We start from the raw sequence: 70,107 nt of genomic DNA on the forward strand, positions 1-70,107 counted from the left end.
TATGTCCTTACCGCTGCATTACGGCCGCCAGATGCATTCTGGTTTCACAAAGACCTTCCACATTCCCGCTCCACTCATGTATCTTAAAAGCCCTCTCAAACGTTTTCTGCGCATTATTCAAATTGTTCATCATCAGCTGACAAATCCCGATTTCAATTATCGCCTCAGCTGTCTTCACAGTTTCTCCAGCTGTAATAGGTACAATAGAAACTAAATTAATAGACCACATTATAAACTTAAATAAACTTTTGTCATTTTCAATAGCAACCTAGAGTAAAAAAGTACTATTCAAAATTCAAATGGATAAAAAACAACATTTACAAACATTTCGTTACGATACACCGATTTTTTGTATTTCATTGTCTCTGCTTACCCTAATGGAAGACAGGCTAATGCTTTGTATGTTTGTACGTAATATACACAGAGAATTACTGATTACCTACCATCTTTAGCCCTCCTTTCAGCCAAGCGAGCCAATCTCTCAGCTTTAGCCGTGTCTGTCTTGCGTACTGCTCTTGCTTTGTCGAGTAAGACTCTATGTAATTGTAATGCAGTCGCCCCGAACACGGTTTCAGTAGGTAGAACTACTCCAGGTTCCTTAGCATCGCTTAATGGCCAGGTCTGTTGAGAAAAAGTTCTAAGTAGTTTTGCTACATTTATGGCTGATACGGAGAAGTTAAAATCTTAAGTCAGTAATGGGTATTATGGTATCTATTTAATGCAAGGTAATAAAAGATGATGATACGCACTTAAAATGGTAAACAACCACGTAATGTAGCATTTACCACATAATCTAGAAACAAATTGACTTCCGCAGTGGGCAATATTAGCTCGTACTCAACACTTACCACTATCATGCATAGTTACATTTAAGTTAACGGAGCAAAAATGACGGAAAAACGGCAAATCATATTTACCAAAGGCTTACCAAAATAAATAAAAAAATTTAAATAGCAATGTAGTCAGTACGGTTCTTCTGGGTCCGCTCCAGGAACTAAATTTAATAGAAAAACCCATTTGAATATCAAGTGATTTAATATTAACAAGAGCGATATTAAATTTTGATAGAAATAAAATGGGTTGAATACATGACGTATTGCTGAAATTGGTCAGTTATCTCTGTTTTAGAAGCTTACCAAAATAAATAAAAATTGTAATTATACTATACCTTTCCAATAGCAGAATCTCGTACTTCTGTCAGTAAAGAAAACGGTTCTTCTGGGTCCGCTCCTGGAACTAAATTTAATAGAAAAACCTCATTTGAATATCAAATGACCACTAGATCACAGCACATAATTTCAAATAAAAAAGTATTTTAGGAGTTTTTGCGAGGTTGGGACACAGACATAAATATTAGATTTAATTTGCAATTTATACACATAATTTGCATTGATACATTACTTAGTTTTCAACTAACAAAAACTTTAATAAATCTAATGAAAAGAATTGCATTAACTAACATTTATCCAGTAGAAACTTCCCATAATGGTATTTACAAATAGCCTTCAACCGTCCACCGTCTAGCAGATGTTTGCTGGACACGGCAATCGCTACTTGATAGAATTTTTCCGCCAACCACAGGATGCCCTTTTCTCTTTCCGCATAGTGCATCGCCAACTTGAGCAAGTGGGTGCATTCCTTCATTGTATTATCTTAATAAAAATAAAAATTAGATTGGAAATATGTATTTGCAAAACTACAGAAATATAACTTATTGCCTCTGTAATCATACTGTGGTAGGTATTTATAGTCCCTGACTTGTAGTAAAATTAGGCTAAGAAACGAATTCATTATAATACACCCTACGGCTTTTTTAAATTTAATTCAATCCTATGGTACGGGCAACCGACAGGAATGACATATGGCAATTCATGGCGAAGAAAGCATTTATAAAACCAAAACCACTCTAAAAATCCGGGTAAGAAAAAATACTAAAACTATAGAATTTTTCTACCAACTTCGTTCCCGGTACTTTTCAACTTTTTGTAGTACACCACTGATATGTTCCAAGTAATCCTCTCTCTTTCTGAGGTCCACTACGATGCCAATATCGTCTTGGTTCACAAGTTGTACATTATCGTAAATGAGATCTTGTAGATACGCTGATGAATCACAGTACCCAGCCTCTTTAAGCTCCAGAATAATACATTCATATAAAGGAAATTTACGTCTGCAAAAATCACGAAGATCAATGTTTTCATTGGTTCATGTTGAGTTGTACCTACTGGTTGTCAGCCATTGCAGGCATCTTGTGAAGAACTTTAGTATACTACAATGTCTTATCGTCCTCGATTTGGGTATAACTTTAACAAGCTACTAAAAGGGATAAAGTATGAAAAAGTTTAATAAAAATATTTCAACTCCAGTTCCATTTATTTAAAAAAAAAATGTTGCCCCACTTAAGAATTTTCTCCTGTGTCGTGGGTGCGTTTACAAACGTAAAAGTTCACATATACATGACACTCAGACCCGAAACAACAATTTGTGGATCATACAAAGAGTTGCTCCGTGCGGGAATCGAACCCGCTACACGTTTCGCGGCAGTCAGTTTATTCATAATAATAAAGTTCGTATATAAAGTAAAAAAGGAGAATTATCATCATTTCTACCTTCGTATGCCATTGGAGTCCAGCATGGCTAGAGAGAAGATAGCTTTGCTACGGAAAGTGTCCAAGCTGTGTTTGGTCATGCATGCCATCAATTTCGAAGGCGGACGTTTCTTCGGCAATCTATCACTGCTGACTTTGTTGTCCTTGTTATCCTTTGTAAGATCATCATCATCATCAGGACTATTTGATCCCATAATTACCCGTTACGAGTATTTCAAATGATTAGTAAAATAATCAAATTAAAATTGTACAAAAATAATTATTGTTTACAAATCTAACAGTGTAGCGAATCGAATAGGGAAAATATATTGTCAAAATTAACATGTCATTATTTTATTTTATTACTTTTAATTTTCTTTGCCGTTGGGCATTTAAATTACGGAAGAGGTTTTAACATTTTTTATGTGACAGTCAAAAACATTGTTTACAAAAAAGTATTAAGCGATAAAACTAGAAAATAGGTAAAACCAAGATTTTAATGGCTGATTTGTATGATAGTGGTAAAACCGGCCCTAACCCAATATCACTCACGACTCACGGCTGACAATATCGGCTAACGGCTTATATTAAATCATTTATGTTCGTAAACACTGTTTGTGTAATTGTCAATACCTCCAGCAACAAGTTTCGACCCCTGCAAATAGTGCAATATCAAATACGTATATTACCTTATCTTGAACTACAAGATAATACAAATAATACGTAACTAGCAAAAACCACCCTGTCACATCTTTCAGGAAAATAGTACGAATATAACAAAGCTTCACGCATAATTTAGTGCATGTGGGACAATAGTGTGCCTCTCAAATGACGTGTGATAATTCACCACAGAATTGGGCCTCTTAGAAATACCCCCTAAAATAAACATGATACAAGAAAAAAGCCTTGTTAGTTTTTATGATATCTCTTGTTAAATTTTATGATAAATTCTGTAGTTTCCGTCTTCGCATCGTATATAAGGTCCAAGTTTATCGTGGACCCTTCGAAGGGTGAATATTTTTATAGTAGCAATGAATTGTTTGGCCATGACACGAAAGAAATTCACTCAACCCTAACTTTGTTTTGGCACCGCAAATATTAATATAGGTAGCAAAAAAGATATTGAATAATTTATAGCAGAATCAGTTTTAGATTGGGTTATTTCGCATTGCGTGCTCTTACGCCTATTACTCACAATAAGCTTAGGCTGTAATTTCTTAAAGTCAATCTGTGATATCGGCTAATTTATATTGCTAAATACTTACGTAATTTCCATATAAATTTCCGTAGTACCGAACATTTTCATTTCGAACCAAACAACCATGCTTTCTTCGGTTACAATGAGTCACATTTGGATTCACTCGACACAAAGCAATCATAATTTCATCAAGTTTTGTTTCTTCTTATACTTTATTTCCATTTATAGAAACTTGCCATATACGTAGTAAATGATAAAATGCATCACGTACGATGCAGAAATGTGTCGCAACATTATTACATTCAACAAGATTGTATCTATCATCGCTTTAAGGTAATATTGCAGTCATTCACAGCATGTTCTTATTAAATTGCTCTGTGCTAACCCGAATTGGAAAATGGTATTACAATTGTACGGTGTGGTTGCGACGTAGATCACACGACGCAGATCTAAATACTATAAATAAATGATGTAGGAAGGACCCTTAGAAATTATTAAATCTGATTGATGTGCAAACGCACATCGGTTAGATTTGTTCCGTCCGCTTTTCCGACATCAATCCCTTATTAAGATTTATTTTATTTGTCCGACTGTCAGTGCACTTTTCTTACCACCTTACTCATAGTAATTTAATGGTTACTTAACCCAGCTATTGTTTTGAAAACAAAATCTTTACTAAATAATAGTTCAAGTGATTATTAAATGTCTCTGGGTATATGTATGGGCATACGTAACATCTCTCTCTAACTGCCACACTTCGTTGATATGTGTTAAAAAGCTATTATAATAGTATCTTCCGTTCTCTGTACTCTTTAGTAGTTCTTTCCCCACCACGACGAGAGATTATACGAAGTGATAAATCTTTATCGAATTAATTAAACATAAAACTATTTGTTGTTTGTTTTGTTCGAATTGATAGAATGTACATTAGAAGGACCTTGAAATGAGGTAACATTATCAAGGACTGCGACACGACCCTCGACCCAAATGAAACAAATTACAGATGTTAGGGTGCCGACACACAACCTCAGCGAAAGTAACATGATAACTTGTCCTATATTTCCTACAAACTATCTAAGAAAAGGAAACTATGATCATTGGTTGACGGCAGATCTCGTTTCGAATGGCTGGTCCATATTGGATCCTAGATCTTTTGTAGGAGTTTTATTTGATTTGATCACAGTAGGCTACAGTGTTTCGTGTGGGTAATGACTTGCAAGAAATCAAATATTTGTGTGATGCTTTTCTAAACCTGCTGAAAATGTAACTACTGCAATGCAGGGTTATGCTTTTTACGCAGTATCTGCCTATTAGTAAAAAGGTTTTCTAAATCTGAACATTGTACGGGTGATAGCTGAATTTAGAATTCCCTTTATACTCCACATTCTTAGTTTTTTGATAAGCCGTAGGTAATAAAATCTAAACCACACGAAATAGGCAGTATGTTTTCAACTTAACCTTTAGGGGACATTCGAGGTTGGCGCCGATACGTCGGCCGGCGTGCGACGCGCCCGCCAAACCGAGACGACGAACTAACGCGATCAATTCCACCCTTGTCTCTCTAATCACTACCATTACGATTTACAATGACTGTTCCACGAGATATCGGAATTCGAATCCAATGTCGTGCCAAGTCGAATTAGGTTTTTATCGAAGTACTCGGCAGGCCTAGATTTATGGTAGGATGTATTGAAAAGCCATAAATACACGAGTGACCTCTAATTTTGGGCCCACAGCTAATTTTCAACGAAAATTTGTTGCTGCTAAGAATGTACGTCTTGCAGTCGACACTTAAGTATAAAATGTATTAACATCTGGTAAGCAGACATGTAGGTACTTATTAGACACATCAAATCAATAATATGGACTTCGCACTACTCGAAACTCGAAACCTCAAAAAGTACTCGACCGTTGTACTTGCGAATACTCGACCAACCAAACAATATGCAAATCCATATACATATTACAAAAGAAAGTCGTATTAGTCAAGCACGGCTAAATCGATTTAGCTAAAATTGAAGGGGAGATAACTTAGAACCAGGAGACGGATAGAGGACATTTTTTATTCCAGGATTTTCCGAAAATCCTATGGGAACGAGACAAAACGGAATTACGCGTACGAAATCGCAGACAGAAAGTAGTTGCAAAAAAAAACATACCTAGTACTTTTTGGAACTGACTACTTTACATTGAATTAACAAAAATTACAATAAAGGTCAGGATAGCATACCTAATAATAGAAAATCAGTATTATCATATTATTTTGGTAACACAATGATATTTTGAAATGGGTATCATTAGAAAGATACGTTTAAAGTTCAACTTAGTTTACCGTTGAGCACTTAACAGCCCTATTAACATAGCCACAGGATTTAAAATTGTCCAACAACCAATATGGTAATAAAAAGTTAAGTCGCATTTTGTTATTCTTAAAATATTTTGATAATATTAATAATTAAACTATCACAAGTCATTCACTTTGATCACCTGTTTTATCTAAGATAGGTTAATGCGCAATACATTCTAATATAATCAACATTTCATATCTATGACGGAAAACATAAACAAGCTTCAAGTACTTAGTCTCCCCGACCCGGAGCTGCGGATTACCTAACGTGTTACTGGGGCTCGAAAAGCAGGATTACTCCCGATATTACTATCGGGGTAGTTTTTAGTCAGCATAAGTCTGATACTCCCTCTCGGCCCACCCTAAGCGGAAGAAGTCATTTTTTTTGTTTTTTACGTTTCTTACGTTGCCCCACATTAGGATTTTCTCCTGTGTCGTGGGTGCGTTTACAAACATACAAGTTCACATGCACATGACACCCAAACCCGAAACAACAATTTGTGGATCACACAAAGAGTTGCTCCGTGCGGGAATCGAACCCGCTACCCGTTGCGCGGCAGCCAGTTGCCCAGCCACGGCACCAACCGTGCAGTCATTGGATGATATTTCAACAAAAAAGTACATACTTTCATAATTATATTTATGTCTACTGACTATGCGGTCCCTCATTTGATCCCTAGTTGGGCAAGCTACTAGCCTACCACATTTTTAAATTTTTCAATTGTCTGCGTATTACACATAGCATAAGTATCGAAAATCTACCACACAACGAATAAAAAATGATAATTTGTATTCAATTTTATTCTAATATTCAATTTTCTAACTAAAGTTTGATAACATTCCTTTATTTATTCAGAGTTATAATAGCAGCCCTTTTCGATTAATTAATTACATTAATATCATTTATTTTTATAATAACTATCGTGAGACATACTAAAAACAGCGGAGCCACCAGAAAAGCTCTACCAGTTTCTCATCAATCGAGCGCACGCTGTTCATGAGTCCCTCTGTGACTCGAAACTAGAAGAGCTTCTCTCAATATATTTACCTGGATAAACTATTATTTTTAGTTAATTTAATTTGTATTATTTATCGTTATCTTTATTCTCGTTTGGTCGTGCTTCTATTTTGTCAGTAGATGTATGAATGACTTTCGTTATGGCTGGTGTGGTTTCTTCTCTTGCGTTGCCACTGGGGGCAGCATCCTCGTCATCTCCCGGGCTTTCATCGTGTCGCTTCTTCTTTGCATCCTTTAATGCCATAAGCATTTCTGAAATAAGTAAATACGCCCAAGCATAATGTTACGATTTCAAAAGGAGAACACCATTTATTATGTTTTGCCAATGTAACTATGCAGTAAACAGTCTTACATTACAATTTTGGGCGGTTTATAACCTAAACACGATTATTCGCTATACCTTACTTAAACTAGGTAAACGAGGCTATCTTTAAAAATGTCTATTTTATTATTATCGAAGTTTTATATAGGTATTATAACGTCCAATAAAAATATTGGCAGCTAAAATCGCTCTTTACAAATACTTTCGACATTTGAACCAGTAAACCCCGAATTAATCAAAGTAATCTAAGCCAATTCTGGACAGATTTATTCACAAAACTTTAGTCTTTAAATAAAGGCAATTTATCCTGTCTCACTGACAGCTTACAAAAGAGATATTAGCTCATACATAATATCCCATTTTCAGACTTTTTCAAATGAAGGATTTGTCCCTTCCTTAATAAATCCATTCTCGGTAGCTGTAAGTATAAATTGCTTGGGTGACCCAAAATACTTCAAACAGACGACTGTCAGCCAAACCTAAGCTGCCTATAAGTTTTGGATTTACGCAAAACCTTCTCAAGAGCTTACAATACTCATTGTTATTCAGAATACCGTACTAAATGTGAACTACGTATAAACTGATTCTGTTAACTTTTAATGTTTTTTTTTTTTTTATACGTACACGCCGCCGTTATACGAGCAGACGTTGATACGTTTGACACCTGATGGTAAGCAATCACCGCCGCTCATGGACACTTGAAACACCAGAGGCGTTACAAGTGCGTTGCCGGCATTTTGGGGGTTAGGAATTGTTGGGGAATCGGGGATTGGGAAGAGGGAAATCGGGTCTCCGGTAACCTCACTCACACAACGAAACACAACGCAAGCGTTGTTTCACGTCGGTTTTCGGTGAGGCCGTGGTGTCACTCCGGTCGAGCCAGCCCATTCGTGCCGAATCATGGCTCTCCCACGCGAGTGAATATATCTTTATGCAAACAGAAATCGTCCCTACACAGACAACACAAGTCTTATTACCTACCTTACATACTAGTATACCTTAGTACTTAGTATAATACATAGTACCTTACAAACATATTAGTGTTAATGTTCTAAATTAATGTGCACGAACCTCGCTCCCGAATACCTTCATTAAGCCGACTTAAGCAGCAATGCAATAAGATGCTTTTTATTTATTTCCTTGAAGACAAGGGAAAATGATTATGGGGGTAAAAGTACACGTAACAAGGGCTCACCTCGTCTAAAATTCGCTGAAACAGGCATGTCTTTTGCGCCAATTACTAATTTGCTAAGCCATATTGAATGTTAAAATGAAAATTTTTGTCTTTTACATTATGTAATTATTTTTCAGTTCTTATCGGGATGCCACGTGTGTTTGACATCTTTGACAAAGTTTTATGTAACAGTGGGTATCATAGATTATATCACATATAATATATACTTATTCACAATACCGTAGAGTACATATCACTTAAATACATGATTAAAGAGGTTTGTATTCAAAATATGAATGCCTAACTTACAAATTAAATATTGAAATGTAACGAAATAAAAGTATACTTCTGCTTTACCGAAAAAATAAGAATATTTACGTAATCAGCTGTCACTCAAACCTAAGTGGAAACTGGAAAACTGAGCCAGGCATCCATCTACATAATTTGATCATGAAATACTAAAGAATAATAAACATTGACAAATTGTAAAGAATCAACTATTTTATTGTCAACTTAACAGCTACCTACCTAAATAATTTTAGGAGAATTTCATACTTAGATACTAGTCACCACCTATCTATCAAGCTTTCTACTAATAAAAGACGGTAATGTAAATATAACTTTTTTTGAGGGGTAAAATCATCCAATGACTTCTCAGCCTTGGGTGAGGCGGGAGGGAGTGTCAGACTCTTACTAACTAAAAACCAGCCCATTCCTTCTCCTGTTTTGAATCGGAGCCCCGGGAACCTGTTACGTTTTCCACAGATGTAAATATAACTTTAATAATCTTAATAGTACCTAAACAGTAAATAATAAAGATACAGTAAAGTAACTAGTACTTACAATGTTCGCAATCCTGTTATACAGATGTTCATATACATAAGTACACAGTCAACATAAAATCATTGTCCCACATCTCGTACCCTTTCATTTTCGGTGGAACGTCTCTTCATAATTTGTCACCTTCAGTTTTCCACCAGTCCTTACACGTTGCAATTTGTCTTCATTATCGTTTTGTGAATCACCCAGAACATCAATCTTCTTGGATACCGTTCCCGTGAACGCGAAGTATTAACAAGTGTTTGATGTTCAACATTTTACATGACCGTATTTTAAATTGCTAACGATATAGGTACAGCTACGAAATCTTCAGGATTTGAGTAATGATGCGTTACAGCAATTCATTAATCATTAGTTTATGATATGTTACTAGACATGCCCAAAATATGACGTCATAATTTATGTCTTAGATAGTTGACTGGTGCCTTAAATATTCTGCATTTATATTTAATTTTCTGCAATTATTTATTATTATTTAAATCACTGTACTTTTATGTTAAACCCATCGATATCATACCTAAGACGTCGATGGTTATAACCACAAAAATCAGACTTATTGGATCTATAGTCCCACTATAGTAAAGCTAGATAACTATTTCGAGCTAGAGGCTTTCTTTAGCAGTGTACCTAGATAGGTCTCGGCGGATTGTCATGCCTTTATTTATTTAATCAAAAGATAAAGAGTTTGTGTCTTCTAAGATCAAAAAGAGGATCTCAGACAACACAAAAGGCATTTAAGGATCTAAAGCAAAAGATCCTTACTATGTTATCCTGAACAAGATCTCTCAATCAACCCAATCAAGTGAAAACTTTTTGAACTTCACGTCTGATCTCTTTGCTGTCCTCTTGTCCTTAATATTATCCCTTCAGCCTTCAGTTACTAGATCACATGGATGACAGGCAAAGAGAACACGCTTCTTCGTGTATTACGGGTAATTCTATCAATAAGACTCAAAGGAAGTTAACGGATATTTTTGTTAGATTTTCTTTGATCTGAACAAATAGACGCAATTGTTTTGGAATTGTTATTGGATCTTGGTAATAGGTAAGAATATAATGTTTAAGAATTATGTTAGTTTAAAGCGGTTACTGCGTGTGACTACCATTTTATTAAGTACAAGATTAAACTACACGGTTGGTGGTGACTGGGCAACTGACTGCCGCGCAACGTGTAGTGGGTTCGATTCCCGCTTGGAGTCCACAAATTGTTATTTCGTGTCTGGGTGTCATGTGCATGTGACGTATGTTTGTAAACGAATCTACTGTGTCATACACATGTCATATGTACTCCTCGAACGTATGGGAAATAGTTTCTTTAAAATTTGAACTACATAAATAAAACAAATGTGTGTACCATAATTAACATCCGAATAATAAAGTTTTCAGTAGAGTGGTGACATAGTAGCCCGATGCCCGACACACTGGCGCGCGGCGTGTTGGCCAGCCATTCAGAAAATTGCTGCATTGCGAAATACAACATTTATTTAAACACTATAAAACTGTCAAAGCTTTTACAACTATTTTACAAAATTCATTCGGAAAATAAAATGTTCGCGATCATAATCTGTGACTAACATTCATTAGTGATGATCACATTCATAACAATAGAATTAAATGAATTAAATAATAATTTCAAATAAAAACGCCGTATAATACAGTGACCAAGTAGAGTACCACATACACTTAATATACGAACCGCATATTACATTACGTACGAGGACTGCTCATCATCTTTTCTCTAACATTAGTGGTCCCTTACGGTCCACTTTACGTGTCCAATGTCCCCCATTAAAGGTGTAATTATTGTGTATATGGCCAGCGTTAATGCAGTACATTAAAACTAAAGTAGCTACTGTAAACCCAGCAAGCTTTCTATAAACTCTAAAATTAGGACTGCAGACTTTGGTAAATTGCTCCCCAAATAGTATTTAAGCCTGAGTTACCTAGTGTTTGTTGAATGTTCTAAAATGAACTTAAATGGTACGTACTCATTACTCAACTGATGTTCATTTGCAACATATAAGTTTGGGAGAGCCATGCTTCGGCACGAATGGGCCGGCTCGACCGGAGTGATACCATGGCCTCAATGAAAACCGACGTGAAACAACGCTTGCGTTGTGTGAGTGAGGTTACCGGAGGTCTAATTACCACCCCTTAACAAACTTCCCAATCCCCGATTCCCTAACAATCCTTAATTTTCTACAACCCAAAAGGACGGTAACCCACTTGTAACGCCTCTGGTGTTTCAAGTATCCGTGGGTGGCGGCGATTGCTTACCATCAGGTGATGCGCCTGCTCGTTTACAGGCTTATTCAATAAAAATAACTTTACTGCAGGTAACTAACTTATTTAAGTTATGAAATTTTATTCACATTTATAGCATACTTATACACAATAATATGATTTCGTAATCGAAATCATAACATAAACATCAAGACTTATTTCGGTAGTTTCATAAATTCGCAACAAAACACTGTTATGAATACTGTAGCGAGCAAACTCTCAGACCTTTATACGGATTAACATAAGTTCCAAATTTCATTGGGGATTACGTTTCATGTAGTTTATGTAAACAACGTGGGCATACTGCTAAAATACGTGCTGACTCATTATCAAGTAAGTAATCGATGTATAGGAACACCTACTAAATATTAAAGTGTTAATCTTAAAATATTATATCTTAATTCTATAGCATCATCCTTTTCTTTTTACCTGAAAGCGCCAGAAAGAAGGGTTATATTTTTCGCGAGTATGTATAATTGTTTGGCACGCTCTGCAGCCTGAACGACTCGATGGATTACAGCTTGATAGGGGTCGTTTGATTCGTATTTAATGTGAGAGTGACACTAGATAATATATCAAAATATAAAAATAATAAAACTAAAAGAAGATAAAATAAAAAGCAATAAAAATCTTTTTTATTACATTAAGAATGCATAATTATATGAGATTGAGAATTTGCATAATGCACATATTAGATAACACCAATTTTCGTCAATAGATAATGTTACACGATCAAAACCATTACTGTGTTTATTTCGGTTTTCCAAAAATTTCTCAGTAGCAGCAAGGAGTCTGGAAGTGTAGGTATCCGGTATATGACAATAGGCTCACCCCTATTACATGGGACTATTATAACACAAATGGTGAAAAATTAGTTTACGTTGAATTACGCGCCATAATGTGCAGAATGCACCTCTGCCTACCCCTTCGGGATTAAAGGCGTGACGTTGTTGTTCTATGTAGTAGTACTTATCTTATGATGAGACTATTGCCATCTGATGGTCGCAATACTAGTCTCCGTGCTTAGAAAATCTAAAATTCCAAAAGATAATGTTTTACTAAGCGTCCAAACGAGATAGACAGGTTATAGTCGTATGATGATTTTATGCAAATAAGGGCATTACAGCAATAATAAAACTAACATACCTACTAGGATCTATATCAAAGACAAAGTAGTAGCTGTGTATTTCAATTTAATTAGATATTTTACAGGGACTATTAAAAGTCACCTTGCAAATATATTAGTTTATCATTATTAATAAAGTATTCCGATGGTAAATAACCAGTCATCTATCCAATAATCTTACAAATGTTCTGAGAATACCAAATAAAAAGGATATAAAAAGATACCTAATTACTCTGCTTGTGGTATAACATTTATTCGATTGAACGTGTTCTTACATTTGCCCAGTAACCGCCCTTATTTTATCTTTTTATCCTCTTATTTATAGGTTCTTGACGTCATAGGTACGACTGGTTTCGACTATTGACGTCATTGGGACATTCCGTAAATAAGTACTAAACTTACGCTTTTTAACATAAAATAATAAAAACAACTTAAACTGGTTCGACTGGAATCAATAAACTTGATAAAAAATATTTATGCCTAAGAAAACAAATACAAAACGACATCATTTTAAAATGTCTCTAGTCCATTTTAATTATTTAACCGGATTTTAATGCTGTTATTTTCCGTAACTAAATACCTATATTATATCATAACAGACTTAGTAAGTGAAGTATAGGGTTACCGGGGCTCGGGCACGAAAAGCAGGAGTAGGAACGGGCTGGTTTTTAGTCAGTAAGAGTCGGCCACTCCCTCTCCCCTCGCTCAAGGCGAGAAAAGTCAATTAATGATTTTCCTCTCTCAAAAAAAAGTTGAAGTATACTGAAAACAATAACTTTGACACCCATTGTTGTCTGAGTAATTTGCATATTTCGCAAATACCTACCTATTATATTTTTTGTAATATTATGATAACGATAAAAGTTATTTAGAATCGTATCCAATAACATTATAATTTCCAATGAATTTCTCGTTCTCTCATGAATACAGAAATACTCTTCGTTTCTTTTTATAAAGTCAATCTTCCTGAATGGAGTCGTGAAAAGGGTAGACTGGTAGAAAGGCACTTTCGAATGCCCTGTTTTTTCTACTACTTCAATTTGACAAGCAAAAATATTGTCATTTCCATACATATAACTAAATTATCATTTATATGAATTCGTATCGAAAGGTTTTTTCGCGAAATTGGGCATTGGCACACGATACAAGTCGTTAAATACGAGTCGTGAGAAATGAGGACAGGAGAATGAAGCCAGTATTCAGTATTGTGTTTAGTAGGAAGACAGACATAAATTTTATATGTTGGAACCTCTGTGAGAATTATATACCGAACATGCAGCAGACGTCCTTCGAGTTATGTAAGAATTGGACACGATACTTTTGTCCTTTATTTCTTACAGAAGGTTAAACTGAGAAATATCTTTGTAATTCTAGACTATGAACCAAAGTAGAGATATTATTCCAATATTGTACGTCAGATAGAGAATTATTTTCAACAGTGTGGCAAGTAATATTTACTTGCCTACGTAGTTAATCCGTCTTCGAGTAAAGGATAATATTGGTATAACAAAATTGAGTCTATTTGCAATTTCATAGCATCAATATCAATACACGACAAAAATAATACTACGAAGAAGTGACGCTTCCTTCCCGACCCGATAAAGTTATTCGCGTAGAAACCTAATTTAGACAATATTCTGAAGCAAACACGAAAACCCTTTTCAGTCTAATATAAAGGTCTATCAACACGTAGCACATTTTGTAAATATAAGCCTATTTATTCAGTTCAAGGTTTCGATTTCTTAAAACAAACCTAAAGACAATAGGTACTACATCTTTCGAAGAATCCCCAGTGACTCTTTATAAGGGATTCCTTTTTGTTGAAATCGTCAAACCGAATTCGGGTTCGCCTATAAATCTCGTGAGAACACAAAACTTGATTCAAAAGTTAATAAGTAATATGTAGTAAACAAAGAATGTATTTCGTTTGGTATATTTTCCGACTAGCAATGCCTACAATTTTACTGTGAACTCTGTGAATTTCTAACAATATACAACAATTATGAAAAATTAAAAAACTAAATGTAAAGTCCATCTAACTGTTTTAATCTCACTTCATATTTGATGGGGTTCTCCCAAGACGCTGGCCATACAATACCCAAACTTGTTCAGACACATAAGCATCGTTGTTAATTATTATTTCATCCCATTATTTCAGCCTCAACATAGCTTTTGTTAAGACAGAATCGAATTTAGCTCAACCTTGAAACAGTCTTTTTCAACGTGTACCCAGATCAGTTTTTTCTTTATACGATCGCGTGATATTGTTTAACTCTGTCTTTTACTGTTTTAAATATAACTGCGGAAATTAACCCCGACGAAGGCAGAACAATTAAAGTACTACTTATTTAAAAACATAATTTATACGCCATATGTACTGGTACTAAACAAAGCAATACGGTAGAACCATGTAACAACAAAGCGTCTCACGTTTTCGCAATATGGCGGCTTTCAAACTGTAATAACATGTCATTCGAGTAAATACTCGTAAACCAAACGATGTTCCGGAAATATTTCCATCTGAGAGACTACAGAACAAGCTAAGCTACTGGTATTCGCGTTATGGACCCAAAATTCATTGAGGAACGTAGGCAGAAAGAATTGAATTAAGTAGTAGACGAATGAGGAACATTTTTGTAATGTTGACAAACTACTGTATTCCGGGTGTGAGTAAATTAGGCAATTATAGTAAGGGGTAACGTGAATGAAACCTTTGTTCTGTCGACAAAATAGACATTCTAATCTGGTGGCACGGTAGTATCCCGGTCAAGTCGAGTCGTCGAAAGCGGCACGGCCGTACCATCCGTTTCTTGAAGCTATTCAGGCCAATTTTGACCGCCTATAACTTCGTTGTAGATAAAACAAGAAGTCTGAATATTCAGTTACCAAGCAGGCATTGTACAAACATGGTATTATTATTTATAAATTTTCTTGAAGTCACACTACTATAATATGTAACACTACTAGAGCCAAATTCATCCTAATACAGACATATTTTATACAATAAGATACAATAGAGAGAAACAAAAATATTCTCGAATGATCCATTTGCAATTTAGACTCGATAACTACAGATAAACGGTTCATTGTCTTATCCTATGTACAGCACCCTGTATAATGCAAATTAGTTCAGACTGTAATCTAACTTGTGAAAACGTGTTTAGTTTATCAATAGTCTCTTCCTCAAGGACCTTATTCTCTGCTGTATATTGGTATGGAGAATAGGAAAGTTAACTTCCATAATTGGCTTTTAGCATATGTATAGCTAGCCGTCGAGTTGCTTGGCAAGCGTGTAGATAATGGCGAATTCTCTCATAAGAGGGAAGCCCTTGTTCAGCGGTTGATGTTTCCTTGTTGATGGTGGTCGCTGGATGGCTCTTGATTAGAGAGAAATCGATTGACTTTGAAATGCAATTGCAGTTAAGATTAAAAACACATTAACGTAAAACAATAATCGCTATATTAACAATTTCTTTCCGTGTGAAATTATAGAAAAAATAATGCCATTATTTTGACTGCACGGTTGGTGCGGTGACTGGCTGCCGCGCAATGTGTAGCGGGTTCGATTCTCGCACGGCCAACTATTTTTGTGGTCCACAAATTGTTGTTTCGGGTCTGGGTGTCATGTGCATGTGAAGTTGTATGTTTGTAAACGTACCCACGACACAGGAGAAAATCGTATTGTGGGGCAACGTTTAAAAAATATATATAATAAATTTATAGCAATTTTTACGGAATGTTCTGAATCTGTAAACATTTCTTACTAACTAACATTTATGTAGTTTCCTAAGTTCTAACCAGACCAGCCACAGACGGCCTAACCAATAGGCTGCACATGATGAAGAGTCCCTCTGTGACTTAAAACTAGTAGAGCTTTTCTCCATTAATTTACGTGAGTAAACCGGGATTTTTAGTTAATTTCCTAAGTTTATTGAACAGTAAATTATTTCATATTTACTAAAAAAGGATTTATAAGTTATTCATTGATCGCTTGAAGCCATCGTAGCTTGTCTAAATCTGCTTGTAACTAAGGGCTAAAGGTCTCCAAGCAGACGTGCCATTACAAAGGGCGTTATAACTCACTTCAACTTGCTAATCTGATCTTATGAACGAACATAGAGTAATCTGCCATTATTCATAGTTCCTTGTTCAAGCTTTGTCCATTGATTTAGTAAAGTAAAATTTGTAAGTATCCATACACAGTATTTATAATTAAGATAAAGCAATTGATTTTAAGTAAAGAAAGATGTATTCATAAAAATTACAGATTTTCATTTCATACAGATTGTGCATTTTTTAAGGAATTTGTCCTACTCTATAATTTTCTCCTGTAAGGTGAGCGTGTTTACAAACATACCGTACGATTTCACATACACATGACACCTAGAACCGAAACAATTTTTTAATCACACAAAGGTTTGCTCCATGCGGGAATCGAACTCGCCACACGCGGCATTCGGTTGGCTAGTCACCGCGACAAGCGTAAAGTCAAAGGCCATGATTCGGTCTCGGATTACATTTACGAAAGGATTCGGTTTAACCCCGAATAGCGTGCTGTTTCGAATTCCTAACTTCAAGTTATTGGATCAAAGTTTCACTGGCGCGGCGTCAAGTTAACACATAAATGTTTACCCAAAGAACTAATGGCAATAAAACTAGAAACAAAGACACAACTCTAGAATTTATATAGAAAGTTATAAGCCTTCGTAACGTATGTTGTTACCAACTAGCCGTTCTATAAAACAAACGTTTATACTTATAGCTCTTAATTCTTACCTATAGCTTACGGGAAATAAATAAAAGTTTTATACATGACATCTCTTATTATATATATTTAATTTATATATATTTAATAAGAGATGTCATTTTATAAGATTTCTATTTGTTTATGATATAAAAAAACGAAAATCCCCAGTTCAATTCTTCAGTCAAATTTCAGTAGTAGTAATAATAACAATACCGAATGTCGATTAAATAACAGTAGCAGATACCTTACTGAACTTACCCCCTGATAAGTCTATCAATGTTCCCAATTTTAGTATTCAAGCGAGTCAGCTAGTCTGAGAGAAATTAATCACTCTTTAAGTGAGTATAAAGTTGAGTAATAATTTTCTAGAGAACCTTACGTAAGTATTTTCTACTAGTTTCATTCGCCTTCCCCCGTAAAAACGAACTCAAATAAAACTTGAAAATTTTAGAAGTGGTTCCTCACATTTTTTTTATTACCACATAACTTCACCTAACTTATTTATTTTTAAATAACTATCTTAGTTACTAATGGCAGAGGGGTTTCTACAAAACTTTTATAATTCAAAGTCATGGAAATGAAATCCAAAAAAAAATTGTTCTCGTTACGTCATCATGAGAAAATAAATAGACCATTTATCTTCTCTTCTTAATTTTCATGAAATATTTACTTTGTAGGAGATCAAAACCAAATGAGTTGACCTAGAAGGAGTATTTGTTTAAGACATCAAAATATTCATATAATTCTAATAACTATGTACATACATTATAAATTATTTGTTTCGTTTAAACTGAAGTCGCTGCTTACTAACGTAATTATTTGACGAGGAACTCGACTAGTTTCAAGCCATGCTAGAGACTCATATTTATAATCAACATTCCGCGACACACAAACAACGCGGCGACTGTCGCGCTGCTACTTGGCTTTAAACTCTCAAATATATGTAGACCATAATATTCCATGCTTAGAAACAGTTCATTACAATACATTCGTGAACCACGCTTAGTGTTATCAACAATGCTTATATTACTTGCCCAATTCGTAGATAACTTGTATTAAATAGAGTGAATAGAAAGATTAAGTTCATACAATATACCACTATATGTGGGCTGGACTGTTACATGGTACAAAAGACGAATGTCCGTACAATCCGATATTGTACTAGACTAGGGAATGAAGATTTATTGCCCCATGTCACGATAAATGGCCATTTTAATTGTATCCAGTGATTTAAAGCTACCACTGTTTGTACTGTGCACTTTGATAAATTGAATAACGTTTACATTCGTGTTTACTTATTTTATTTATCTCCCGTAGCTTGATGAATGTAACCTTCTTTTTTGGGGGAAAAATCTATTATCGAATGGCTTCTCCCGTCTTGCGCGAGGTGCTAGACGGAGTATCAGATACTAAAATCTGAAAAATGCCAGATATGCATAATAGTGCAATTCTATTTCACTAACTAACACATTTATACACGCATATAATTCAGTTCTTCGTGTCAGAGATACTAGATATACTTTATTGTCATTCAAATACCAAAGCATTTTGATTCTGAACTGTAATTTCTAAATGGTAACGTGTAAAATCGCTTAGCAACAATATAATACTGCATAATGGCGTGTATAACAATAATTAAAGGAGCCGGGCTTTCATAACACTATTTCATAAACATCCGGGACAACAAAAAGCTTTGAACTCGAAGCTAGAACAACGCCGCAGACTAAATTACTATTCTTAGCTAAATTATTACCATAATATTCTGCAAAATATTAAATGAAGACTAAAACAGTATCCGATGTCTTTCAATAAGAATTAGATTTCAGCAATGATCGTCCCACTGCAGGGAAAGGCCTCTCTACCCTCCTTCTACACCTCTCTACTTAAAGCTTTTTGTGGTCTTTCAATAAACACGTTATTAATAATATGTTTTAACTAAAAGTACAAATAAATTTATAGCGAACCATACCACATTGGATTAAGCAGCACGAACACATACCTCTTTTATTATCGTTATAAAATTAAACTGTATTTTAACGTAACGTTTAACCGCAAGTTGATTAATGGATCAACTATGCGGATATTATAAGTGATTTCATGAACAGGCAAAATGGGAAGTATTCATAAATCACGCCTTGCACAATAGCGGCAAGTAGGTACTACATGGTGAGGTCAGTGACCTAGATACTAACCGCAATGTCTAGCTACAACTATCGACTTCATGAAAATCGGAAACATGACGTGGCGATATCCTGGCCAGATGGATATCTTGGCTTCCATATATCACCAGTCACGATGAAATTGAATTCTTGTAAGATATTGGAAACGTGTCACGGATATAAAATCTAAGATTGATACGATCGGAAACAAAAGGCAACGGATATTTCTTTAGCAAACATATTATAAATCTTATGCCTCTATCTGTGTGAAACCTTCTCTTAACTGACTACAAGCAGTGTCACTTGAACCAAGATATGAAAATTCATTTCATACGATACGACTGCAAAAGCCGGCCAAAGCTCAACATTGCAGCAACATTGTAGCTCAGATGCATGCAGATCCATGATTAAAAGGCGTACGGTCCTTTGACATTCAAAGGACACTTATAGTTCTTCTCCCATTGTCTGTTTTTGACGTGAAATTAAATTTAAATATACGGTTTCATACTTTATGTAAACAAGAACGCTCGGCTCTGAGAGGTCGCCAGAGGAAATGAATATTTCCCTTTATAAACAAAGCGGAGAGAATTATTTGAAGCTGTTTTGTCTTCAGCATGCAAATGTAACGGGTATCGTTGTTATTCAATTACTGAAACGGTTTGCGTTTAGAAAAATATGAAATTGAGACTTGAAATTTTTGTTTCTTCAAAGATAAGATGTCTTTGACTGATAATAGAAAACTGTTGAAGGCAAATCCTCCGCTAACGTCGTTCACCGGTGACCACCACGGCGTTCAATGTGTTAAATATATAAGTATTTGAACCATAAACATGTCTGTAAGTTGCATTGTGAACAAGAAGATAAGTATCATCCAATAGTAATGCCAGCTATATGTATATTACTAACAAAAATGAATATAAATTTAAAAAATGTAAAAAACGTATTTACCCACAAAAATATGCAAGTTCAACCGAGTCATGAGCACGTATCCAATTTACAAGATTTAGCGCCTGGCTAAATTATAACGCAATGTGTTCTGGCATACTTTGCTAACATATTAAAATAAGTGGCAGCTAGTAGGAAAATGGAACCACGTAAACATGAACAATATTTTAAGTTATGATAACGGAATGCTTGCGTGAGATTCTTAAACTTATTAACATGAAATCAAGTAGCTTTTAAGTTAAAAGGTTTACATATTTCGACGGCCCCTACGTAAACTATCGAAACTACAAAACCTCTACTTTACAGGAGAGCGATTCTAAGTTTCGATTTAGATTTTTGTTAAACATGGTATATTCAATATTACCAGTATATCTAAGGAAAATTTATGTTTTATACTATCTACTGTAGTTTTTCATAATTATCATACTTTTTCTAATAAACACTCGATGCTTTTCTTGGCCTTTACTTTTTTATCGAATGTAGTTTCGATAGTGTTCTATGACAAAAAATTTTAATCTACTATCGAATGTGCCCGTTTCGATACTTTTCCACGACAAGTATCTCTAGTAAACTATTATGTGGTACTTTCAATTGTTACATTGCTCAAGTCAAGGTAACATAAGACTAGTTTCGATATGAGATACCTTCCAACTATTTATTTATCAAAATTTTTTCTGGGGAATTATCAAATGAAGAATCATAATCAAGCAATTTGTATTAAAAAATAAAGAACTTAAAAACGTAGTAATTGCAGCACTAAAGGAATCTACTTCTCTTCACTCCCACCTCCTGGGGCCTAACGGGATGGCACACACCGCGGTAGAGAAAACAAACCTGTTTGCTTCTCTAGAATCTTCACGTCTTGATACATAGATGCGAGACGAATATGTCAAAAATTCGCATTAGAAGGAGGTATATAAGATTGCGTAAACGTGAACAAGGCCAGTGGACCCGACGGAATCTCATAAAAACCTGTGCGCCTGAGACTGGTCAAGTGCCGGTTGCATGGAAGCAGGCCAACGTGCAGCCTGTGCCCAAAAAAGGTAGTCGTACCCTAACTACCGACCAATTCAGTTCGGAACGTGTACTTAACAACAGGCTCCTGGCATACCTTGAATAACGACCTTCAGCGATCAGCAGTATGGGTTTCGCCGCAACCGACAGAAGGTCCCCTTCCTTCATTTGGAGTGAGGCCATCGAGAAGCACGGGGTCTCACTCGATATATAGACCTTTGAACACGACAGCCTTATCGGCAAGCTTCCTGCATATGGACTTCTGATCTGTCAGATGGATTGCTGACTTCCTTAGGGGTCGGTCAATCCGAGTAAATGGCTGCTCGTCGACCAATTTAGCATCAACGGAGTTCAGGGGACAGTACTTTCAGCAACGCTCTTTTTGCTGCATATCAACGACGAATTTGGGTATGCAGATGACAGCACAGTTGTTGAAAGGTATGTGTCCGATGCGCGGACTAGCGGAACACAGATCCAGTCTCTAAGAGAATCCATGGTCGAATGGTTGAACTCCTCCTTGAAGGCGGTCTCCGCTTGGGGTGACGCCAACTTGGTCAAGTTCAATGCTACCAAAACCCAGGCGTGTCTATTCTCTGCCAAACGGAGCCAATTTCCGCTGACTCCTACTTTCCGAGATGTATCCGTTCCAATATCGGATCATCTTGAGCTTCTGGGCGTAACTCTATCGCTTACCCTAAACTTCGGCTCGTATACAAGGTGTAACAAAATACCCATATACATCAAGAAGCCCTGATGAATACAGGTTGAATAGAATCTCTAGACAAAGTTTCAGCCAAAAATATGTTTAAAAAAAATTGTACCAAATACTTGGTATCGCATAGTTCTTGATTTCAAATCATACAAACGTGTCACAACCCTGCAGGGATCACTCGCTAATATTACGAAACATTTTTTCTGTCAATCTGATCACCTAGTACCTGTCTACCTAATTTTGATTCGCGCGTCGGCGCGATTCGAAAAATTCATAACCATGGTACCATGAAAACATGAGTTTAAAAAACCCTTCCCGTATCGTTTATTATGTTATCTAGAAACCGTGCAATTGATATGTATACCCCCTTTTTGTTACACGTTGTATAAAGTCGAAGGCGCATCTGGCTGGTAGGAAGTTGGGCATCCTCTGGAGGGTGAGACGGTATTTCACATCGGAACAGCTACTGAGCCTGTACCAAGCGCAGGTTCGGTCTTGTATGGAGTACTGTTCTCACCTTTGGGACGGCTCGGCTAAATACCAGCACGATGCGCCAGAACAAATCGAAAGGCGTGCCAAGAAGCTCATCAACGATGATGCGCTTGTGGAGGCCCGGCTTCAAAGCCTCGAACACAGGCGTAAGGTTGCAAGCCTTTCCGTTTATTACCGGATACATTTCGGAGAGTGCGCGGGGGGATTGCACAACTTGATTCCCCCTATTCCTTTCCATCATCGAACCACAAAACAAGCGGCGAAGCGTTACCGCTTCATGGTAGATATCCCACCCACTCGCACGAAGCGCTTCGCTTCAAGCTTCCTTGTGCGAACCGCTAGGGAGTGGAACTCCTTGCCGGAGTCTGTGTTTCCTGATGGGTATAACCTGGGTGTCTTCAAGGCCCGAGTGAATAGGTTGCTTATGGGCAGACGTGCTCCACCGTAGGCCGCATCATCACTTACCATCAGGTGAGATAGCGGCCAAACGTCTACCCATCAAATGTAAAAAAAGGTTTGGTTTGTTGGACAATAAAAATCTTGGACAGATTTAGGAGATTGAACGATTTCAGAATCGTTATACAGAAAATCCCCGTCAACCGCATCAGTTTCTTTGTAAATATCATTTAAATATTTCCACTCTTCGTCGGTGAATTGACATCGCACAGGAGATGCTGAAAATCCAAGACAAACATATTATATCTATCGAAATTGTAGGACAATCTATTACTTTGCCGTAGTAAAGTATCGAAAGTGGTACATTCGATGTGTTCATAGCAGAGAAAAGTATCGAATGTGTCACTTTCGATAAATTGCTCAGTACAAATACCAAGGAATACTATCGAATGTGGTAGATTCGACAGTACAAATTTGCTCTTTGTACTAGAACAGTATCGAATCTACCGCTTTCGATAGTATAATATGTTTACCATGTGTATACCTCTCCTATTCATTTTGAATTAAAAGTAAAAAAAAACACTAACGTAATCCTAACCTCAAAATACACATGCGTCCTCACTCACATTTCGGGGAACACTGACGAAACAGGCAGTTTCGTGTCTCGCTCGCGCAGCGCTGACCGCGTATATCATCGAAAACGGCAGGTTCGATGTTTTAATGTGTTCATTTTATGCAGTTACGATTCTGTTCGATTGAAAAATAGTTGTAGGTATACAATTGGAACATAATTTATATATATAATAATAGATCTTTATCTCCACATACTATTAGTGCAATAAAATGAAAATGGCTTTTTTGTAGTTTCGATAGTTTACGTAGGGGCCGTCGATTTAATAATAAAAACTCACGGCTTTGACCTAATGAGTGTAGGCTGAAATCACAAGGTTTATGGGGTCTTATTTTAAAAAAACCTTTATTTTAGATTTTTACGAACGAACGATATTCTGGATTTAGTTTTTATTCGTATTACAGTTTATACCTCTTTTAATTTTAATTAAGATTAAGAACACGAAGGCATTTTATAAAATTTATCGAATCATACTTAATTATTATTAGAAAAAACAGAAAAGTAACTATTCTTCACTCCCTTATGGCCAGGAAACAAGTTTCTTTAGACATTACAATGGAAAGATTGTATAGATTAACAACATAAACTTTGGCTTTTGTGTCCCTTTTGTGTTGTTATACTACATTATTAAGGTAAGTAGATACTACGTTAAAGAAAGGGAGACAATGTTTCCTTCGTTTGGCGAAGAATATCGTATATAACAGCGACCTCATTTAGTTCTGTCTGAAAATGATAAATGGTGGTCGTACCAGCAGAAACTGTTAATGTATTTTCGTTTAATGGTAGCTAAAAGCAACGGTATATTACTTAAAATAAGAGATAATATTTTAGATAATAGTTTTATTCAAATACCTTTTTTTGCACTGAGGTGAGATATTTGTAGCTTACTGGCAGTAGCGGACCCCGCGAACTTGTTTCGCTTTGGAAATTTATCTGCGCATCATCTGTTTACCTAATTGACATACCGATTACTGACTAAAAATGTACCAATAACAATCCGACTGCTATACTTTTTTTTTAAATGACTTTCAATATAGGTAATTTATTTAAAATGGCAAAGCCAAGGTCAACCAAACTCTATGCGAACAACCTTTTTCGGCATAAAACATAAGGTACCTGTCACTGGCTGGACTCGCAAAAAGAACCTGTTGGATGCCATAAAATTTGTTTTTTATTTTATTTTTTTTCCCATAAAAGGCTTCATATCAAATGTTGACCTAAAACTGCCAGCATTTAATTTCAATTTAAATAAAACCTTTTTATTTGTTTTATTATTTTTTATAGTGAATTACATTTCGATCGTATTTAACAGCACTACCTGACCCAAGCAAATCGTGAGAGACATATAAGAACTAGTTTAGTGTGTGCCTAATTACCTAATTCCCGGCTGTGTTAACATTGATAATGAATTTCCCAACTTTACGTAGTTTGCCTTAAAAGTTTGAGTTGAACCCATGATTAAATGAATAAATATGTAAAATATACATAAATATGTACATCGCCTGTCAACACAAACAACAAATCTGTCTTTTTTTATTTATTACAAATCTGATGCACAAGGCATTTTATGACCATACAATCTTTAGAAGGCAGGAAACTCGCATGTTTATGAAATAATCCATTAAACGAGCTAATCAATTTACACACTAAATAAGTCTTGTTTGTTTCTTAGATCATTCCGTGAGATTAAGGTTATAACGTAAGGAGGCTAAATGGCGACCTTCACTCAGTAGTAGGGAATGACTTGGCAACCAACTAATGCCTACTTCTATAAAACGTAGACGAGACGGAATGGGGCAGACAGCCTCCGCAGTCTCTTCATCCTTATGTTTATTGATTTCGGTATGTTTATTAGTTACCCAGAGACGTTTATTATTTGCTTAAAAGATTAAAAATATGAAAAACTGGCAAAATATCAAAGTCGGTATTATTTCTATATTTTTACTTACCCCTACAATACTTACGTATTACGTGTATGTATCTTTATATTACGGCGCTGAAAGAGCCATCAGACCATCACAGATGTTAATCCCTGATCCAGAGCTTCGGACTACCTAGCGAGTCTACCGTGAATCCGGCTCGAAAAGCAGGAGTAGGAACGGAGTGGTTTTAGTAAGTAAGAAGTCATTGGAAGAGTCCCCCATCCACTCAAAAAGTAGGTTCCTTTATGCTGTAATATTTACTAATTGTGATAATTGTTAGTTAACCAGAAAAGTACTTCGTCTTCTACTACGTCTACTCATCATCACCACACCCAATCTTAGTTAAACACACATTTTATTAGTATTTTCACAATCTTAAGTACACTGATATCTGTGGAATCGAATAAGGGATTATCCTCAATTCGGATCAATTACGATTAGGGGATTATACTAGCACTAGCCGCCAGACAAACGAGGACATAAAGTGCGAACAAATCTTTATCTAGATCCATAACATTTTGAAATAGATCCAATGAAATTTGTTCACAGAAAGCCATTTTATATCTCTACGATAAAGATTTTTTTAGTTCATACAGCTTATTTTTAAATGGATGGTCCATCGGCTCGGCTTGCACTGTTTGCACTCAATTTTATTGTTTCCATAACTATTATCGTAAAATAGAAAAAATATAGTTTGCTCCTCTCAACTTGCTCCACATCCGACGAAGGACAAACGAATAGTTTACGGCAATAAATATTCAACATTCTAGTTAACCGGTTTTTTATTTAATGGAAATGAAGTAAAAGCTTGGCGCCGGTAACATAAACATAATATATTGGCGAAGCACTACCCTCGTTGTAAATAAAACGAAGCTAGTTCTTGTATTCTACCAATATTATAAATTCGCATGTTTGCGAGGATCACGCTAAAACTAGCGAATTTTGTACGGACACAGATATAGTTTGGAATGACACATAAGTACTTTAAGATAGTCCTGGTAACGCTTTAAAACCACAAACAGAAGCTCAAAGTAAAGAAGTTAAACCTGTCTCAGAACGGCAACTGACTACAAACGATTAACATTAGGTATACCGTAGCATATCTGTTAATTAAAATTAAAGACCAACAAAGTTTGCTGATCACGTACTTATTAAACTACGGAGAAAACGTATCTTTTCCACCATGCACGATATTAAGGCAAAACTTGTGGCTCGCCACCCCCTGTGGCCACATAATAGTGAAACTTTAACCGTGGCGAGAACAAAGTTCTACAATCTTGGTGTAATAGTTGTCAGCGTTTACAACTTCATAATTAAATTAAAAGTTTTGGTTTCTTACCCGCTGTTTCTGTAACACCTACAACACTAACTGGAACCTATATCCATTTTTTTTTGAGGAGGGAAAATCATCCAATGACTTCTCTAGCCTTGGGTGAGGTGAGAGGGAGTGTCAGACTCTTACTGACTAAAAATCCTTCTGCTCTGAGCCGGATCCCGGGTAACAACAACAATTAGTACACTAATTTTAACCAAATTCCATTCAACCTATTACTTATTTTTCTCATGAAACAAAAATACATGTATAACGTAAGTGTAAGATTTCTAAGAAAATTATATTCCAAGACCAAGATGAGAAGACGAATGAAAGGCTAAATGAAGTCTGCTAAGTCACTTCGGCGCTCAGTCTGGAATTAAAAAGTAATTTTCATTCCGTCGGTGGCTCAACGCAATTTAGGTTAAGTATTGCAATGGGGCCTATTCATTTCATTTATAAATTAAATTTTTGCTCCTACATACCAAGTTATTTTATGAATATCTGAGACGGGTAACTGAATCTCATGCATATAGGGAAAATCTCGGTTCCTAACCAAATAAATACTTTGCCAAAACATTCCCACTGAGATACTTTGTGCAAACGCTTACATAATAATCTAGTGGTCATAACAATCCCCCAGTTCAAGCAAGTCCACTGGGGTATTGACAACAGGTCGAGAGGTCATGGGGTCGAATCGGTCTGCCCCATTTAATCATGAAGCTTATAGCACCAGCATTATACTTTATTGACTGAACCGGAAAGACCGAAACATGTACAGGAAAAATATTGGCAGTACGTGGTCCAATTACATATTCAATTCACCAAATGCATTTTCATAGTAGAAACTGGTACCTATATTTTATGCAGAGTAATGGGAACATAATTTAGTTTAAACACTGAAAAATCACATACACAGTAAAATATATTTTTTAGTACCACGGAATGAACCGACGGACGTTGCAATCGATAGCCTGATGATATAGCAGCCATTATTTGTTTAAGCAAATGTTTACAAGAGCATCTCAAAGCCGAGCTCCAGCCGAGTTTACGCAACCAGATGATACTGAGCAGGGATTCGTTGGGATTCAGAGCTGAGAATTCGATGCGTGACGTCAGTTTATTTTATTTCCTATTCGATATCTCAGCTTTGTTTATGACGTCACTCATCTGGACGATATTTGTCTTATTGGCAATCGTAAACGATGCAGATTATTATAGAACGTTTCAGTTGGCTGTTATATTGTCATAAACGCAAATTGAAAGCTTGTTTAGACGGTACAAGATCCAAGATCCGTATCACTAAGTCATCTTTGATGAGTTGTATTTTGTTCTGAGAGAAAACATTTTTATAATATTTATCGTGTTAACACCCAGACACACATTGCAGATTATCTTTTAATATTGTTGGTATTCTTTATAAAGGAAAATTTTCTAACGATACTGTACAATGTAATCAAGGTCGTGTAGGGTTACAAGAACAACAGAGAGGTTTAATTATTTTTTGAGGATTATCTAAGGTCACATTTGGTTAAGCGTTTACCCGAAGGGACATTCACGTCTGTTTCAGCGCTGTATTAAATCGTTTTTTTTTATAAGCCACAACACACATGTTGTTCCCAGTTACGACAACAAACACGGGTCGGCAATAAATTTTTAATTAACTTCGCCGACGTTATTTCATCATTTTACGACAAGTTCGCGAACGTGATGTTTACGCGAATATTTATTTATATTAAATGCTATGTTTTTATCAATGTGGAATGTGTCTCAATAAAAGTAGCCGCTAATGTTTCTTCCGGTATAAACAGTGAAGATATTATCCGCTAAATACTGCAGTCGGTTGATGCTGTAATCTTTTAACCATTTGTTTATGTTTTACCAACTTTTTGGCAGTTATAATCTAGCAGTCTCAAGACAAACCAATGGATTGAGGTTACAAATCTAATCTCCAGACAATAGAAGCATGATATTATTGAGTATTTCTATGACATGGCAGTAAGTAACATAAAACTAGCAATCAAAATGAATTAGAAGTTATTATACAATAAAAAAAATCTACTACATAACTTTTACAAAACACCACCAACATCATCAACACATGTGAATAGGAAACTAAAAACAACATTCCTTTGTATAAAAGTATCCGGACATGTGTGGTTTAATTACAAATCCCGCGTCGTGTGTACACTGCGACAATTACGGCAATTTAGTCGCGCCCTTGTTAATTACACGGACGCACCTATCTATCACCGCACGAGCTAATCGACGGACATCACAGACCGTTGGATACAGACCGAAATTGAGATTTAACGCGACTTTAGATTATCTTTACGGAGTGTGCTTTTTATCCAAAAAATACTAATAACGCCAAGTATAACCTGGGTGTCTTCAAAGCCCGAGTGAATAGGTTGCTTATGGGCAGACGTGCTTCATCGTAGGCCGCATCATCACTTACCATCAGGTGAGAGAGCATCGACCTATTAAATGTAAAAAAAATTGGGAAGTAATAAACCATAACATATACATACATTAGGCACGTTTCTGATCTTTTTCTTACTAGGAACTTTCTTTATACAGGAAAATTACATGTTCCAAGAAACTCTACGTATGACTCCGATCTTCAATTTGTAGGTATGTCTCATCATTCCGAGACAATGCCAAATCCATCTTACGTCGTTTGAATATTCAAGGTATTACTGACAACATTGACTTCTGAGCCTACTAGAACACGGATTATGTGTGAAGTAAATATAAACACTAGTTTCAATTAATATTTACGACTCGTTCTAACAGGCGGGTGATGAGCACGTGGTTCTATAATCATAAACTAGTAATAACTCGGTCTGGTTACGTTGTGCTAGACTCTCCAAGAGACTATTAACAAAACATCTGAGCCAATTACTTAGACGTGTTATGAAATGACGAACGTAAATTACTTATGAGCTACACTTTAAAAAAGAAACATAAAGCAGTAGTAGCTGAATGTAATATACATTCAGTTACTAGAATTTTCTTTTTTAAAACACATTCAGTTTCCTGTCAATCATTCTTATGAATTCGTTCTAGTCTTTCACGCCTTAGTCCAATGTAGCGGCAAATTACGTTTACGGCTGCCAAGCCACTGAAAACACGCTACATCGCACTTCAAGAAATTATTCATGGACCCATAAAATATTGTCAAAAAGGTAATTTCATTAATAGACGAATGTTTCTCTGATGATTTCTACAAAGAATCGAATAAACGACACTTTCATTAGGCTAAAAGTATTTTTTAAACTGTTTACGATGTCTCGGACATCTGTTGATGGCGTTCGATAAATCACAAGTTTTACTGCGATTCACAGTGGTCGTTTGGCTTGTTTTATTTCATTATTATTTTGTCTGTCCGAAGAGAGTGAGCCACTACAGGATTCTTCGCTATTTTGCGCAACGGCATCAACTACCGCATTCATGACCTACATAAGCATTAAGAATACCTTGTTCCGCAATTCCCAGAATATATTTCGAAAGGTATAAAGTGTACGATGTGAATTATATTAAAAAAGAAATAGGAGTGAAGTATGGCTCCCCTGTGGTTTGGAACATAGGAATGAAGTATAAGGAAAAGACAACATTTGTAATGTACCGTGTAAGCTAGCAAAGGTCGTTGTATAGATCATTTATTAAATACCTTCCACTACTGTAGAGTCTATATGTTTTTCTATGCACACATACATGTACCATACAGTCACTATATTTCGTCAGTCAATGTATTAATTATGAAATAGGAAAAAGTTGAAATGTGAGCATTTCGGAAGGTACTTTGCTCATTCCGAGATATGTACGAGCAAGTACGCGAAACAATCGCACTGGTTCAAGAACTCTGTAGAAGTAAATTATTATCAAATCCTTAATCACTCTCAGCGATTACATAACGTCATTCCTTGAACTTTACTCTGAAATGTTTACTTTGGCCTTTTCAGGCTTTAACTGGCATGAAACTGTACTGAAAACATCAGACTTTGGAACATTAGGACTTTAGGAGTTTATCAAGAATTATGTCGTTCGCAGTTCCTTTAAATCAGTTTTCGGAAACTTGTTTTAAGTTGGAAATAAATTACAATACATTATAATCTACAACGTTTATTTATTGAACAATAAATGCATATAAAGCGTGCTTTATTTTGGCTAAAATCTAACAGAAATCTATAGAGTAGATAGTGTTCATTATCAAAGAAATAGCTACTTCCACGCGGCTTCACTCTCAGCTCGGCTCCTATTGATTGTAGCGTGATGTTTTAAAACCTGTAGCCTTGCTTGATAAATGGACTATCTAACTCAAAAAAGGATTCAATTCGAATCAGTAATTCCGGATATTAGAGCATTCAAGCAAACAAAAACCTCTTTAGCTTTATATATTAAGTAAGTATTAGTATTAATTTCATTCCGGATGATACATTGTCTTCAAAAGAGCGAAGTACGACCAGGATGAGCTTAGAATCTGAAAAACAAAAACTGTTAACAACTTAATTGAACGTAACAACAATTAATACAAACTTTCTATAACTCACGTACACTCGTAAATGCGTACAAATTGATTTTGGAAAATCCATAAGCCGACAATTCGCAAGGCTTTTGTGATCTGAAAAGGAAATTCAAGTTATTAATTTATATTTAATAACAGTTTTTTTTATAAACCGTTGATCACACTTTTTTTAAGGCCGAAAATCATCTAATGGCTTCTCTCGACCCACACTAAAATTTTCTCTAGTGTCGTGGGTGCGTTTACAAACATACAAGTTCACATACACATCACGCAGCGGTAACATTTGTTTATAAATCCATTTAAATATTAGTATAATACCTTGTAAGGACAATGAGAAATAATTTTCTGTCTGCCGCTCCCGTCATGTACCAGGAACTATTGTAAATGGCGTCACCTACTTTCATGCTCTGAGAATGTAAGAAAATTAAAAAGGAATGTATTTCTACTTAATGAAGCTCTCGAGTTCTCTAATTTCCACCAGCAGAAAAACAACTGCTCATTAGGTTAAACTAAATTGTTCATTTTGCCTCGAGGAAAAAACTGAGAGAAAGAAAATAATAGGAGCATTGTTTTGTTTTTTTTTTACTTTTTACGTCGGTTTTTTAAATACCAGCTTTTGCTCGCCTCAATAGAGATCACCATTTATACGCGTTTTGTGTCGCGTAATCAAGATTTATTCTGATAAAAATCCTCCCTAAACGCCAGCCTATCCTTGATCAAAAATTATTATGCATTACGCCCAAAATTGTGAATAAAACTTACCGATCTCATAATAATGTCGCCGTAATAACAATAGAAGAAGATTTCCATCAAGCCAAACATAAGGAAAGCCATGAACGAACCCATCATTAGTACATTGTCAACCTCCTGAAATTTTAGTTTGCATTGTAGAGACTATTTCAAAATTAAACTTAATTTTCTTTCATAGGCACACCTCCTTAAGATACGCTCTTTCTAAAGCCATTTAACAAAAAATGATCTATCAAAAGCATGTTTGTTTAGAATATGTTTATCCCAATACTAATGGATTTTTAAGAAAACTTCAAATACGATTTGCAAGCGCATAAGTTAACAAAACAAGTGCTCACCGAAACATTAAAGCCAGTGACGCATATTATGACCGAACTTGTCAGTGCATTACATAAGATTGACTTTGAATATATTTTTTCTATCAATCCTACGCACCTGAAAATATTACACAAAACAGTTAAGTGCAACTGCAGCTCCAATATATCAGAAGACAAGCCTATATCTTGCAATATTAAACAAATCATGATATAATTAATTATGTACTGACACATCACGCATCACACATCAACAGCCTATAAGTGGCCACTGTTGACCAAAGGCCTCTTCTCGCACGGAAAAGGTTTGAACATTAATCACCACGCTTGCTCAATAGAAATTATAAGCTCAAGTTGTATTTTCGTTCACCGTTTGTCAGTGATGTTTAAATAATCTTAGAAAGTACATGTAACTCGGAATGAGTCACATACTTCAACGGCAAATATGTATCTAACCGGCATCCTCATGCATGAGGAGCATAGACCATGAATATATTTACCCATCTTATAAAATGTTCACTTACCTCATCAATTCAATATGGCGCGCAACTAATTGTTTAAGTCTACCTCTGTCACATGAACGGGAGCCATCGTTAACCAATCTTTCCATGTCATAGCTCAGTATTGTGAACTGAATATGTATGAATGTACAACAAGTGAAGAAGAAGTAGTCGGGCCCGTACACCATTATTACGGCGAATGTAGCTGGTAATAAATAAAAGCCAATTTAATTTATTATTTGTATAACAACTATCGTGAGACATACTAAACAGTTTACTCAGTAGGCTGCGCGACGTCGCCGCGTCTGCGCACGCTACTCATGATAAAGAGTCCCTCTGTGACTCAAAACTAGTAGAGCTTTTCTCCATTAATTTACGTGAGTAAACCGTGACTTTTAGTTAATTTGTTACTTTTCGGCTCTCCTCTAGAAACTCTTTTGCGAGGTTATTGAGACTACTACGTTTTTAAGTTTCGTATTTATTATACATATATATTAATAGTAGAATTACTAATAATGCCTTGCTCAGAGCATTGAATGTGAGACTTTTACGGCAAAGGCAATATCCTGAAATACTTAAAAGTTTTAAAATATGAATAATTAAAAGGTTACATACCTGTCCACAACTGATGAATATACATGAAGGGATAAATCCGTGCGTCAAACTCGTTGAACGGGTAATATGCGATGAAGGGCATTTCAAGTTTGACCTCATTCGTTTTGAAATAATGTGGCAGAATAACAAACACCGGTCCCAAAGCAAACATTAGGAGACCCACCGAAACAACAGTAACTATCCTCTTGGATATATTCTTCAACATTAAAACATGTTTGTCAATAAGAGTCTTCATAAAAATATTATCCTCCTCGTTGCTTGGTGTTAGACCCGATAGCAAATCTTTCATAGTTACAATGAATTCATAATTATATTTTGCATAATAAAGTATTGAGACTGATTTGAAGACACTCAAAAAGCAAAGAATGAGGCACGGGATCAAATAGGTTATTTCTAGGAAAGTTTTTCCTGTGATAACGGCTTCGAAAACCCATAGTATTTGGGCTACATTTTCGCAGTTCAATGAAAAAAATTGCGCGGTATAAAGCTTGTGACTACGGATAAATCCTATTACAGTTTTGCTGTCGCCACGATAATCTATGCTCATGCCAATCAACTTCCAAAAAAAGTTTACTCTGTTTAAACATTGTTCAAACTGTTCAATCATTGTCGTAATTAGACTTTTGCTGTCTGCAAGTTTTGAAGAGAACTAGTAGTCAACAACAACGACTCAATTTCTCTGAAGAAATGTTTTCATATTTGTTCTTTGAAATCTCAAATTACACTTAATACTACAGTGTTTGATGAACAATAATTTACTACAACGTGCACTACTACAAGGTGTTTCAAATAAGATTTTTTTTTTGCCTTTTGTTGCTAAATGATATTATTATTTACGCATTTTGGTACCTACATTCATCAACCTGTCCCATTCCGGGGCAAAGATCTCTTCTCACAAGGAGAAGAAAGATTTTCATTACATTCTATATGTAGATACTAAATCCTTACCGAAGGTTGTGACAACAGATTTAAACTAGATAAAATAAATCCAAAATTATCGAAAGTACTCTGAGCACATCAAAACTGAAACTACCTGTACACATCGATAATGAAAAACCTTCGAACGCGTAGCTTAATGTGTAATTAATGGCTGATAATTATACCCAAACCACTAGAGAAAATATGGAACTTGGTGCAATACATCATTTGAAACTGACACTAATTACTAGGCTTAGGAAAACTCAACCATATGTTTGAAGGGTTGATTTTATACTTTTCTTTGCCGTAGTGTGAATTAAAACGTAGATGCATAATTATATTTGTTTTCTTAGTTTCTATGTGCCATTTTGTAAAATGTCTAATACACACAAGCAAGTGTTAATTATTATAATATCCTATTTCGACCGCTTGAGTTTAATGGTATAGCTAAGACTACGATTTATGAATGATAGCTTTAACATTCTTTTCATGAATATGATATTTTTTATTGCTGCTACAATTCAACTATACATTTGTTGCAGAAGAGCGAAATACGACCACGATGTACTCAGAATCTGAAATTGAAATGAAAGTAATTATTAAAAAAAGAATAATTTAAATGAAATTATAGTTCAAAGTTAAATGTATCTTACTCGAGTATATGCCCTTAAATTAATATCAGTAAAACCATAGGCTGTTAATCTGCACGGCTTTTGGGATCTGAAAGCAAATCACCAATTGTACAAAAATAAAGAAATTTGATTTAGCCACACACAAATCTATAGTCATAAATCCTGGAAAATACCTAGTCTTTGATTATGCAAGCATCGATGAAACTTACAGCTTTTTAGCTAGTCCTAAGATAAAATGAAATAAGATAGCATTATTTTAAACAGCAATAAATTCAATTAAGTAGATAACCTTTCTGAAACGCCTGCAGAATAGAGGTAAGTAATAAGTATTCTGGAATTTCATTCAGGACATTTCTAGAAGGTCACCGAAAATGTCCCAATAAAATCCTAATAATACCAATCCCAACTGAGGGTGAACGATGACACCCACGCTTCGCAAGGTTTAATTTGAATGACAAATCCGTAGGAAAGCGATTAGCTACGTCGGATAACGTCAATTCTAGTTCTCAACCTGCTAATCACTATTCACAGTGATATCTCATAAAACCTCATTTATTGTAAAATTACTATTACAGTCGAATTTCACCATTGAACTTTGTGATATATTACAATTTCATTAGTAATAAGCACACTGTTACATTTTCGTGTCATTAGGTATATCTACAAAGCATTTATTTTGACTGCACGGTTGGTGCGGTGGCTGGGCAACTGGCTGCCGCGCAACGGGTAGCGGGTTCGATTCCCGCACGGAGCAACTCTTTGTGTGATCCACAAATTGTTGTTTCGGGTCTGGGTGTCATGTGTATATGAACTTGTATGTTTGTAAACGCACCCACGACACAGGAGAAAATCCTAATGTGGGGCAAAGTTTTATTAAAAAAAAAAAAAAAAAAAATAATTTTGTAGAACGGAAACATTTCCACATGAGTTTTAAATAACTATTGTAAGTATATCAATTACCCTAAGAACGTGTTTGCCATCGATGCTCACGTAATAAAAATTTATATTTCACCTTTAATCACGTAACTCTAAAACCTCTTATAATGTTATACAAACCGAAGTAAAACAATCAAGAGATATTTTCTCTCGGCCGCTCCTGTTTCATACCAACGACTGTTGTAAACAGCATCGCCTACACCCATACTCTGGAAGAATAACAATACATTACCACAGAAACTAGAACAAACGATATGAGTTAAGCATACTTTTTAAGTGTGGGAGAGCCATGCTTCGGCACGAATGGGCCTGCTCGACCGGAGTAATACCACGGCCTCACCGAAAACCGACGTGAAACAACGCTTGCGTTGTGTGAGTGAGGTTACTGGAGGCCCGATTTCACCCTTCCTAATCTTCCCAATCCCCGATTCCCCAATAACCCTTAAATTCCTAACCCCCAAAATGCCGTCAACGCATTTGTAACGCAACGAATTTCTGGTGTTTCAAGTGTCCATGGGCGGCGGCGATTGCTTACCATCAGGTGATACATCTGCTCGTTTACGCCGGTAAAAGATTGACGAAACGTGTTCCATAAAAAAACTTACAGATCTCATTATATTATCCCCATAGTAGCAGTGGCAAAATGTTTGGCTGAAACCAAATGTGAGAAATGCGGCGAATGGAGCCACTAGAATGAGGGTTTTGATAACCTGGAACAAAATGGTTGACATTAAAGTGTCTATAAAACTGAAATTACTAACGAATATTAGAAATTTTACCATCAAATTGAAACCCGCAGCACAAATGATTAAAGAGCTGGTCATAACGTTGATAAGAGAGCATTTAGAGAAAATCGTCTCTAATAAATCCACGCAACTGTAATAAAAATTGTACATGTTTTACAACCTACTGCTATAACAAAAACAACAGTAGAAGATGTGTTTGTTGCTCACGAAAACTACTAAACGTAATTTGATAACATTTTAGCGCATATACAGGGTCATTTGTTATTAGAACACAATTTTAAATTTATTTTCCATATTTTAAATTTAAACATTTTAAGGGAATGATAACCATTCGGGTAGAAAGTGTAACATTTAATTAAAAATAAACTTGCAACTTCAGTATTTCACTATCTTTTTCATTGTTTGATTCTAATGTCTTACCTATGTTGTAATAAGCACACTAAACCTTATAATATGAAAGCTAAGAAAATGTAGGTGTTTTTGTAAAAAGTATATACCATGTCCATGACCTATATTAGCAATTGTGACACTATTTTTTATGCCAGTGCGGGCAAAGTCGGAGGTACAAAGTTAGTAGTAAACGATAATAAATTAGGTCAATGAATATTGCAGTCTGTGCTATAAAATCCAAAGCAAAAACAAAGAAGAAGAGAGTTAAAAAACTTTTGGACAAAATAAATAAATTAACAAAAGTGGCGACGAACTTCTGATCCGTTTTGGCAACGTTCCATAGTGTCTCGAAAATAAGTCTTTATTTTATGTGCAAACTGTAAATATCTGTATTTTTTAATTTTTGGGACTTTGCAATATAGAACGTTGATACTAAATTCCCATAGCAATAGATAGTACATTCGAATGGCATTGTAAATTATTTCTTTTTTCAAAACTTATCTACCAAAGAAAAAGGAATTTTAGTGACATAATCTTAGAGTACATTTTCAAAATGACAAGACACATACCGCATAACCTCCCTGTGTTTATTGACAATCTCTATCAGATCTGCTTTAAATGTATTCCTTGTCCCGTCTTCCCGATCCCTGGTAACATCTTTAACTAGCCTTGCCATGTCACGTTGCAGTTTCAGAAATTGAATTTGTATGAAAGTACAGCATGTAAAGAAGAAACAGTCGGAGCCGTAGACAGAGAATGCTGCCACCCACGCTATAAAAAAATATTAGCTCTATATTCATTATTTATGTACTGCTGGACTATGAGCCTTCTCCACTTAGAAAAGTTTACCATCTTATAAGATAAGATAATAGTTGTGTGTGTTTGTGAGATATTTAAATATCTCATTAATTCTGTCAACCTAATCACCAACCTACCATCAATAGTATGAATATGATTCCACAGCACAAAGGTTTAAAAAAATGAAATGCTCAATCAACGCATTCACACACTAAAAATGAGTACAGATAAATAAAATGGTTGCCAATTTTTGTTTATCAATAACTTGCCTTCATCTTTACTTTTTATTCCAGAATGAGAGCGCAATCATTTGCAAGATTCAAAGAATAAAGTTCTTACATATAAGTAGGTTATTAATAACATGTTATATGTTAACAATTTTCCTCGCTCGTAGATCATTTCAACACTTTCATGTGCAACGGGTGCCAATAACAAAGCTGTAGGATTTATATGAGGTCGCGGTTTCGCTATAAATCCACCATTATGGCACCTCATATAAACCACTGATCATACGATCGAAATGCAATCATCGCGAGAGAAGTGTAAATATTATTCTAAATGGAATTTCCAAGTTCGTGCATTATTCTACGAAATTACAATGTTTGCGTTCGATTTATCTCGTTCATACATATCTTAATGTTTATTTCAAATCGGATCGGATATTAAATTGGCAGGCTATACCGTTTATTTTAACTAAACTTAATTTTTCTGATGTATAGACATGTAACTTTTCTAAGTGAATATAAAATTTTGCTATTATTACACAAAGGCAGAAATAAACTACTATTTCTGTCTATAAAAAAACAAAGACAGAAATAATAGCTTATTTCTGTATAGGAGCTCAAATTATTTATAGCTTACAAATAATGTTCAAAATCCATTTAGGATTATTAAATTGCCAAAAATACATATACTATTTCATGTAAGTATAATCGTAAATAATATGTATAATAGTTTTCCAAACTCACCTGCCCATAGTTGATAAAAGTATGCAAAAGGCCAAATTCTTACATCATACGGATCAAAAGGGTACCATACTATGAAAGGTAAAACGAGTTTAAATTCACCAGTGGAGTAATAATGTGAACCACTGATCACAAATGGCGACACGGCAAATTCTGCTGCACCTGAGATAAATAGCACCAGAGTTAAATTTGACGTTGTGATCAAAAACAGCAGCCATTTTTTCGCTTCATCTTTCATTTCTTCGTCGCTCTCCTTAATAGAACCATGTAAACGTCTTAAGGTCTTGACCAAATCACTAACATGATGCATCTGACGAAGTATAAAGTAAACTTTGAAGTTTCCAAGATAACATAGTGAAAGACAGGGTATTATGTAAGTAATTTCCCACAATGTAACTCCATACATCAAACCTCGAATCACCCACGTCACTTCACCCATAACTAAAATGTTGAATGACAAAAAGTTGATGAAACACATCCAATGTTTCCGTAATCTTTGTACCATCGGTGTATTATTATCATCGTAGTCTATACTCAAACCGATTAATTTCCAAAATTTGTTTATTCTTTTAAAATAGCCTTCGAACTCCAACATATTTAACACCTATTAATAACTGTCCACTGGTTTAGATTTATATATGCAATTTGGTATTTCTCAGCAATAGCTCGCTATAGTCTAGAACACGACAATCTGATTGGAAATATACAAAACTTTGTCTTTTTATAATTACCCCAAACAAATTAAAATACGTACCTAATCATGTTACAATCAACTGACAAATAGATGGTGTTTAAAACATGTTAAAACAACTGTTTTGATCATATGCCAAGGAAAAAAACCTATGATAATTTACGTAAATTGGATGGATTATTATAAATTCGCGAATAATAAATGGAGAGAAAAGACCTAAATAGGAGTAGGAATTACCCACCAATTCACCTTGACCCTCTCTATTTTAGATGTATCCGTCAAAATGACATGTCATGTATTAGGAAAGATGGGACCACAGCTGTTACTCTTCAAAGATGATAAACAACGTATGACAGAGAAATACGACCGAATTTCAGAGTATCGATATCTCTAACATATTTTACTATGTGACAAATTACTTTGGTATCTTATACTTGACCGTAGCAAATTTCATGAAGATTTTTCAATTCATATTTAATCAACATTTGGACGCTAAAGTAAACTTTTTAATAATTATTTTATTATTCTCCTGAGACCTCCTTGTATTAATAGTATAAAAAACAGTATAAACTGGCTGTTAAATATACGGAAAGATCATACAAAGCGAGATCATGATATATGGTATACAAAAATTCTAAGCATTTCTCAAAAATTTTTCAGGGAACCTAACATTTGAACTATGGTCAAAACACAAGAAAAACTTAAAAGACAAAACACTTGAAAAATGTCGAGATCATGTTTATTTTTAAAAGGCAAATTCCACGAATTTAAAACACGTCAAAAATTCCTTGTAATTTGACGCCGAGATATTTTTAAATCACATCCACCTGTATACAAGCGGGTGCTAATAAACAATTTAAAGACAAATGGCTTCATTATATTTTATGCGTAAGTTCATAATTACAGACCCATTAATGTAATGATGGGTTAAGCGATTGTTTAAGGCAATAAAAAGTTTAACTACCGTACTTATTATTCGTGTATAAACTGGCATACTATGGATTTGTGTTTAAAACAATTAGGATCACCAGAAAATTAGGCATTTACATTCTTATGTTCATTAACTTTAAGATTATTATTAATTAAAACAAAACAATATACATAGATAGTTGGCTTGATACGATTGAGTCTATTTTTCCAGGTTAATGGCAAATAACATCTATAGCTATAATAGCCAAGCGGCCTATTTCAACATTTTTGAAATTCTTTCCGTTTTACGACTCATCCTACGAAGACCTTCTGGTCGTTAATCACATTGCTATTGTTATATCAATGGCGTTGATTGCTTGTTTTGAGTCCAAACACTTTGATGTTACACCTGCGACGTTGAACATTTTAACTGTAAACACGAACCATCGCTCACTTAACATAGATGTCGGCAGTATATCACTAATGTCACAGAGTAACATAAATCGACACATTTGCAGAATGGGGTCATAAACCAACCAAATCACAAGGGTGCGGCGGTGAACCATAACATCAAATTTGAATGCGAGCATTGTGGTTTTGACAAATTGTGTCATACAGTCACACCCCTCCTCTGAACTGAAGTCCACAGAATGTGGAAATGGTCACGTTCCATTTGTCAAAATTATTGTCACGAGATAACGAGATACATGTTCAAGGATATAACTTGGTAAAATTGTAAATTATTATGTAATCCTTTCAGTTTTAGTTCTCGCTACTATTAATAATTATTAATGCTTTGTATACGACACCAAAAAATTCTCCACAGTAACATTACCGATACGTTGTATCACAATGCTGGTCATTAAACCTTTGAAATTATATTCGTGTATAAATAAAAACACTATGAATAGAAGGAAATCATTTATCATAGTCAAACTTGTCAAAGTTTCCTTTAGACGATTCGTCCATTGTCGTGAGGCGGTGACTTCGCGCGAGCCAAAACTACATCGATACTTTAATTTTATTTTCAAGCTAAAATTATTCTATTTCTTACAAGTCTAAAGTTCAAATTCTATTGTTGTGAGCTAGTAAATTATTTACATACCAAACGCTCTATGTAACACGACACTCGACGCTTCGTCAATTTTTGGCTGGCGAATCGGTCTTGAATTTCTACAAAAACTGTCATGTCCGATGTCAAAAACAAAGTAGACATCAATATTAATTTAGTTCCAAAGGAAACTGACTCATTTGCTTTTGAAATTTTCTTCTTTAAACAACAATTAACATTTCAAATTTGTACGAACAAAATCAAACGATATTTCGGGTTTTTACAAAGTCTACAATTATGTGTAAGACATCAAAGTCTAGATCGATTTGCAATAAATTATTTAAAATATATATGACGAAGGAGAAATCTACGTGGTGTTTTGAAAAAGTGTGACGTCATCATTGCTGACGTCACAGTTGTTGTTCTCACGATGGTCACCCATTTTGGGACTTAGAAAAACTTCACGAGCACTGTATACTTAGTTTATTCAACTCCCAGAGAGGTCCGTACTGTACGGCGATCGGAGTGCAACTGCCTCGATTGCCTACAGTGCGGGCGTATTTATAGGACTCGGCGCACGAGCACGTGCTTACAAGTTTTAGGTTAAGTATTGAAATTACAATGATAACGTTAATTTTACATCGTATTAAACTTAAAATAATCAACTGATGATTAATAAACTGATTTTCAGGACAATCAAGTGAATTAACCAAACTTATTCTACTTTCTCTGATTAGTTGATGTGGTTGCGCCGACACGTGCCATCACTGACAGGCGGTGCGCGCTCTGCACCAGCCTCGTTGATTTTTTTGTTGATTCTCGTAGGTTCTCGGTGATTCTCGTAGGTTCTCGGTAATTCTTGTAGGTTCTCGGTGATTCTCGTAGGTTCTCGGTGATTCTCGTTGGTTTTGTTATGTTGTGATGTGATTACCTGTATAATAAAATTATTCTGAGAAGGATTTTATTCCTTAAAATATCTTAGTCTGGAGTTCTCGTCTGACAACATGTAAAACAAAGAAGACTGCCCATGACACATAATTGCCAATATCTTAAGTCAATAAAAATAATCCTCTGGTTTTGTTTTGTCTACCGATAATAATTAGGTCGCTATCGTGAATAATGCAGCCGCTGAAAGTGAACTATTTTTGTTTTGATTGTTTTATATCGGGATATACATAGATACCTTCATATATATTACACTTACGGTTGATAGTTAAGATCATACTTTAGTTTCAAGTAAAGATTTGTGTGAAATGGTGTGACAAACTCAAATTGCTTCGGCAAACCTTTTGAGACAAAAAAAGACATGGCTATTTTTCGAAATAATTGAATTCTATATAAAACTCAACATTGTTTTTTAACTTACCTTTAAAACACACGCTAAATCATACTTAAATCTTGCGATAAATTATAAGTAATACGTGTTGCCTCATAAAAGCATTGGTTTAAATAAATTCAAATAGCCTCATAAAAAGGTTGCCGGTACCTAAACAATAGGGTTATATCTAATAAATAAAACTAGCTACATCGTTATACGTTTTACTTTATGAACTGGTGCTGCAAAAAACATAATAAACATTATGAATTATAATGCCGATAAAACACAAGTGTTCTTTAGTATCTCAATGCTAAGAGCTCTATAAAGAACGCGATTATTAACAAGTTGCTTTGATTTCGAACAGTATAATAATAGCGAGCTATCGACGCAACTCGATAAAGAGTAAAGAAATGTTTCAAACATAAATTAGAGTGTAACACAAACAGATGGATATATTTCATCTAACTATGATTACATGATGATGCTTCACTAGACTAATGGTTTTAAATTCACGTTCAATTTCTGAAATAACGAAAATAATTTCCACTCTCTGCCCCGTAACGTCATTACATTTTTATTTTTCTTTTTTTGCAAAAAACGTTGCCCCACATTAGGATTTTCTCCTGTGTCGCTGGGTGCGTTTACAAACATACAAGTTAACATGCACATGACACCCAGACCCGAAACAACAATTTGTGGATCACACAAAGAGTTGCTCCGTGCGGAAATCGAACCCGTTACCCGTTGGAAAGGTCTCGGGCTCCATCAGGTTTATAGCAAAGAAAATTCAGGAAATATTCAAGAGAAAAGCGGTAGCGAAACGGAGTTCGCCGGGTTTGCTAGTGGTTTATAAATTCAAGCTCAATTTATGAAATAACGAAAATAATTTCCACTCTCTGCCCCGTAACGTCATTACACTGCACTTCACATCACATCAACAGTCTATACTTACATGTACACTGCTCACTGCTCAGCAACAGCCACTTCTCACAAGGAGACGGTTTGAGCATTAATTAATTACCACGTTTGCTCAAGACAGGTTGGCAATTTAAAACTTATAATAAAATTAGAAAGTAGAAGTTCTAGTTTCCTCACTATGTTTTCTTTTACCGAATATCACTGGTCATTGATGTCTTATTAATCCTTGAAAGTACATTATAACTCGAAAATATTTACATTGCTAGGTACCTACTTGCTAGGTTTCGAACTCACTTCAGTGAGCGGAAAATACAATCTTAATTACCACATAACCCGAAACTCGAAGTTGAATCAGCTAGTTATTTTTCATTAAGGTTCGAGTAGTCCAAGGCTTAAGAAACCAACAAATAGGTATTACAATTAAGTAACAAAAAGTCTTTAGACATTCAGTAACTTAATACAAAATGGTTCAACACCAGAAAGAATAAAAATAGTTCTGAATCGTCGAATAGTTTCAATACATGTGGTTCGCATTAGACTTTATTAATGACTTGTAACTAATGCTTTCGTATAATAAGATTTATTGTTCGGATGTCCGAGAAGTGGGCGATACGAAAACGAACGATCGACTTCAATGGAATACCATTTAATCGTTCCTTTATTGATTCTTCTCGGTCTTGTAAGTGAAAATAATCCATTACTAATACCAGTTCATGAGAAAAACGGTACATTAAGACATGAAGATTTAAAAAGTGGTGCTTCCTACTTGACTCCTGTTCTCCAGAACACAATATTACCGGCACGTAGCACGAAGAGTTTCATGATTTCTACATGGAGAATGTTTGAATTCTTCAACGTTGTTCACTTCACTGAATTGGAGCAAGGCAAGTAAATAGTGTCCTCAAGTGACAGTACCTAAGTAAACAAGCCATGTTCGCCCGAGGCAAGGCCACAAAATATGTATCATTTTCCATGAATAACCATACCTGATAAAATTATTATAGATGCTTCTCTTTGTCCCTGAAGCTCCAGTTCAAACCAAGCGAACATAAGCTACCAGTCTAATAGCAACTAGGTTCTTATAACAATTATTTCATCCGTCAACAGATGGCCTGAATGAAACATCCAGCCATCGAGCCAAACAGACATAAGCCAGTTGTTTCGACCGCAGTAGAATAGCTAAATAAGCTAGTTAGCTAATAGTAGGACAGTAAATAAAACACAATGAAACACGCAAATAAATTAATAAACAATTTATTTACTTAATTTCAGCTTCAGTTCATCATATAGTTTTGTATTAAAGTAAGAAATTGCATTAAAAAATTGACGTTGCTTTGTCATTAAATACAGACAAGTTTAGGCAGGCATAAACTTGAAATTACAACATCTGCCAAACTGCTTACACTATTACAGGATGTGATATAAGATAGAGCTACATTAATGTTGCCATGTGTCAAATTTTAAACAATTAATGTCTTTTCAAATGATTGGATTATTTGATTTAGAAAAGCGGCCTTCTGTTCATAACACACACGTATATTCAATATTCATATAATCATTCCATTTATCCAATGAGCAAAGAGCACATTTAATACCGGCTTCTAGCGTTTTGCTTGGCATGAACTAGCATCATTAAGATAATGAAAACTCAGTTAATGCCATCACCGCAAATGAAACAACTGTATTCAACAAACCACCGTGAGACATGCTAAATTATTTAAAAATACCGGTTTACTCATGTAACATATAAAAAAGACTTTTAGTTTCAGGTCACAGCGGGACTCTTCTTCATGAGCCGCGTCCGAGCACGCTGCTAAGAAGTAAATCGGTATTTTTAATTAATGTATTCAACAAATGTATTCGTGATGAAATACTTATACTAGTGCTCTCTTAGTCTGCATTTGAAAGGGCATTTATATACCTAATACAATTTCATAAAGATATTAAAAATTCTAATTGTTAAATACTTATTAAATAAATACTTAAATCTAATTTCACATAGGTAGGTGCCTGTTATGAGAGATAAACGCAATATTAGTATAATGAAATAATACTAATGAATATTTAGGTCCTTTTCAATTTGGTTTCGAGACACACGACATATTGCATGATAGTTTCAGACTGTGCTTAGTTAACTAATTTTACTATTAAATCTAATAGATTGCCTAAATTTAATAATGTAAGTAATAATGGTACTCACCTAAATACGTGACGTTTTCGTTCCTATCACTATTACCTACTCCTTGTATACTTGGTCTGATACAAACTTTAACTCCTACCCTGTAGAGTTACCTCACGGCCTTCCCCTTAGCTTTATGTATTCTCATATTTTGCAGACATTTTCCAAAAGATTTTCCACTTCCCTTATTAATTGGATAAACGAATGTGAAATCCAAACTAATTATATGTGACTTTTTCTAAATATTTATCCTTTTTTTCTCACAACATAAATAACAATAAACTAAATATTCTAAATTAAAAATATTGCACGTATTTAAAAATAAATATACCTAAAATTAATTATCCTTCAAAATAAATAACTATAACAAACGCTCATGTAAAACTAAATTAATAACTATTTAAAAATATAACTAAGTATATGATAGTCTGTGTACAATGAATCGCCACTTGAGAAGCTTGTATTCATATATTTACAATAGCATATAATTTCAACGAAATCCGGCGACTAATCGCTGCTTTAGATAGTTTTTTGCAGCTAGAATTCGTGAAACCACGCTATTATCCAAAATTAGTCAATTCATGTTAACTAGTACATCTCCAAGTGACCAATCTTCTGGTTAGTCTATAAATTACAATTCAGATACTTCATAATTCTATGAAAATCTTAACTTTACACGAAACTATATCGTCGTTTAGTTTTCGAGTAACATTTGTTTATACAAGCTTTATTGTCCGTAGGTGTAATGTATCACGTTAACGATCGGTACACTTCCGACACGACACACGACAGTGCAACGAGACGCGCCATTTATTTCTGCGACACATTCAAAGACGTGAATACATTGTAAAATGTTTTAGATAATGATACAAACCACTCGCTCAACCATTACTGAGAGTAGCCTATAAAATAAATAAATTCATCACACTTGTCTAGACAATAAAGCATCCAGTCATAACAAAAAACGTCAAAATTCCGATGATTATAAACACTTCTTTTTGTGATGTTGGCACGCAAACAAATCCACATGCTTAAGAGTTTTCTCATTATAGCTGCCCTAACAATAATCATAACAAGGCGGTATTTCAGCGATTTTGTATTAGGTGCTTTAATTCGACCAACAAGGGTAACTAACCTTGAACTTTGACGCGTAATGTCTAAATATCACGCGGAACGAGAGCGGCCGTGATCAAGGCTCGTATTATAAATGGAAATTATGGCGTCAGCAGTGGCAATAATAAAAGCATTACAGTAGTAATGTGTCGGCAATTGAGCTTGTGTCATTGATGTCTATATTGATTTTTACTTTCTAATTTCCATTTAGTCTAAACTGACGATTCGTAGATAACAATTTGAACTATAGGAGGTTTCTGAGTAGGGATGGGGGCTGTGATGTCTCTGATGACAGCGTCCACTGCGGCCTCCCACTCCAGTCTTCTTTTGTCAGAGAGAGCACTCCCACCATTGCTGCTTAGCCGTGGCATAGTCACCTATAACAAAGTTATTAAATTCAGACTAATCACAGCATCAAATACACTATTTAAGCTAGTATAATAATGTTTTTAGAAGCAGCAGAGCTAAAATAAAAGTTCACAATTTGACTTGGCAACTCTTCCGTACAAAAAATTCAAAGAGCAAGCTTAATTGGCACTAAAAGAAAATAACTTGACGGCGGGCCTTCATTTGTTACCGTATACAAATGATTTTCTGTTTTTAGTTCTTTCGTGGCATATCAAGAGAGGCAAAGTGAACTGGGTGAGAACTTTAAATTGTTTTTTTTAATTAACGGACGGACGTAACACTCTTTATATCAATGTTTCTTACAATGTTTCTAAAAACTGTACAACCAGTAACCTTCTATAATTTGAATATCTTAATTTACATAAACCTATTTCACCATAGTTAGGTATGAACAAGAATAATGCAAGTAAAATACCTATCTAAACATTTAATTCGCATATTGGTGCATCACAAGCAATTTTATGACTACAATACTATTCGTGTACCGCAAAGATTTATGTGTCTACAATGTAAGTAACCGCATCTGTAGCATGAAAGCTTTATGTATTTTATTAGCCGCATTTAACCAACGAGGAACTTGCGAATACAATTTTACAACTACTTTGCTATAATATAGGTACAGTACAGTACTACGTAAAACCTTCTATGTGCAAACTAAAGGAGTTTCTGCTCTAGAAATAAATATACTTAAAGAGTTTTCTGAACAAACATCAATGTAATTTATTCTATCAAGTGGAACTACGTGTGAAAGAGAAACCCGTAACAAGTTGGAAAACAAAATCAGTCAACAACGACGAAACGTCAGATCTTTGGAATGAAGGTCGCAACTCGCAACGCTGACGCACTTTTATAATAGTTCCAAGTTTTATGGCCACTAGATCGGAAACTATAAAAACACGATAAGACATTCATCTTGTGGATTGTAAAATTCGATACTGAATTTTATACCACACCAGTATAGACAGCATACATTTTATTTACAAATTCATATTATTTTGAAAACCCAGAACCAAGAACCAAGCATAGGTATTTTAAGAACATCTATTACTTATTTTATCAAAAAAATATTGTAGTTTTTAGGTTGAATTGAAAACGCCTGATTAAATTCCTCGACACAAGTAATGTACCTATACCTTTTCCCGCAATGTAAAAGCATTAGAAAATAAGGCAAGCATTACTGCACGAGACGTGAATTTTATAGGGCACTAAAGCTAAAAGGGTGTATCTTGCGACATTGAAGCGGCCTCGATGTGGTATTAGGCAAGCTATACAAAACATTACTAGCGATGCTTCGATTGATTCGCTTATACAAACAGCACTGGTATATAATAAACATCAGCTTCAAAATACCTAAAAAAATAAAATTATTTTAAGATTATGATCCTGGCGTATGACATTATGTAAATTGTGCCTTGCTTTGTGTTCCGTATAATGACGTGGTGGTAAACGGCGAAAATTTTGTAAGCTGCAAAATAAAGAGTTTAATGTAAAATTTTAATGTGAGTGATCCCAAAAGCCAGAAACATAATTACTTTGTTTGAGATCTGGCAAAATACCTTGGGAGGTGAGGTCCGAGGTTTTACCATAGTATCGGGACCGGTATAGCTTTTCTGTAAAATATTATACCTACTTAGTGAACCAAAATATCCTCTATACATATTTACTTCAGTGTTAACAAGAGCTTGTACATTATACAATCTAACCATCCTTCGGTTTACGTTACTAACAGACATCACTACAATATATAGTGTATAGACATGAACCAAGAACAACACATACATATTTAAAACATAAATATAACAAAAAATATATCCACAATCGACAAATACGGAAAAACCAAAGGATGGATCCGACCTAAATAAATATGACACACAATCAGTGAATCACAAGCTTTTGAAAACTTATACATTACCTGGTTTGCAAAACATCTTTAGAATTGAATCATTGAAAATTCTTAAAATATATTCTTAAACTGACATATTTATTATATTAAATATCTTCGCTACGACTGCTTTAATGTTTACACATCACACGTGCGAGTACTTTCTGGCTTCTTTAAACAAGGCATCAATCACGGCGTCGCGCAAGTAGTGCGGAATGTTTATGCTATCGACGAACATCTGTCAACACAAACCTCTGATCTCCCGGTACGGATTCGATGGTTGAATGCATTTTAATGCAATCCTGTACACCAGCATTCAAATAACTTAGGATACGGTGACCCCATTCGCGTCAAAGTGAACATAAATAGCTACTTACCACTGTAAGTACTTTGCGAAGATCGCTGTGCAGTGCAGAGACATCCACCCCTCGGCCGGCGTCACCCAGCCTTCGTAGCGTGTCTGCCAACGGGCCGGAAAGCGCCCGAAGTTGCTGCCAAGATCTGGCATACTGCCGCCGCACCAGCTCGATAATCGTTGAAGTCAGTGCCAAACCGATTAAAATGTAAACCGTACATATCAACATGTACTTTGGCCTTTCTGGGAAAAACAGAAGAGGATTTAAAAAATCTCCAAATCTATTACTCGACGTTTATCTTAATAATAATCTCATAAGTTAACTTACTAGGGACGATATCACCAAATCCAATGGTGGTCATAGTGATGAAGCAAAAATAAAATCCATCGTAGAAAGTCCAGTCATCTTCCCACATTTTAAATAGGCCTGCACCCGCCGATAAATACAGGAATAAAAAGCCAACAGCTCCCAGGGCATATAATGATCTTTGCCCAGCAGGATTGGCTTCAGAAACTCGACTACAACACTCTGAAATTAACAAACGATTAGTAAAATTGCTCAAATGGGAATATCCAAAAAAATTCAATGTCTATATACTTACTGGGCATCGCAGGCAGTTGCTTAGCTATTATTGAAACAAGTGTAGCAAATACACGACCCAAGTCCGCAATAACAGTCAATGTCAGGGGTATTCCAATAAGTGCATAGGCGATACAAAACAATCTCCCCCAAAAGGTCTCTGGAACTATGTTACCATATCCTAAAAAAATAATACTTGTTGAAAACTGTACTTATACGTATTATTAATATAATTTTATAAATGTAATTCCTAAAGCTTATACGGTTCGAAAACAAAAATAATTAGAGATAAATAAATCCTGATTCAATGCCAAAAATATTATGCTTACATCTTCGTACACACCTATAGTGGTGAGCACAGTCGAAGAAAAGAACACAGCTTGCAGTATACTCCATTTTTCTTCAACCGGAGGAAAATTGTTCTCAACTTCCAGTGCCAATCCACTCGAGGATGCTTCTTCCAGCACCTTATAAAATAATAAATAATACATAATTATATATTAAGCGACTTACTTACTTATTAAGCGTCTAAATAGCAGTACTATTTATTATATGAATATTTGGGAACAATATTTTTTGCTGATTTGCTTGGGATAAACAAAAATAAACTATATTTTTTGGAAATTTAAGTTTATTTTTGCTTACAAAATAAATATTCGACGGTTGAAAGGCTATATGAGTTATATATCCTTCGATGGAGAGAAAAAAAACGCTGAATCCGAATATGTATGTAACTCAATCTCGCAAACAAATGTCGCTTTGATCAATTAGCCTTTCAACCGTTTAATTTTATTTTTATTCTTTTTATTTATTTATTTATTTCAGGCTTCATAGGCCCATATAAAATAATATAAACTAATACATTGAAATTATTTTATTCCTTTAATCCTTTACTTACCCTCTCATATACAGCTAAATGTTCGCTGAGCAATTTGTCATTGCCATCAATATCAGTGCCATTATTGCTGCGTTCAGACACGAAACGTATTAAGTTCCATCTCTCTGTAAGCAGTCGCTCTCTGTGAAACTCTTGCTTGGCCATTTCAGCTGGATACTCCAGAGCTCGAAATACCTGATTAAAAATAGAACTCATTAATAATACGCCGATTTTAAAGATATATTTGTTTAAGGAAATATATTTTTTTGTATCTAAATCTGGTCCAGTAATATGGGAGTGAAATATCAATAAACCAACCTTTAATTATTTAGAATACATAAAAACTTTCACCTTCTGTATTAAGACATAAAAATACTTTAGTATTCTTAGATTCTTATTGTTTCTTTAATTTAATTCTAAAAGTCTATAAATTCATCCTGATAAAGGCAATTTGGAGAACTAGCAAGCATTTTTTTTGGTAAATCTCCAAAATTACTGGTATCTCCAGGTTTTTTAATTATGGGCTTATAAAGTGGTTCTATTTTCTGATGAAGGAGTGCACGCCACTTAATGTCAGCAAACCAAGCGTTGGATTTTATTTCATAAACCTTCGACGGGTGTGGACACAGACGTGCAGTGGGCTCAACTTGTAAGAGCTGTCTCACTAAACATTTACACTCATTAGACATAGTCGGTGGTGTTTTAAATTTGCCTTCAACAATCTTTTCATACATTGTAATAGGATTTGCGCTACAAAAGGGCGGGTAGCCGGTACACATTTCATAAATAAGCACTCCAAGTGCCCACCAGTCCACGGGAAATGAGTACCCTTTAGATAATATCATTTCTGGTGCCAAATATTCAGGAGTCCCACAAATCGTCCACGTTCTAGTTTTAATTATTTTAGAAAAACCAAAATCTGTTAACTTGATATATCCATTCCCACTAATTACAATATTCTCAGGTTTAACATTCCTGTGTATCACATTGCAAATGTGAAGATATTCCAACGCTAAAACCAATTGAGCTGCATAAAATTTCATCAAATCTTCTGATACACATCCAACCCTCTTTAATATACTATAAATTTCTCCACCTGGTTGATAAGGTAACAAAAAGTAAATATACACATTATCTTTAAAGCTATAATGCATACTCATTAGAAATGGAAATCTTATGCTCTGTAAGATATTTTTTTCCATATACAATTGTTTTATGCAATTTTTCTGGACTATCAATCTTTTATCAATCGCTTTTAGCGCATAGTATTGAAAATTGTTGGTATCACGAACTAAATACATTACTGAGAATGATCCTTCACCAATAGTTTTTACAATATCGAAATCTATTATTGACTTCCTACAAAACGTGCGAATATGAAGCTTCTTTTCAAATTCAAGTTTTAATACATCCAAAATTTTTGAATGGCACGCTTGCTGTTCTTGGTCGTAGTCTTCTTCAAATATTGCCGTTCGCGATGTTTTATCACCTTTCATTATAGATTTTGGTTTTGACCTTGCTACAATAAGAATTAACAAGATTACCATACATCTATCATAAATAATATGTCAATAATGATTTACTATTAAAGAATTCTCGCCATAGACATGGAATATATGTGTTTCTCCTACTTGCTTGAAAACATCATTTTGATTTTTGTGTATAGACTTTAAACATGTGATATCGATTTGTATAAAAGACAGTATTTTTAGTCGTTGGTCTAGTGATTTTTACCACCATTTTTAATTTTCGCCACCCGTATCCATGGTTCCCTGCGACTCTGACTATGTCGTCGATACACCTAGTTGGAAATCTGCCCACGCTAGGTACAGTAACTTCGAATGCTGCCCATCCAAGTTGGATTTTTCGGGTGACCTCTTAGAACTTACCAAGCTGGATAAACTGCCCTAGGCAAAGGGCCATCCTTAAGTATGAATTCGGATATCATTCCCAATAATAGCCGATACAGGTGCAACTTGGACATTTGACGTGATTTTCGTCTTGTCGGTGCTAATTTTAAGACCCACCAGTTGGGAAATGGTATTGAGATGGCTAAGAAAGGTGTTCAGGTCTAGGATTCGATTGAATCAAAGGCTTTCTGATAATTCTTAAACAAGGCAAGTTTTACTTTCGGAACCCAGTTTGTTCGAAACTTTGTGCGTTTCGAACAAAAACTGGGGAATGAGCTGTCGTCGGCGGTATTTCCAAACCGATACGACCTTCAAATGTTCAAAAAAAGAGCGTATTCCATTTTAAAAGGTCGGCACCTGTGACTCCTCTGGTATTGCGGGTGTCCATGAGTGGCGCTGATCGCTTACCATCAGGTGACACGTTATGCTCGTTGGGCCACTATTCCATAAAAAAAAGAAACTTCTAAATCCCTAAAGGCGTTTATGTCGGTTCCTCATGGAACTTTTATACATACTGTACGTTTCAAGATAATATTATCTGCTATGCTTCGACCACACTACCAATGCCCTATGTAGTAAATGTGTATTCAATAGGTCTTCGTAATCTAGAAGCTAAAGGGTAGGTATGATTCAAATCAATATTACTTTGCAATTATTGTTTGTATGAGCATCATGCTACAGAAATGCTAAAGTTAACTATTATAAACAATTTAATTATATTAATATATGATTAGCAGGCTGAATCTGAAGAAAATAAAAATCTTTGCTAATGTGGATAATAATAATCGTATTCTATGGAAATGTAGGTATACATAACACTGAATGATCTACATTTTACTTTTTGCTTAATGCAAATACCTATGATTTATTAAACAATTGAGAAACTTAAGTCTTGTTAACACTATAATATAACTGTAACGATTTATCATACACAACTTTCAAAAGTCTTTAAATTCCTCTGAAAAAAGACATGTGTCGACTTTTTGGAGCTTGGTTTGAACTATGTCGGGGAAGTTGTCAGTCTCACCAGGACCCTGTGGGTCTGGTACAAACGGTGGAGACACTTTCTGGTTTAACAGATTTGGCCAATCCATGTCTTTAAACCAGGGGTGGATTTTAACTTCGTAAGCTCCATCTTTTTGAATCCCTAAACGTCTTGTTGGATCCACTTGAAGAAAGCCCTTAAGGATACTTTTGCAGTCCTGGCTCATTGTTTTTGGACATTTATATTGACCATCCAATACCTTCTCATAAAGTTTACTAGGATCTGACGCAAAAAACGGCGGATTGCCGACAATCATTTCAAAAATCAAAATACCAACCGCCCACCAGTCGACTGCAAAATTATACCCCCTGGACATAATGATCTCCGGTGCTAAATATTCAGGAGTCCCACATAGTGTCCATGTTTTTTTCTTTATTATTTTACAAAATCCGAAATCACAGAGCTTAATGTATCCAGTTGTGTCTATTAATATATTTTCCGGTTTTATATCTCTGTGAATTATATGACAATAATGTAGATATTCCAGTGCCAAAACTAATTGAGCAATATAGAATATTGCTACGCTTTCAGAAAAGCTTCCATATTTTTGTAAATAAGTGAACATTTCTCCACCAGAAATAAAGGGCGAGATAAAATATAGATACATATTATCTTTAAAAGCATAGTCTAAGCTTACAATGAATGGAAACTTCACACACCGTAGAATTTCTTTCTCAAGTATCAAGTGCTTTACATGCTTCCTCTCAACCACGACTCCTTTATCAACAACTTTCATCGCGTGGTAGTCGAACGTACATTTGTCTCTTACTAGGTATACTTCACCGTATGCTCCATTACCAATGGCTTTGATCGTGTCGTAGTCGTCAGGTGTCTTAGTTGCTGTAGGAGGCTCACTGAATTTTTTTGCAAACTCGTCTTTAAGCACATCTAAATACCGTTTGTAATCGTCCTGCTGTTGTGGTAAATATTTAGGCATACCTCTTTACACAAAATTAAAAATTCCATTTAAAAAAACTGTCTAAATAACTAAATCACCTCGAAAATTAAAATATTTGTAAACATACGTACAATTATGGCAAATACGTTACTATGTATGACGTTGTCTATAACTGTCTATAACAGAGATAACAGATAACCTACGAAATATAGTGGAATAATAACTGATGATTGATTAGAAACTTTTTTGTCTTTTAACAAAATAATTCGTAACAAGCACATAAAAAAAAGAGGACGTAATGTCAATAAAAAATGAACGGTCAGTTTTCGTAGAACCTTTTTGTCATTCATTTAAACATACAGCAGTAAAAAAAGCGTAAAAACTACCTCGTTTAATGGTAATTTTAGAAAGTTATAATAATAGTATACAAAACCACACACACCGTGTAAAGATTTGTGATTCTGTAATTAATTTATTGCATTTTAAAATAATATACATTATAACATTGGAAGAATTCTTCCTACACTACACTGCACTTGGAACTTGTGTTTACACTTTCTTTAACTGACCTTTCATTCAAAAGTCACTATATACTCCTTCGAGTCGTAGTTATGTCATTCACCTAAAATATTTCACAGAAAAACCTATCTCTTCATTTGTTATTACAGTGTCATTGAAATAGTTATTGTTTGCCTTAAAAATATTTTCTGTTCACCCGTTTTACGTGTCCAGTTTTAAATAGCTATAAATGTACCAGTGTTCAACTGGTACTTACATTTATTAGTTAATTGGTCAATAACTTATTCAAACTGTTCGGCATAGGGGAAGGCGGAAACGAGATGGCCGAGGAAGGGAGTTATACTTTCTCGCCGGACCATCAGGGTGGGTACCCGCGAGCTAAACAAGAACAGTACTCACTTTATTTACGTAAGCTTCATCAAGACTTTATAGATTCATGGAACGAAAAATCTGAAAGCAATGCCAAGTTGTCCGACTTTGAAAGATATAAAGTCCTTGGCACAGGAGCTTTCGGAGTAGTGTATCTCGTGAAACACGCAACCACTGGGAAATACTACGCGATGAAAGCATTAGAAAAAGAAAAAATAGTTAAATTAAAACAAATTGAACATAGTTTTTACGAGAAGAAAATTTTGTGCGGACTCAACTTTCCGTTTGTTGTTTATATGAAATATTATTTTAAGGACAATGTGTATGTATACTTTGTTTTACCATTCATAGTCGGTGGAGAAATGTTTACTCACCTCCGTAAAATGGGGAAATTCGAGGAAACTTCTTCTAAGTTTTATGGCGCTCAAGTAGTTCTCGCTTTAGAGTATCTACATTCATGTGAACTGGTATATCGTGATTTGAAACCAGAAAACATTTTGATCGATAGAACAGGATACATCAAAATTACCGATTTCGGATTCTGCAAATTGATACGGGGCCGAACATGGACACTCTGTGGCACTCCAGAATATCTGGCACCTGAGATTATTCTTAGTAAGGGTTATGGGATGTCAGTAGACTGGTGGTCACTTGGCATTCTATTGTTTGAAATGACTGCTGGTCATCCACCGTTCTTTGCTTCAGATCCTATGAGAATATATGAGAAAATTGTAGCTGGGAAATATAGATGTCCGGGTCACTTTACAACTGAACTGAAGGATCTGATCGGACACACTCTTCAAGTCGATGTAACGAGGCGATACGGGGTTCTTAAAGATGGTGTTTTGGATTTCAAGAATCACAAATGGTTCAAAGAAGTTGATTGGGATAACCTCTTAAATAGTAGAATACGCCCACCGTTTATTCCTAAAGTGAAATCTCCCGGTGATACGGGAAATTTCGATCAATTTGAAGAAGAAAAACTTAAAGAAAGTCCTGTAAATCTTTTTGAGGAGGAGTTTATAGATTTTTAATGTTTTAACGCACAGAATGTTATTTCTATACAGCACTTTAAGACAATAAGGACATAATTTACTTTAAGTACATAATGGTGTTTTAAGTTAAGTAGCTAAGTTAAAACTTAGCAAATAATGTATACGTATTTATTAGATTAATAAATAAGACAATATATTTATGTCTTAACATTCATCGAGACAACCTTTGTTTTTAAATATAAGATTAATTTAATTTAAAATTAGTGTTTTATTTATTGTTGGTAACTAAGATAAAAAAATATCTTATCATGGATAAGTGAATAGAACTTACCAACCCTCCGCCGCCGGTGTACAACATGAGAGCTACGAAGAGGCCCACATGGGACAGCGCCGCCCTGGGCTCGAAGCTCCCCCACTTGGACTTGGGGGGAGTACCCATCAGGGTCTCCGTCTCCCATGACACACTCTTCACGTTTTTGCACATATTGTCAGGTCCTTTTCACTTTCACTAATAACAACACCATTTCTTGCTCGCGTTTTGGGTTCAATCACTGGTCTTATCGTCCATTTTGTGGAACTGTCGAAATAAATAAATATTAATCGTTATAATTTTTTAATTATTATTTTTTTGTTACTGATGACTACTTATTTACTATTGCAAAAAATAATGTTTTAATCTTTTCGAGAGTCTTTACTCAATGACTATTTTGCATGTATAGACGTACCTAATTTTGTAAAAAGACACAATGATAGGCCTAACGTAACTGTAAAAATAAACAATACCATCACCTCTATATACAAATAAAAAAGAACAAAATTAACTATACATTGTAATTACCCAAATTAAAAGATAAAACCAATTCTTGTACAAAATATTTATTTGTCGCACTGCAGTATTAGATTTTAAAAAGTAATTGACAAAGAACTCTTTTTGTCAAACCCTACTCAAATATTGAACAAATTGTAGTCGGTGTGACCAGAAGTTCTGGGTCTTAAATTTTTGTTAGAATCGTTGAAAAGTCTTGATTTGTAATGTTTTCAAAGTCAATGTAATCCTTAGCTATTGATTTTGTATACTCGAGTTGTAGAAACTAAAGGACCCATTTGGCGATCTGCCAATAACTTACTGACCAAGTTAGGAACGAACCTGGATGTTCTAATAAAAGGAGAATTTGAAACACCATGCATATTGCTTAGAGTATGCGCTATGAGACAGACATCTAGTAAACCCATTGTGGTAATGAGAAAGCAAAAAGATAACGTTTTATTGCCGGCGTCCAGACAAAAAAAAAACAAATTGTGTATGGAAATAGGCTTTTCAAAGCACGGAGTACTCGGATGTAAGTTTAAAAAAAGTATCTAATTGGTTTTAGAGTACTTTGCAAACAAGTAAAGAAAAAGAAAATTCCGTCCTATTTTCACCACAGGGCCGGAGTGGCAACAGAATAAATATTTCTTAATCCCACAATAAATGGCAGTGGACGTGTCCACAAATTGAATTATGTTGACAAATTCCCAGGATCATGGAACTACGTGACTGTATTAATTATTGGATACAGATCCGGTCGTATTTTACAGGTTACTTTATATACTTATTTCTATATAATTGTATCTAAACTCAAAATATTAATTCGAAAAGTGAACCCTGACAGTTATACCGACTAGATACTAATTTCCTTGTTGAAAGCACCTGAAGGTGAAATAATGTACTTGGTGCAATTTGGCAAGTCTGACTAAAGAATCCAGGTAGCTGCCAAGAGTATTATTTTAAAGAAAATAATACTTTAAATGCTTTCAAATCTTTCTCTTTCATGACAAAAGTAAAATAAAAATAACTCATTTCAAATTTAATTCCATAGCTACTGGAGCTGCAGATTCATATACCAAAATGTATTTTAGTTTTGTATCTATATATAGTCGACTTTTATAAACTACTTCGATACAGTCTGAGACGGGTTTAAACCTTTATCTTTAACCTCAAATGGACGGTGATAAATAGAACAGGTAGTAGAGTTAATGTAGCTACAAATAAAGAGAACCACAGAGCCATCAAGTGTCAGTAAAGATTGAGTTAGCGATAGACTTTACGGAGTTTCCTTGTAAATTAACTAGAAACTTGATTAAGAAGGATAATTAGACTATTATAGGAATGTCTACCTCAGTAGGTAGGTATTCCTAAGCCAGTTCTTATGATGACTTATTTTATAAAGTGAGTAATTAGGTACTATCATGCATAGGGATAATAAAGAGACATTTAAATAATTATATTGATCAGTAATAATAGTAATTTATCGATTGAATGTTAAATAAATTATTTTATTTTTTAAATACATTATAATATTAATTTATTCAAACTTATCTATTTCTAATATAAAACTCAACTCGTAAAGTTCAAAAACCGGGTTAAAAAACAACCTGCAATGCCGTAGAGTTACATAAGTGGAACCAGATTTTCCGGCGTCTAGGTAATGCCATGAAAATGGGCGAGCGGCTTGATGTTTATCGTTAATACTCTCTTTATTTTATACAAAAGAAAATTTCGCTTATATACAAAACACGATTATCCCAACGAGAAGAAAAAATATGTTTGATAAACGTGCGTTCCTATGTTAGAAAAAAAAGTGATGCCTTCATCGATAAATCGGATGATTAATATCCTTACTTACGCAAGTTTATTCGTGTATCCTTCCCATATGATTTATTTACGATTATACAACAAAACTAATTAATTTTGAAAACTTATTTACAAGTCAGTGTCAATAGTTCACAATCACAAGTTGTCACAAAGTTAGGAAGTTCCGAGCGATGTTTTGTAGAACACCGCGGGATCGGCGAACATGCTCGCTCGCCTACGACTCGCGAATAACTGAAAACGTCCAAGCTTTCACGTCTCTGAAACTGACGAGTGCACACAGGATGGCTTTCAGCGCTCCATATCGTGTTGCTTAAAGCCTGGCTGAAAGGTTTTAGTGAATAACTGTTTTAATGGTCGCTGAAAATAAAATAAAATAACTGGTGAAAATACGGTTCATTTAGAGTAAAACAAAAGTGTTTATGAACAATACAAACGTTGACTATTGTTTTAGATATTTTAGTTGTTTAGTGGTTAATGTAAGTACTCTTTATAAATAGTACGCATACATATAATGTTAGGTAATTAAAACTAATCACATGAAATAGGTACCTGAATAGGTAGGTAGGTACTACTTAATTATAGCGTACCCCGTTTAATTTAAATAAACAAATCAAAAGCCAACGTTGCAATAGAAGTATAAGACTTCCTTAAAAGTTACAGCTTAATGTTAGGGCCTTAATAAATAGTATTAGATGATATCTCACTAATTAAGACGACAAGGCCACGACCACCGCGGCCTATTAATCTAAACGCAAGCGCCTGATCGTTTGGTCTGATGTAAAACGCACCTCATTAATATTTCGTGATGTTTCCTGGTAGGCGCTATTGCATGTCGGAATTTATAGGGACAAATATGAATAGTAGTTAGGTATGTACATGAAGATTCGTAAAAAAAGTGTGGTCGGTCGGTACTGCCCTGATTGTGGTCTAATCAACTCTCTGATGAGTCTGTCAAAGTTTGCACATTAGTGTAGATACCTTTGATGCTGAATTGCTACCCTTTTAATTGAAATTAAATAGTAGAAGTAGTAGAGGAAGGAGGTATGGGCCGTTTATATTGTATAGATTGATGTACTAGTAGAAGGAATTTTCTTCATAAACCTCTATCTTTTATTTAACAAATCATTATTCTCTCGCCTTATTAAGCAGTGTGGTAGCTTATTATCATCCTTATTTTTATTGGATTAATTTTATTGTAAGCAGTGGCTCAGTTTATACACCGTTAACATTTTGTGATTTTTTTTATGTATCGCCCAGGTGGGATAGGGTGGAAGGAGGGTAGGGAGGCCTTTGCCTGCATTGGGACGATCATGGCTGAAATCTAAATCTAAATCTAATCGCTCAGGTACTTATGATTTAAGAAATTTGGACCTATCGGTTCAATAGTTACATTAGTGAACATCGAAACAACCACACCGACATTTACATTTTTATTGCAATATTTATACTAAAACTAAAAATATATTTAATTTAATATAGGTACACTGCTGAATCCATAATAAAAATATGATATTCTGTTACATAAGAACTTAAGTACTCATTTGCAACAAAATATGCCTTAGATATATTAAAGTAGGTAAGTATCTATAGACCTTTACATCAGGTGTCCACTTGCAAATAGCCCCATTTACGTGGAGCAGGTAAAACCCTACATTTTGCCTTTGGGTGTCATATTATCGACCGTTTTGGGACAAAAAGAGAATCTGATTGCTGATATTCAGTTTCAGAAACTTTTAATAGACGAGTTAGATTGAAAACTGAAGGTACCTGCACCTGCTGCGTAATCTTATTAAAATAGCTATTAGTTAACTATTTTATTGTAGTAACAAGGTGTTTGGAACTGTGAATACCATAAGTATAGTTTCGAGATATACTAAAATAACTAAAAACCACGGTTACCTCACGAAAATAAGCCAACTACAGTAGGCTGCGCGACGTCGTCGGCTACTCATGATGAAGGATCCCTCTGTGACTCGAAACTAGTAGAGCTTTTCTCCATTAATTTACGTGAGTTAACCGTGATTTTTAGTTAACATTAGTATAGTGTCTATATTTATAAGAGAAACAATAAGCAGACCCCTTATTAAACAAAGAATGATTTTAGTTCCGCCACACCCAGAGAAAGAAAAAAGCCTTTATAAGACAGAAGAGAATAAATATGGGATTAGGTTTCCTGTGAAAAATCTTACCTGTACTTCATATAAACTACAAAAATACGCCTACAGCTATCTGTGCTGTCTGTAGTAGCTTTCTTTTTTAATTATGTAATAGTAAAGAAGCTGCTATCGAGTAATAACCGATAACAAAATATCTAATGCGTAAAACAGAATTACAAATGACGATTAGAATTGATTAATTTAATTAACGCCGAACAGATAATGTTCTAAATTATCTACAGACAAATTAATGCTGACATGTAATTATTTGTAACGATTACGATCTTAATAACTATGGAGATAGAGTCTATGTATCAAATATAAATTATCCTTTTTTTACGTTTGATGGGTCGACGTTTGGCCGCTATCTCATCTGATGGTAAGTGATGATGCGGCCTACGATGGAGCACGTCTGCCCATAAGCAACCTATTCACTCGGGCTTAGAAGACACCCAGGTTATATCCATCAGGATACAGACTCACAGTTCGCACAAGGAAGCTTGAAGCGAAGCGCTTCGTACGAGTGGGTGGGATATCTACCATGAAACGGTGATGTGTCGCCGATTGTCTTGTGGTTCGATGATGGAAAGGACTAAGGGGAATCAAGTTGTGCAATTTCCCCTCACACCCCGCTTTTTAAGTTCTTTTTCTTTCATCCCTTAACCTAAATCACTTGAGGCCGGTGAATCTCGTTTTTTTTTTCTATCTGTTGTTGCCTATCACATATCTTGTAGTGTACCATATTTCATATGGTTTTCTACATAAGCCATTTATATTTTACTAGCTTCTGCCAGCGACTTCGCCCGCGGACCCGTGGGATAAAAAGTCTTATGTGTTATTCCAGACCATAACCTACCCTTGTTCAAACCCGATCCCTTCAGCCATGCTGACGTGATTGATACTATCGCATTTATAATAGTAAGATTCGATCTTCCTCGATTGGACCAATCGAGATTTGAAGCTTATCACTTTAACATAGCTTTAACTTTAACATAAATATGGCTTTCATCCCTTCTCTAATAATTAAGAAACAATTTGTTCTTCATAGAACGCTATTTAAGAGTTACCTGTTACATAATAATTTCTTACTCTATTCACATCCATCTTAACATACTACTAACAAGCAAAAAGTTACGAATTAGTAATTTCTTCTGCAGAAAGTTCTGTTCTTACTTTTCTAACATCCCTGAAATATACAGGGTGTCCCTGAAATCGACGTCCAACGGGCACTAGATGATCAGCAAGGTTCCAACTGTTATCAGAAAAATAAAAAAAAAATTCTAAGTCCTACAGTTTTTAAATTACAGTGAATTATGTGTCATCCACGAAAAAGTACACCCTGTGCCAGTCTTTTGACTCTTGTTGCTACAAATCTTAATTTTTTCGTCTGCAGTCTTCCTTACATTATCCTGAATAGTGCTCCAGTAATATGGAATCATAAATTCTTAGCCAACTGCTTTAGATTGGAAAACATTGTTAGTTTTAGAGGAACCAAATACTCTGAATAAAATTTTCACCATACTTTAAGTGACTGTACTGAATAAATTATGTATGGCGCTAGTAGTGGCAAATTTCACCAAAGTTGGCGCATTTAATAAGGATTATAAAATGGTATAGCACATTGCAAATTATTTCTTAGATTCGACACAAAAAAAGATTTTTCAACGAAACTCCGTTTCGATGAATTTATTTCAACTTACTAATATTTATTCTAGTGTACTCAAATCATACGTTACAACCTTATATGCACGAGACAACACTTTGCACGCGATTTGTTATCATCATGTTGAAAATCAGCGAGGATCTTTTGTCAAACAACATTGTCTGTCTACTCATGATTTCGCTTGCAGCATTCGTCGGCAATATTACTAGACTTACTACAGGAAGTGATGTTGTGTATCATGTTTCACTAAATAGTATTGAATGATTGCAATATGATGTTCATAGTGCATCAAACACATTATCAAATGTGTAGTAAAATCAAAAGGAACGGACGCGGCAGCGTCATGTATACAGCATATCGACGCGGTAGTAGTATGGTGTACATGAGCCCTTACGCACAATTACTCGTCATATCCCCATCAAAAAAAAAAAAAAAAAAAAGGGGTGAATCCTCCGATTAAGTTACGTGTTCATGCCTTGTGATCAAATGCGGGATGAAGCATCAAATATTCTTTATATTGTCGAGAAAGAGTTATTTGCACCGTTACAAGGAATTGCAGGTAAAGCAAAAAATAATTTAAAAAATAAATAATCAACACGGCGCAAAAAAGCCAGTGCTAAAATGCCGAAGCCCGAGTACGATGGCTCGAAATGCACAACACCAGTTCGTCTAGCAATAATATTCCCGACGAATGCCGCAAGCGAAATAATGGGTAAACAGACAATATTGCTTGACAAGAGATCCTCGCTGATTTTCAACATGATGATAACAAATCGCGTGCAAAGTGTTGTCTAGTGCATATGAGGTTGTAACGTATGATTTGAGTACACTAGAAGAATTTTTAATAAGTTCAAATAAATTCATCGAAACGGAGTTTCGTTGAAAAATCTTTTTTTGTGTCGAATTTAAGAAATAATTTGCAAAGTCTATACCATTTTATAATCCTTATTAAATGCGCCAACTTTGGTGAAATTTGCCACTACTAGCGCCATACATAATTTATTCAGTACAGTCACTTAAAGTAAGGTGATAATTTTATTCAGAGTATTTGGTTCCTCTAAAACTAACAATGTTTTCCAATCTAAAGCAGTTGGCTAAGAATTTATGATTCCATATTACTGGAGCCCTATTCAGGATAATGTAAGGAAGACTGCAGACGAAAAAATTAAGATTTGTAGCAACAAGAGTCAAAAGACTGGCACAGGGTGTACTTTTTCGTGGATGACACATAATTCACTGTAATTTAAAAACTGTAAGACTTAGAATTTTTTTTATATTTTTCTGATAACATTTGGAACCTTACCGATCATCTGGTGCCCGTTGGACGTCGACTTCAGGGACACCCTGAAGAACATCAAGTAATCACTAATCAGTCAAGGTTAATACACGGGTCAATTATTTCATGAAACAAAAACGTGATTAGCTACATTACCTAATTCCTTACAACTTTATCGCAAGATGCGTAAAAACTAATCACGAAAATTAATCTATCAGAAATGACACACATCACTCATGTCTTGTCTGATCAAAAAAAAATCATGATCATTATGTAATTAGTGTATTTTAATGATATTCGATGTTAGTTTATATCTTTTTATCCTTTAGCATTTAAATACAAAATAAATATGACAGTGAGATAAACATAGTGACATTTCCTTATAATTAATTTGCTTAAACTATTAGAGATGAGGTCACCTTAAATAACAAAACGATAAAACCGCAAGTTTAAAATTCTATAAATATGTATCACATACTATAAATATGTACAATATTCTAAGGAGAAATATTAATCAGCTACGATACATGGCAAATCTATTACCAAAGTACCTTACACGCATCTCAACAATAAAACATACTATTAAACACCCATTGGTTATAGAATGTTCAAAATTATATTCAATATGCGTATTTAAATTAAAACAATTGGGTAGTTTCCTCAGTCAAAATTATATTATTTACATTTTTAAATACCTACAATAACCCTTACCCTTACGCAAACACCGAATAGGTACCTACAAGATCTCACGCTTCTATTCATCTGCTTCCTATACCAACGAATAAATAAATCAGGTGGAAACTTTATTATTTCGTGTCCTACCGATAGCAGTCATAAATCAATGCAAACATAATTAAAAGCTATATATCTCACTAAGCTGTGAGCACTAAGTGATGTAATATTATTATGTTCGGGATGATTTATCTTCATAGTCGAAGAGTTATGGGTCATCTACCAAACTACTGAATTCCTTAACCTAAACGTATGACATGCTGGGAATTCTTCACATAATATGTATAAGGTTTTCTAATATTATCCGCCACGTCTTTAATGGGAGGTGGTGTTCTGTTTGAAGTTTACAATAGTGACGAAATTTTACGGACCAGTTCACTCAATTTGAGAACATAAAGGACTTAAATAAACATTGACTCTACTCTGCATAAAGTTGTTCACAAATACGCACGATGCAATTAAAACTTCAAAACAATTATTATTTATTGTTTTCACTGACGAAAACACAGCGACAGTGGAAGAAATAACTTTTTCGTAATAAACTCATACGGATTTTTTTTTTTTGTATGAAAAAATATCATAATCAGTCATTTGTAATCTTCAAACATTTACTTTTATATGGCACACACAAATATCTCCACAACATCCTAAGCCTACAACTACTTCTATTCACTTATTTAAAACTAACTAATTTTAACTGTTTCACGTTTCATGTAGTTATTTCTATAGATAAGTAGCCAATCTCAGTACTACTATTCAATCAAGATGCGGAAACAGTATCAGCTCCACAAACCTTCCGTGTCAAATGTCAATGGCAACAATGGAAATGACTTGGACAAAAATACAAGTATCTCGTAAACCCTGACATACACTATAGGAAATGCCGATGAACAGATTCATTCGGTCAACTACTGACAACTTAATTTAAGGTACTTTACCTACCATTGGTTACAGAATGTTCAAAATTATACTCTATAGCTTTTGCCCGCGACTTCGTTCGCGTGGAATAGTGACTTCCGGCAATTTTTTGGTTTTAACCACATAGTTCCCGATCTCGCGGGATCTCTTCAAAAATGAGATGTGGAAGATATTCCAGGGAACTCTTCAAAAATCAACATAATGAGCTCTGCGTTTGAATTTAATAGAGTATACTCACTTAGGGCATTGAAAAAATAGTTTAAAAACGGACTTAAACTAACTTAAAACTAAAGAAATCTACGAATTACGAATTTATAACAATTAAAAAAGAAACTATATTACAACCTATCCTCTATGCTATAATAACCAAGCTTAAACTAAATAATTTAAAAGAAACGAAAGACTTAAATCTAATCTAATTACAAAAAAATTAGACTTACAATTTTATTAAAAAAACTAACTACAGTAACTACTAATAATCGATATCAAACTAAACCTACGTTAAATAGTTTAACCAAAAAACCAGGAAAACCCAACAAATAAACTTATTAATTGACAAATACAACGAAACCAATTTAGAATATACGAAACAGCAGGACCACTACAGACAAATAATCATACGACTGATAATACACTTTTTCTACGATAGTACCGAAGCGCTCGGCCGATACCCAACCAAATGAATGTAACGAAACCATAGCGCGATCTATTTCGATCCCAACGCCATCTATCGAGGATAAAGACAACTTGGATTATTTATTTATACTCCGTTCGGGCATTTTCTTTGTACTAAAAGTTTAATTATATTGATATTATTTTTTTAATACCTTTTTACTATTTATTTACTTTTTTTCGATGAATTAAAACAATAACATGAACCGAAGTCGTGTAACGATCGACATAGAATTATCTATACTCCGTTAGAGCATTTTCTTTGTACTAAATGTTTTATTATATTGATATTATTTTTTTCATACCTTTTTACTATTTATTTACTTTTTTTCGATAAATTAAAACAATAACATGAACCGAAGTCGTGTAACGATCGACATAGAATTATTTATAAATAATTTATTTCTTATTTTTATTTTTTGATTTTTGAAATAAAAATATATCTATGTCCTTTCTAAGGTTCTAAACTATATCTGTACCAAATTTCAACCAAATCCGTCAAATAGTTGCGGAGATTAATGGTATAAGCATAGAATGTTCGACGTGATTCTTTAATTTGACATAACTTTTTTATTTATTAACCGATTGACATGAAACAAACACTAAATGTAAATTTAAGCATCCCACAATATATTCGTGAAAACCGCATCCAACTCGGATCAGCCGTTTCTGAGATTAGCGCGCACAGACGAACAGACAAACAGACAAACAGACAAACAGACAAACAGACAAACAGACAAACAGACAAACAGACAAACAGACAAACAGACAGAAAAAAAGTTAATTACATTTTTGGGTTCGACATCGACATAACAATAACCCCTGCTATTTTTTTTATTTTTATTTTCAATGTACAGACAGCACTTTTCTACGATTTTATTATATGTATAGATATGCGTATGTAAATTAAAACAATTGGGTAGTTTCCTTAGTCAAAAATAAATTATTTAGATTTTTCAATGCAATAAAATATTCAAAAATAATCACACTTTCATTCATAGATTTGATGATCTACTTAATTTTAGCTAATTTTCTAGAAATAAGTCTGCTATTTGACGTAAAAATCTGATGACGTCATAACGTACTATTTCATACAAAATTCATAGAAAATATCGTTTAATAATAATAATTTAATCAAGTTGGCCTACAACAATGCCAATACGATACAATATATAAGTACAAAAGAGACCTAGGTACAGATTACGTAAGTCTAAATCTTATCTGTAGAGCAATCAGGACAAGTGTACTTCTAGGATATCAACCTGGAATAATGAGACACCTAGAAATAAATGTTTTATAATCTATTAATGTCAACATTCAAGTTAAAAGCCCTTTACAATATGACAAGGTCTGTAACCTTCGCAATGATTTGTATATTTTCAACCTGTTAGCTTTTATCAATGATGGTATACCAAATGATTTTCTGCGAAATGAAGTTTCTGCCATGCGTTGTTATGCAAAATAAAATTATGACCAAAAAAATTCTACTAATAAAGGTAGACCCGTTTGCTCGTTCTTCTCCATAGGAATAGAAATCTACACTTTGAAAAAAGCATATAGCTTCACTAGAGTACTTACTGATAGAAAGACATTTTTAATATTATTATATTAGCAATGACGTTCAAAATTGCCTTCTTGGTCTATTTGATATAAATAATTTTGATTTCAATTATTATATACCTACATCTAAGCTTCCCTTCAGGCAGAAACCGAGCAATGTGGTTCCGGTTTTTACGAAGATCGCATTTGCATATTTCTTGGTACATATTTGCATAATGATACCCATCGATACATAATTACATGTTATAGGTACGTTATAATAATGATTTAATGTGCAAATTATTAAGTACATACTGTGTTATACTAAACAGATAATGTTTTTAGTGTTTTTTTTAGCTCTTGAATGGGAAAAGATTGATTACCCAATTATAATGCAGTTCACTGACATCTTTGATCGTGGAATAATTTAATTAGATTAATTATAATATGGGCATTGTTAACTACGTCACAGACTATCTGCTGTATCCGCTTATTTTATACATCATTTTTTTACAAAAAAAAAGGAAAGTGCAAATCTTCTCTTCCGCAAGAAATTGTTAAATTTATAAAGAATATCTCCGGTTCATTCACATTTCCCTATAAACTTGGAAGTTCAATGGTAGGTACAAAGTTGAAGGCTTAACCCGGCTTATAAAGCATTGACTTTCGAAAACAGCCTGACAACGTCTTTTATACCTACTTCGTCATAAATGATTCATTTTGACAAGATCAGTGAGATTATATGACTTCTTTAAGTAAGAAATCTTTTCACAGTTCATCAGCACCCGTAGTTCAAACACCCAGGCATCTCACACAAACACTAAAATAATGAATAAAACAAACATCTAAAAATATTCATCATACATATGTCAGGAATCTATGCACAAAAACTTGTTAAATTAGCGAACACATAAATAAATAAACAATTTAAATACAATGAACGTTGAATGACAGGAACGTCAATAACAGTACCGTACTTAGTATTGAATACATTATCGTACTTATTTATATATTTTATTTAGAATTGATCTTTTTTTGGTGTTTCAGAGTCACCTCTAATGGGTTTGAAATGACACACAAATATGTTAAAGCATTAACTTCCGAAAGAAAACTATTGAAGGCAAATCCTCCGCTAAGCGTCGGTCACCAGTGTCCGACGTGGCGGTTAACGTGTTGAACAA

At 34.7% G+C, this 70,107-nt stretch overlaps 6 protein-coding genes across 9 annotated transcripts in view; 1 reads left to right on the forward strand and 5 right to left on the reverse strand.

Annotated features, from left to right (window-relative positions):
• The window catches only part of LOC118263884 (uncharacterized), a 5,920-nt gene extending 3,023 nt beyond the window's left edge, over positions 1-2,897 (reverse strand). Inside the window, exons 1-6 of the mRNA XM_050705318.1 lie at positions 2,610-2,897; positions 1,959-2,170; positions 1,461-1,652; positions 1,169-1,236; positions 444-621; positions 12-189 (exon numbers count right to left, since the gene is read on the reverse strand). Of these exons, the coding sequence (XP_050561275.1) occupies positions 12-189; positions 444-621; positions 1,169-1,236; positions 1,461-1,652; positions 1,959-2,170; positions 2,610-2,803 (1,022 nt within the window). The 5' untranslated portion in view covers positions 2,804-2,897. The remainder of the gene's footprint in view (positions 1-11; positions 190-443; positions 622-1,168; positions 1,237-1,460; positions 1,653-1,958; positions 2,171-2,609) is intronic.
• Positions 2,898-31,547: 28,650 nt separating this feature from the next.
• LOC118263780 (odorant receptor 4-like) lies at positions 31,548-34,732 on the reverse strand. The gene is made up of 7 exons (XM_035575950.2): positions 33,934-34,732; positions 33,343-33,523; positions 32,843-32,939; positions 32,517-32,621; positions 32,073-32,161; positions 31,784-31,850; positions 31,548-31,709 (listed from the first exon to the last, which is right to left on the reverse strand). The coding sequence occupies exons 1-7, from the start codon at positions 34,538-34,540 to the stop codon at positions 31,650-31,652; spliced, it is 1,206 nt and encodes a 401-aa protein (XP_035431843.2). The 5' UTR covers positions 34,541-34,732; the 3' UTR covers positions 31,548-31,649.
• Positions 34,733-35,305: 573 nt separating this feature from the next.
• LOC118263776 (odorant receptor 4-like) lies at positions 35,306-39,913 on the reverse strand. Its single transcript, XM_035575945.2, has 7 exons — positions 39,322-39,913; positions 38,125-38,326; positions 37,199-37,295; positions 37,025-37,129; positions 36,540-36,628; positions 35,505-35,571; positions 35,306-35,426 (listed from the first exon to the last, which is right to left on the reverse strand). Exons 1-7 carry the CDS (start codon positions 39,911-39,913, stop codon positions 35,373-35,375), a joined length of 1,206 nt encoding a protein of 401 aa, XP_035431838.1. The 3' UTR covers positions 35,306-35,372.
• Positions 39,914-45,443: 5,530 nt separating this feature from the next.
• Positions 45,444-60,214, reverse strand: LOC118263880 (potassium channel subfamily K member 18). Of its 4 annotated transcripts, XM_050705323.1 has the most exons (9): positions 60,002-60,214; positions 57,667-57,912; positions 51,621-51,794; positions 51,066-51,189; positions 50,745-50,903; positions 50,471-50,671; positions 50,165-50,385; positions 49,462-49,515; positions 45,444-47,874 (listed from the first exon to the last, which is right to left on the reverse strand). In XM_050705323.1, exons 2-9 carry the CDS (start codon positions 57,817-57,819, stop codon positions 47,710-47,712), a joined length of 1,251 nt encoding a protein of 416 aa, XP_050561280.1. In that variant the 5' UTR covers positions 57,820-57,912; positions 60,002-60,214; the 3' UTR covers positions 45,444-47,709. The 4 variants fall into 4 exon arrangements, 3 of the variants coding, with proteins under 3 accessions (XP_050561280.1, XP_035431982.1, XP_050561281.1); XM_035576089.2 differs by lacking the exon at positions 49,462-49,515; XM_050705324.1 differs by lacking the exons at positions 57,667-57,912; positions 60,002-60,214 and adding an exon at positions 51,918-52,061.
• Positions 54,355-55,608, reverse strand: LOC118263577 (cAMP-dependent protein kinase catalytic subunit 1-like). The gene has a single exon (XM_035575648.2). It carries the CDS (start codon positions 55,489-55,491, stop codon positions 54,448-54,450), a length of 1,044 nt encoding a protein of 347 aa, XP_035431541.1. The 5' UTR covers positions 55,492-55,608; the 3' UTR covers positions 54,355-54,447.
• Positions 56,097-57,539, forward strand: LOC118263881 (cAMP-dependent protein kinase catalytic subunit alpha-like). Its single transcript, XM_035576092.2, has one exon. It carries the CDS (start codon positions 56,292-56,294, stop codon positions 57,372-57,374), a length of 1,083 nt encoding a protein of 360 aa, XP_035431985.1. The 5' UTR covers positions 56,097-56,291; the 3' UTR covers positions 57,375-57,539.
• Positions 60,215-70,107: the final 9,893 nt, after the last annotated feature.

This window comes from Spodoptera frugiperda, chromosome 27 (assembly GCF_023101765.2).
Source record: "Spodoptera frugiperda isolate SF20-4 chromosome 27, AGI-APGP_CSIRO_Sfru_2.0, whole genome shotgun sequence".
NCBI lineage: Eukaryota > Metazoa > Arthropoda > Insecta > Lepidoptera > Noctuidae > Spodoptera > Spodoptera frugiperda.

Bases quoted from the DNA above. Each gene is read 5' to 3' on its own strand.
- LOC118263881 (XM_035576092.2), top strand. From the start codon at position 56,292: ATGGCCGAGGAAGGGAGTTATACTTTCTCGCCGGACCATCAGGGTGGG.
- LOC118263577 (XM_035575648.2), bottom strand. From the start codon at position 55,491: ATGCCTAAATATTTACCACAACAGCAGGACGATTACAAACGGTATTTA.
- LOC118263776 (XM_035575945.2), bottom strand. From the start codon at position 39,913: ATGTTGGAGTTCGAAGGCTATTTTAAAAGAATAAACAAATTTTGGAAA. The intron at 36,629-37,024 runs GTAAGTTTTTTT...TTATTCTTCCAG, and splicing joins GGGATAATATAATGAGATCT to AGTATGGGTGTAGGCGATGC. The intron at 35,427-35,504 runs GTAAGATACATT...TTTCAATTTCAG, and splicing joins ATTTAAGGGCATATACTCGA to ATTCTGAGTACATCGTGGTC.
- LOC118263880 (XM_050705323.1), bottom strand. From the start codon at position 57,819: ATGTGCAAAAACGTGAAGAGTGTGTCATGGGAGACGGAGACCCTGATG. The intron at 51,190-51,620 runs GTAAGTAAAGGA...TTATTTTATAAG, and splicing joins ATTTAGCTGTATATGAGAGG to GTGCTGGAAGAAGCATCCTC. The intron at 50,904-51,065 runs GTGTGTACGAAG...TTATTTTTTTAG, and splicing joins GACTGTGCTCACCACTATAG to GATATGGTAACATAGTTCCA.
- LOC118263780 (XM_035575950.2), bottom strand. From the start codon at position 34,540: ATGATTGAACAGTTTGAACAATGTTTAAACAGAGTAAACTTTTTTTGG. The intron at 33,524-33,933 runs GTATGTAACCTT...ATTTATTACCAG, and splicing joins TATTCATCAGTTGTGGACAG to CTACATTCGCCGTAATAATG. The intron at 31,851-32,072 runs GTATTATACTAA...TTTCCTTTTCAG, and splicing joins TTTCTCATTGTCCTTACAAG to ATCACAAAAGCCTTGCGAAT.